This window comes from Paramisgurnus dabryanus, chromosome 16 (assembly GCF_030506205.2).
Source record: "Paramisgurnus dabryanus chromosome 16, PD_genome_1.1, whole genome shotgun sequence".
In the NCBI taxonomy this organism is placed as follows: Eukaryota; Metazoa; Chordata; class Actinopteri; order Cypriniformes; family Cobitidae; genus Paramisgurnus; species Paramisgurnus dabryanus.
Genome location: NC_133352.1, coordinates 13,980,084 through 14,052,172, shown reverse-complemented (window position 1 = coordinate 14,052,172; position 72,089 = coordinate 13,980,084). Strand labels below are relative to the sequence as shown.

The 72,089-nt window shown below is 36.9% G+C and overlaps 1 protein-coding gene across 1 annotated transcript; it reads right to left on the bottom strand.

The window, feature by feature from the left end:
* Positions 1-40,551: 40,551 nt before the first annotated feature.
* Positions 40,552-68,899, bottom strand: LOC135748337 (solute carrier family 4 member 11-like). Its single transcript, XM_065266535.1, has 19 exons — positions 68,732-68,899; positions 58,699-58,749; positions 56,463-56,506; positions 55,811-56,030; positions 55,569-55,650; positions 53,892-54,015; positions 53,487-53,690; positions 51,783-51,867; positions 51,573-51,698; positions 50,025-50,138; positions 49,803-49,935; positions 46,665-46,738; positions 46,084-46,303; positions 45,753-45,859; positions 42,858-43,023; positions 42,452-42,625; positions 42,050-42,245; positions 41,657-41,826; positions 40,552-41,282 (listed from the first exon to the last, which is right to left on the bottom strand). The coding sequence occupies exons 1-19, from the start codon at positions 68,769-68,771 to the stop codon at positions 41,216-41,218; spliced, it is 2,397 nt and encodes a 798-aa protein (XP_065122607.1). The 5' UTR covers positions 68,772-68,899; the 3' UTR covers positions 40,552-41,215.
* Between the last annotated feature and the right edge of the window lie 3,190 nt (positions 68,900-72,089).

Genomic DNA, 72,089 nt, shown 5'->3' with positions numbered 1-72,089 from the left:
AGACCTCTTATGGACGTGAAGCCCTGTCACAGGGGTTGATGGATTTATTAACTCATTTTAAAAATATTTATTGAAAGCTGCTACTTCACATATTATTTGCAGCATTTTCATAATATGCAGTATATTTATATATTGTGAGAAAGCTGTTATATGTGAAATCAGATGATGTGTGCACCCATATACGGCCAAAATTGAATGATCCTCATTTCATAACACATCTGCGACGATTCGACTATGAGATTGGTAAGCGACTTTTTCTCGCGGATCTTCTCCGCTCCCCCTTTCTTCTTTTTGGAGCCTCTGTTGTCCATAATTATAATTCTTAAGTGCAAGGCTAAATGATGTGCTATCATCACTGTGTATTTCCCCATAAACCCAGCGGCTGCTTGGACAAATCCATTTGAGGGGTGGGGCATGGGGCGCGATCGTAACACACACTGAACCTGTCATGAAGAAGCCGAAAATATTTCCCTATCACCCGCCCTCCAAGCCAAATGCAACTGCATTTATACATGACGGCCGAAAGTAAATAACTTGAACATTTTGGCATAAAAAAAAAAATCTCAGAGGCCACCGGCCCACATGTCGACCGGCCCACCGGGCATTTGCCTGGTTGTACAGATTACCAGTCCGAGCCTGGCGCCACAAAGCGCCACTCACATAGTTTAAAATTAAATAACATCATATTTGTCCCAAATCAATAATGATTAACATTGGCTGCTAACTTATATTTAGCATTTTGAAGTAGACGCTATCTGACGAAGCTCGCACCATTTAATGTGCACTTCCGGTTTACGATACCTCAGAGTTGTCTTGAGTGGCTCGACGTGGCGCTTAGCTGCGCGTCCGGTGTGCGACCCCCTTAACTTTTACGCCAGACATAGTGGAACACACACCTTCCAAAAGTTCAACTTACATTTCTTTCATGATCAGAAACGTTAAAGTGTGACAAACATGCAAAACAAACAAACAAAAAAAACAGAAAGGGCCAACACTTTTTCACACCACAGTAATTGTTGGTTGAACAAAGAGCTGTAGACTGTATTTATGTTAAGGGATTAACTGACCTTTTTCTATAGCAATAAACACCATCATCAGCTGTTAAACTGCTTAATACTGTTGTTGTTGTTGTTGTTGTTGTTGTTGATTCAGCCACCTGGATTCCTCTGGGTGTCTAAAGTCTTGATGATTCAGTTTAACAGAATAATTTAGTTAGCGTTGGGATATCTCTCACCTGGGGCTTCACCCCTCCAATAAGCACAAGACTCTGAGTTAAAGCAGAGCTGACCTACACTACTGATCCAGGCAGCCTATACACTGTTTCTGGAGCAGGACAATCTATCTTTTATTGAACCCAAATTGAAGACAAACAGTCAGGGCACAAAGGGGGCTTTCAAAGGGGCAGGAAATTACAGCAATCTCTGTGGGAAAATTGTCCTGATGATAAATCTGTAACAATCAGTGCCGAAAACTGAAAGCATTGCTGATTAATGCCTTCGATCTGCTGTCACATGGATTTAGTTTAGACATTTGAGCTCTTACTTGATGCATGATACATGTAATTCATCATACTGGACTCATTTTATATATATAGATTATATATTTTATACATTTAAAGCGATTTACAACTATGAACTGCATAGTGCCAACAGTTATAATGCAAAATTATTAACATGTCTTATCGAAGCCACGGGAATTATAAACTTATAATTCCGTTTGATCATTAATTTAACAAGTTAAAGCTATGCATTTTTGAGGTGTATTTAGACCTGAAGAGCATTCACTTTATTTTGAAACAAGGATTAAATTTGTTACCATTCGGTTTGCTTTCACATGGCAAAGTTTTCACATGGCAAAGTTTTAAAATGGACAATTATTTTAAAATAAAACTCACGTGAGATTGAAGCGTCCTCTCATTGGTCAGAATCCACTTGCGTATGTTCTGGGATTCTGCTCGTATCTGTCATCTGTCGGACAACAGCTGCGGGTTTATTGTGGCTTTCTTAGGAGCTCTCCGTGTATTATTTAATCATTTTGATCACAGCGCTGTTCCACTGAGCGATTAAAGGCCATCTTTTCAGACGCTCCCTAAACACCTTGTAAAAACCGTTCCAGAGTTTGTGTGCAATCGGGCCAAGACCAGCTCATTCTGATGGTTTTGGACCAATTGTTTTGGTGTGGATCCAGTGTTGCCAGATGTACGATAATTGTCATATTTGTACCATAATTTTGACCTCTGTACAATCAACAATAAAAAAAATCCCATAATGTACGATAATTTCACATTTTGTGACAATTCAAATGCTCATTGCAATCATTGTGCTTCTGTATTCATTGATCTAACTGTGAATCCCACGTCTACCCTCATTATTGTTAAGAGAACACGAATGTGTGTGTCTTTAGCTCTTGGTTTTGGCTAGAAGGGCTACAGCTATGGCCTAGATCTTGTGAGATGTTTGGTATAGAGTTAGATTTGAGGGTAGGATTAGGATAAACATTTTAGGATGAAAACAGCAGCCCTGGCTAGATGGAATACAGCTACGGCCTAAATCCCGTAAAATGTAGGGTTTGCGGTTAGGTTTGGGGGTAAGATTAGGATAAAAAAGCGCGCATTTGGCACGATTTTATGTGATTTTGGTGGTTGCTGTTTCCCAATCTAGCCACAACTCCATCTCTTACGTTACGTCTTCATGGCCAATCCGCGTTGAGAATGACTCTCTCTTTCACAAGTTTACATTCCTGTTATAGTTGTTTTGACCCTCCCACTAAGGTACACATAGTTATATCCACAGGAAAATCTGCAGGCTATCAAAAGTCGTTTCTAGATAAATAGCTATATTCTGCACATTTAATAATTTTCTCCCAAATACCATAATTTAAGTTTCTGGTACGATCCTTGGACATATCTAATCTGGCAACACTGTGGATCTAAGAGCTTTGTTACCATATTCCCAAACGAACCAAACCAAAGGAGAAAACTCAACAGATTCTGAAACAAACACTCGGGTTTGAAAACCCTTAATTGATTTTTATGTGCATTTCACACTAAACCACTGTACTAAACAATGCCGTAACAGATTGTTTTGAAAAAGTAGACATTTTTGTTTTAATAACGTACTATTTTAACAGTTTTAACACTATAACCTGTCTTGCACAAACAGTGCTGTTCTCCATTTCTAATTGGTCTCCAATGACATGATTCATCTGTGTGGTTCATGACACATCAGAAATAATGCACTGCTACTGACAGCTGGGTGCAACATAAAGCTAAGAGATCTTGCTGAAAGGTGTTTCTCTCACAACTACAACAAAACACCAGAGAAAAGACTTTTACCACCTAATTTGTAAGCATAAATGAATATATAATGTGAATTTCTGACATTTGCAAATGTTTATATGTGACAGCCTGAAACATTCAAGCATGAACAAACAGAACAGTCAATTGTGAAATAAATAGCCTAGTTGTGTTGTCTCTGCTTCTATGTAAAAAAAATCACTTCTGGCCTGGAAAACAAGGTTTTGAAAGTAAAAGTCAAAATCGATATTGCCTAGGATCAATGATATCTCAGAGGCTGCTATAATTATTATAAAATTGAATTTTTGAAAAGCCAGACATTTGACTACCAGTATAATGTTTCCTAAATTAGCTGAAGCTTATTCTGCCCAAGAGTTATTTATAAAGGAAGAGACCATCAGACAAACATGTAAAGAAATATAAAAACAATATTTTTTGTTTTAGGGGTTAAACTAGCCTAGTTCACATTGATTTGTTAAGTTTGCAAGATAAGTGTGGCACCCACCGATCTTATTCTTTGTTGATGTTCAATTGCATTTTCAGTTATTGTCTACAGTATAAAGGCACACTACCGCACAGTTTGTGTATGGTGAGTCAAAATCAGGGCTAAAATCGTGCAGCCTGAACTCAGCATTAGGATGTAATTTCATGCATTGGTTTCTACATGTTTTTCGTCCGCTTTTAAAACTATTCTCGCCTGAAGTTGGGGTTAGAGTTGGGGTTTGGGTTAGGAAGTCGCAGAAAGTGATTCTAACCCAAAACCCAAGCGACAATGGTCAAAAACAACGATGAGAAAACTAAATATAAAATGACACTAAAGAAAGTTGTGCCACAGACACGAGCAGCCATTGATATAAATTTGTGCTGGGAAGGACGAAAAAGACATTCAATAGACAATAAGCCTTGACAAAATTCCCCAAACCACCTGAAAGTAATTCATATGTTGTCTAGGAAATATCCAAAACCTGGTTAAAATCACGAGAGTTAATTAACAAAAATAGCTGTCACGGTCCCGCAGAATCAGTGAATGTACATATTCGGACAGTTCTGAACTTTCTTCTGCATCCATGTTTAATAAATCCCTCCTAAAACGTGCTAGCTTATGCTTGTCAACATTGCCTCTACGTCTCTTTTGCTGTCCAGCTAAGCCCCGTTCTCCCGGAGATGTTGCAATGTTTACAAACTTTTAAGGGTATACCTATTTATTTTATTAGCAATGCAATTTTTTATAAACACAATATGTGCCATATTAATCATAATACCATGCTTTCAGGAAGAACAAGATTAACTTTTTTTAGGATTTTCAGAGACTGTAACTCCACATTATTTTACTAGAGATTATTTTATGAATCTGCCAGGCTTTACAAAGAGGCTGCTTTGAAAGATTGGGCATAATAAACTATATTTGACAGCCAAACCTCTGGTACAAAGCACCATTGCATATTTCACATGCAGAGAGTTTGGTCAGGGGCAAAAATTGTGTTTTATTTCCAGAGGGAATATTTAAATATATTAAGAGAATGTGACTTTGTAATACTATAAATGGACCTCATGGGTTAAAATAAATGAAAAATATGACATGCCCCTTTAATGTCTCCTTAAAGGCTGCTTTATAAAACACTTTGTTTATAAATGATTAACCTTTACAGCCCTAATTGTTCATATCTTGCACAAGAACAAAGAGCCAAATACAATGAGTGGCTTTCTATTTAAGGAGCTTTCTATACCAATTTATCAGCAGGCTTGGTGCCGTGTGAGCTAGCGGAGATAGAAATTGCTCTTACAGTCATTGTGGATTTTGATACGTGCCCAGGGAACACCAGGCAGGATGATAAGGAAATGAGAAATCCTTTCTTCCCATGTTCTTTTCCTGGCGCTAAAATGAACTAGGATTTGGAGCAGGTCTCAGTGCCCCAAATGATACAAAGCCCCTCCAAAATGTGCAGCGTCCTCCAAAGGCAGTCCTGTGAAAGCACTTCAAGTAATGTTTTATGAAGGTCTGGGCGAGAAGCCAGCGTGCCTATGTTTAACAGCCACAAGCATGTGTTTGCTTCGTGTCTATGGCCATGCTGCAGGTCTGGAGGAATCATTCACAGCTGTCTCTAATGGTCCAGAAGAGAATCTTGGCAGGTTGAGATTCTGGCAACATTCATGACCGACACATTTTGACACATGGAAAATAATTCCCTTCGATACAGTAAGGACTGATACACTATGGACTGTTCTGACCGATGCTAAATCTCAATAACAGCTGAATAAATATCATTGTGTTACTGAGAGTAGTCATATACTTAATCATAGTGATGAAATGGAAGATCCAACGCCAATACTGACAAAATGTACCCATACAGCCCGTTTAAAACCCACCGTCGTTGTTTGAGCATCGTGCACACTGAATCACTTAAGTCTTGGTTCTGACTCACTGTTTTATCTTCTCACACCTCCATACAGTAACAATAACATAAGGCCATTTCACACAATCCTACACACCACTTTCCCAATGACACACAGCCATGTGCTTTTGGCTTGGATTCAGCTATCACAGATGAAGCTGCATTTTTTAAGCTGCTCTATTGCTGTGAAATGAGGAATGTGTGACATTTGCCAACAGTGATCCTGATGCTTCTCAGTTTTTATCCTGCGTCCAAATCATAATTAAAACAAAATAAACCTTGATATCTTTAATAATTTATTGAGAAAAGGTCATGTCAAAGAAATCAATGTGAAATCAAACTTTGATGCTCTTAATCTCATCATTATATTATGAGATCTTAGTCTGGATTTAACAGACAGGTTTTACAAATAAAACTTACATTTGATTATCTAAATGTATCATGTTAACATCTTGAGGGTCATTGAATGTTTGCAGGTTTTGTAATAGTTGTTTTTAGCTGCTTTTCCATCTCTCTCTCATTGTGTAACTGATCTGTTCGGTGCCGATCCTTATGGTTTCATTTTCCAATGTGGGGCTGATAATCCTTTGGAATGTAATAAAAAATGTGTCAATTGTTAGTAATGTTTGATAACCATTTCAGGATTACCTTTGACCTGATTTACTCAAATAACACACTTAATCAGCTACAGGTTTGTAGCCAGGCATTAAGTCAAAACATGCATTTTATCAGCACCATTCAGCATATAAATAAATAAATATAAATATATATATATAAAGAAATCGTTGATCACCAATGTAAATATTGGACAGACCAAATGCTGGGTTAATGACATGCAATCATGAGTTATAATAACCCATCAGTTAGGTTAAAATAACCCAGCATTTGGTCAGTTTAACCCAGTGGTGTTTTGTCCAATATTTACCCATTATGGTTTAAAAATAACCCAGCCATTTTTAAAATGTGGTATCACCTAAAAAAAGTATTTTTTTTTCTACTTACATTTTATCACTTTAAAGATCCAATATGCATTTCCAATATGCATATTTTTTAATAAAATTTCCTAAAATGACTTGCACAGTGTTATATATTTCAAGCAGTAGTGTACTTACAATATCTCAAAAGTCTCCAAAATTGTTTTGTTTTAGATAAATTCAGATTTTAAATAATTGTCTGTCCTGGAAAAAAACGGCGCCTTTCAGTGACGCAATATCCGCACTATCGCATTTTTCCACCACACCGGAATATCACATGATCAAATGCGGAAGTGCGGGTTATAGCGTTATATCTGTTATCGGCTGATATGGATCACGATTACTCTTTGGCGAGTAACGTTATGGAAGTGCCAACAAAACGTAAGCGTCCATATTCGGATACACGCAGACTTTGTGACAAACGGAGAGATAAAACCTGAGTAAATCTCGGCCAGGCGTTTTCCAGATAGAGAGAGCTTCGCGACAATCTTGGACTTGACAGAGACTCTGCTCTCGCGAGTGTATTAATAGACAGGTAAGCAAATCTATTTTAATATTTAAGTATCCGTAGACGATTTTAATAGCACTTATAAACAGTTATATTGCTCTTTGTAATTCGGTAAGGCTTTTCATCAAGTTTAGTGACTGAGATTATGACAGTACAATTAAAGAGCAGCCAACTCTCACACATTGTCCGCAACATTCATGCATTTAATTGGTTTCACACGCTCAAACGAGCGTGAGAGTTGGCATCTATCCCTACGTGCAAATGTTCGTTCACATTTACTATGAGAACGATTGGTTTGAACACGTTAAACAACACGCCATTAACTATAAACGCATAAAACTGCACAGCATTAACCCAAAAAAATTATTTGACGAATTGCTAAATTGTAATGGGATAATATATAACATGTCATGTTCCTTGCAGTTCATTGATTATGATGACATAAAGTAATGCTATCAGACATAAAGGTAATACAAAAACGAATAAATTACCTCATCCGTGGTCATGATTCAATAATTCGACGTAGAGCATTGATAGATGGTGAAAACTCATTGAAAATGACATCTCCCATCGTGACCTGCGTCATCAAGCTTCGCCTTTGTTATTGTTGGAAACTGCGCCCTCTTGTGTTGAAAAAAATGACATACTGGATCTTTAAGTGAAAAATGTGAGTTGAAAAAGCTTAAAGTAAAGATGTTATGAATTAAGTAATTTTTCAAAGTATTTTTCACTTTAAATTTTTCACTTAACTCATTCCTCGCCAGCAGGGCAGGACTTACTAGCCCAGGGCCCCTGGTCTTGAAAAAAATTTGGGCCCTACACTCTCAGAATAAAAGGGACAAAAGTTGTCAGGACATCAACATAACCTTATTTAGTGCATTTGGATCCTCACCTCCAGATGAAGTAATAAACTGGGCTGATGATTTAAATGTTGACATAGTCATATGTGCATTGTTAACTCTTCAGATTTTTTATGTTTCCTAGCTTTGCTCCACTCGTTCATTTCTCCACAGAGACTGTTTGGTTACAATGTCGTGTGAGCTGCAGACTGCGAGCAGATTGAACTTCATTTGGCTCTACGCAGACAGCTTGGTGATGTCAAAGTACCGCAAGAGCAATTAAAAAGCAGACTTCTCCGTGTGATTTCTCAATCACTCTCATGGTACTTTTATGTCATTTGTCTGTCGGTTCTTGTAGCACCACATGAACTTGAATACACCAGTCTGTCTGCTTTCCAGTCACTTCTGCTTATGACATTAGACTACACCACTGAAAAAAACTGTGTTACAAGAGTTAAACCATAACTTGTAATCTTTTTCATTTCACTGAGTGCTTCATTTTCGCGTTGCTCTTTCTCATTATCTGTAAGCATGTCTCCCATTTTGCGTATTTACTATTATACTGGTGTCTATGGGTTTCAACAGCAGTAGCCTAAACGCAGCGCGTTATATTCAGCACAGAATGATTAACATATTAACGAATTAAATGCACCATTCCTTACCAAGATAAGGTCTAGTTAAACACACTAGACCAACCAACAGGCTGTAAAAGAACCAATTAAAACAACGTTCATATTACTGAACAAATCAAAAAAGCAAGCACGGGGGTCCCCTACTGGGTGGGGCTCCTGGGCTCAAGCCCAATCAAGCCCAATGGTAAGTCCAGCCATGCTCGCCAGGCTTTTTTTTTAAGTTGCCCGCCAGCATTTTTTGTGATTTTCACAAAAATTTCAGGAAAAAAACCTCTAGGAAAATATTCTTCTAAAAATATATAAACATACAAACATTTCAAATGAAAGAACAGACCCTCTACTTTTAAACAAACAAACAAAACAAAACAAAACAAACTATCTATATTTTTTCTCTGCTTATAAACTCTTAAATATGGTTATTATTCTTAAAAAAATAGCAAAAAGCTGAAATAATTTCATTTTATGTGAAGGAATTTAGTTAGAGATCACATTCAGAACAATTATCAAAACATACACAGAGTTTAAAATACGTAGATAATGTTTTGGCTTCAGTTTTTCATAAATTGTGTAAGCGTGCCATCTAATTTATAATCGCGGTATTGCAGATTAACATCAAAATTTATCAGGAACACGTTTTAAATAAACAATTTTCTGACGAGATAATTCGTCAATGGCGGGGAAAGAGTTAAAGTGAGAAGAGGTATGTTGACAACTTGAATTTTTATGTGTTATAAATGTTACCAATTGAAGTAACTTTCACTTTTTACATAGAAGAACAATTTTTTGGTTTCTCAAGGAACCTATATCAGTCAAAGGTTCGTAAAGAAAAAAATATTTTATACGTTTTTTTATCATTTAAAGAAACTTTTCACTACAAATAAAAAAAATGTTGAAACAGAATTGTTTTCGGTTGTTTAATTCGGCCAGAAATGGTTATTCTATGCAATCATGAAGTTCCATTACCTTGAAGATTGTTCTTTATATTAAATGAGCTGCTACCCAGCGCAATAACCTTTGGGCCCAAACAAAGAACTTAACATAATGAACAAATGCCCTTTGTAATATTAATGCATTCAGTAACTTAAAACTAAACAAGAGCCACAACAGGGAGTTTATTCCTCTGTGTGGAGACCCCCAACATAATAGATATGTCACTGAGCTCCACTGATGTCTGTTTGTTCAAACCCCTACGTACCAGGCTGGCCATTAAGTGGCCGCTGAAGCTCAATAGCTACAGTATGATAATTCTGGAGTGCTGTGATTGGATCAAGCCTTCACTCTCACAACTCACTTTCAAAATTGTGAGATTAAGCTCATTTCTCAAACCAACAAAAACAATGAAGTAAATTAAACCAGTTAAGCGAGACTTTTCCCGTTCCACTGTTGTATTGGCCAAAAATATCAGAGGCCTGCTGGCAAATTGAACAATGCTTTGGGGAACAAAAACCTATTTGGACTGTTTGTGGTCCTGTCTTAATACAGTACTGTAATCCTACTGAAATCCTAAATTTCCAGTAGAGGCGTCAGAAGAGTGGTATAGAAGAGGAATTGGCTGAGTCTTTGGTTTTGTTGTGTTTGTTTATAAGTCCTTACAGCACATCTGATCAAACAATTTGAACATTGTATGATCCATTTAATTTCCTGCCTAGATGCTTGATACAAACAAAACATGCTCAACAACTATCAGGAATCCATCAGTCTGAAAGCAAGCGAATGATTGGAAAGTTCAATAGGAACGAGAGAGAATATGAAGCATTCCTTGAAGTTTAGAAAATGATCACACTATTCTTGGCCGCATTGCTTCAGATTCCAATAAAAGGTTTATTTATGACGACAGACTGACTGCTTCAGATATATCTTAAGTCTTGAGTCTTAGGAGGCTTGTCATGGCTGAGTTAACACCGAGCTGACTGTCAATCCAAAACGCATGAGCAGATGGCATTTTCGCATGCCATCCTGTGGTTAGGTGAGATTAAGGTCTTAGTTCTTATATATATTTGCAAAATACTTTTGGGAATTTAAGTATTTGGCATGAATTCCATTTCACCTACTTCCTACATTTTATAAACAGTCTTACCAAAAGTTTGGTTGGTAATATTATTATTATTTGTATAATAATAATAATAATAATAAGTATTAATAATACAAGGTTTGTTAGATCTAAAAAATTTTTTTTTCATACTTTCCTTCCTTGAATCTTCTGTGTTTTCTTCAGTGGCAACATAATGGAGACAGAAAGTGTATTCTCTGTTAGCAGGGCTTCTTTGTATTACGTATACTGTTCAGTCCATTCAGAGATGGATAGATGTAAGCTGTTTGTAACAGCAATTCACTCTTAATGTTATTAAACAATATGCCCGGCAGGGTTTCTTTACACCCCCAACATCTAAGTACAAAAAGTTTCTCTGGTTTAAATTGTCATAGGTTCTTTTAAATGTCAATCCAACTTCACTCTTTCTCACAGTTTGAAATGCTTTCACAAACCTAAATCCTCATACTTTCTACACAACCTCTACACAATGAGAGGCAAAACATGTCATTATTTAGTTGACCTCCTTTCATTTTATATCTGTACGCTGTTATCTTCATTCAGCATACTGACCAGAGGCTGTCAGGCTCCTACAGGACCAAAAACACCATAAAAGAACCTCATCATAATTCATAAAAACATCAAATTTGCTGTGACGCAGATGCACAGTTTTATAGACTAAATGCAAATGCAATGTCAGAATTTATTATATAATATGTAATAAAATGGCAAAATTTAAGCCTCAAACAAAATATTCATATGGCTTGAAATATAGGGCACTGGTGGTAGTTTACTTTTATTGTGCTTTTATGTTGTTGTTTTTATCGTTTATGACAGATGTGGTCACTATGAACTATTGTGGAACTTATGAGCTTCTTTAATGTTTTCTCCTTTAGTTTTTTTTTACAATTTTTATTTTTAAAAAACATCAGGGTTGAAAAGATGATGTGTTCAATCATCTTATTTTAATAAAGGAAAACTTTTCCACACAATTAGTTTAGGTCACAAATAGGCTAGGAGCTATACTCTCATTCTGGCGTAATAATCAGAGACTTTGCTGTCGAATCATGGCTGCAGCAGGCGCAATGATATTACGCAGTGTCCAAAAATAGTCCCTTTAGTTACTTTCAATAGCAGGGGACTATTTTCGGACACTGGGTAATATCATTGCGCCTCCTGCAGCCATGTTACAACAGCATAGTCCTTGATTATTACGCCAGAGTGAGAGTATAGTTCATAGACAAATATGCCTAGAAAATTGCAACTTTTAATTTTCTGTCGGTCTTAGTACACGATGTAACTACAGAAGAGTCAAGTTTAAAATAGAAAAAATATCAAAACTCTTTGGTTATTTTTAGCGCGATGCTAATGGTTTAATCAGATTCAACGCATTATGCTAAGCTATGCTAAAAGTGGTAACGCCATACCCGGAGATCGTCTGAATGTCCATGTCCGTGAAATCACCCCTAAGTCTCTTAAGTGCACCTTTATGGGGTGGTTTCCTGGACAGGGATTATCTTAAACCAGGATTAGGCCTTAGTTTAATTAGGAAATGTAACTAGTTTTAACAAACATTCCTTACTAAAAACATTACTGGTGTGCATTTTGAGGCAAAACAAAGAGTACTGATGTATTTTAAGCTATGTCAGTGCAAGTTGTTTTCAGTTTGGACTGTTCTTACATTTATTTCCGGAAAACAGCACCATTAAGTATATTTTGGCTGGGTAAAACCTATGTTACAATTTAAATGATACTTCCCTCACCTTGTTAGTTATTAAATATTTAAGGGGCAGTGTCCATACTTTTTTCCATTCAATAACATTTCTGGATTGACGTTTGGGTGAAATTCTATTTAAAAGAGACCAGCAGGGGAGAATTGATCTGCCAATAGGTCATAGGAAATTCACGGCCAAGGCTATATGTTCGTAGGATGAAGCAAATAATGCATGGCGATACCAAAATGCTATTTTAATCACAACACAGGCGTACAGAGAGCTGTGGCACAGATCATATTAATTGGCCAGTGAGCATAATTTGGCAGATGTTTGCTCAATGTCAGCCAAATAAACCTAATGGATCTGCTAACTGGCACTGATACGGGAGTCCTGCTATACCGCTTGTAGCCATGCCACAGTCTCATGGCTAAATCTGAACGGCCCACTTTGTTAACTTAATCAGAGTTGGATGAAATGAATATGCCGGAACATACGGAATACCATCAACCTGGGAGTCATTGACTTAAACCATATTAGGTAATTAACTACAGCTATTAATAAGCAAATGTGTGGTGCTGTGTTGGGCAGCAGAGGAGTTGAAATAATTATTACAACACCTAAAAATGTAATTAAGGACATCTTTAAATTAATCTGCTTTAAAGCCAGGCTGTTGTGTCATAAGTTATGCTTTTTGTTTATGAACTTCATATGTCAAAGATGACGTGCCAAACTGGAAATAATGCAAAATTTGCTAATGAGTATTAAGAGCCCTGTTTTCTGTTCAATTGCTACCAAACATAAAAGGCGAGAGCCCATAAGAAATTCTGTATCATTCTCTATTGAGCTTCCTTAAAAACTGACAAACTGTCCCGGTTAAAATAATTGATGACTAAATGGCCCCTTAGCTTGAGGAGGGCGCTAAACATATTCATATATATATATATAAACAACAACAAAAGAAGCTGTTGGATGACAGATAACCACTTGAAAAGGCATGAGTCTGAACACTAAACACTTTTTTTGTCACAAGAATTAACATGAACTCTACATGTGACAGACAGAGATACAGCAGAAATGATGATGGATGCATTTGCATATTTAAATAACACAGTGGTGTAATTAGTGTTAAACAAACTATCTGGCACAAACTGTAGCATACTGGAACAGCCCTCGCATGGGTAATAATTTATTTGCTCAAACCTCAGTGACATGACTGCTTCTGCTGTCTAATGATATGCGGCTAGAGAGACATCTTTCAGTAATATCATACAACACACAAGTGAACAGCTTGAGCCGTCAGTCTTTAGTATTTTATGCATCTATTAGCAACCAGTATTACGGCTAACATGCCAGGTTGAAAAATTCCACAGAGGTCAAAGAGTCATTTCAGCTAAAGAACATAACTTTTATTTATAATTTGTAGGATAGAGAAGAGGAGTTTGTAATAAGCATGTGCAAATATTTATAGTCCAACCTTCACTCATTACATCAGCATTTAGAGCAATGACACTGATGCTAACGCATATGAATTGCTTGGCTTTAAAATAAGTATTAAAACAGTGATTAAAGACATGAATTAATACAACATATAGTTAAGCTCACTTTTAACTGTTCTAAAAAGGAATTTATTTCATTTTGGCACTTTTTAAAGCCATGTTTATTAAATCCTTATCTGAAGTCCAGGCTATTTTAAATCTAATGCTGATCCTATACAATAAATTCAATTCAATTTTATTTATACATCACTTTTCACGATTGTTTAATTGTTTCAAAGCAGCTTTACATCAATAAAAGCAGGGGGAAACACAGAGAAATTGGCAGACAACATTAGAAGCAAAGTACAACGGTTAAGACTAAACCATACCAAAGCCAATGTCAGCTGACTCTCTAGGGGTAAAAAAAAACTACTAGGAGATAAAAAACCCGACTGCAAGTGTCATACAGTATAGGGGTTGAATATCTACTCAGTTCTGGACAGGCTAACTATTGTGGGATAGGCATATTTACTAGACAAAGACTAGACAACATCCATAAACGCTAGTCCTAATGCATCTTTTGGGTTATCAATGTGGATATTAAAGTCACCAACGATAAGACAGCGACTAATAGCCCAGACAGAAAATCGCACTTTCTTTAAGAAAATCTGTGTGATGGCTCGTAGGTCTGTAGATAGTAGCTAGGACAAAAGAGAGCTGTTTGTTGTTACGATCAGTTAGGTCAATATTTAGCAACATTATTTCAAATGTGTTACATTTTAGTTCAGATTTATGTTTTACTTTAAATATTTTATTGTAGATTGTAGCAACACCACCCCCTCTTTCCTTTAAGTGAGGTTTGTGCTTATTATAATAGTCTTGTGGGCTGGATTCTTTAAACTAATGTAATTGTCTGCTTTAAGCCAGCTTTCTGTAAGCAGAGCGCATCTAAGTTTGGTCTGTAATTATTTCATTGATAGTAGGTTCTTTATTTGTAAGCGATGTAATGTAAAGAAGGCAGAATTTAAACATTTGAGTTTTAATTGTTAATGTATTGTTTTTTTTATTTTATATAAGTAAGATTTCTACGACATGAGGTAAACAGTGCTCTGTATTTGTTTGTCCAAGGAACAGACACAGCCAGGATGTGTTGATACTCTGGTAAAATAAACTCTGGGTTATATGTGTTCTTAACATGTCAAGGCAGCTAACAGAACGGACAGTTAAGCCAATCTGTCTGTTTCCTGACCTGGGCCCTGGAAAGTCAGACATTATCTCAAGTAAGACTATTGGTCAAATTTCTAGAGAGTACAACTCTCTCTTCCCGAGAGGGCAGGTCAGGTGTCCTCCGGAAATGCTTCCAATTGTCTATAAAACCTATGTTATGCTGTGGGCACCACTTTGACATTCAGCTGTGAACACTCCGGTACACTCCGGTAGGCGGGGAGGGGACCAGAGCATATTACATACCTACACAGAAGGTATGTGGCTTTATTACAGTTTTTACCAATTGCTTACACACGTTTTCAAAACTAAGTCTCCTTTTTTCAAAACTCTACACACAATTCTCAAAACTGCACACACAAAATGCAAAATAGCACATATCTCCTTCAAAATGCAACACTGCATTCAAAATGCCACAAACACGTGTCAAAATGAAGCATTTGCATCAAATGGCAAACACTTCTTTCAAAATAATACATTTTTGGATATACCATGTAAACACTGCTGTTCAAAATCTAAAGCTCTTTGGTCTTTCATGGGCTTATATCTACATTTCAATACAATGTTCTACAGTGAAAGTAATCTGCCGAGAGGGGTAAAAAGTACACCGGAGACGCCAATGCAATGTAGAAACAGAAAATATTTATTAGTCCAAATATTACTGTTGTATACATTAGCATACAACAAAACTATAAACATGTAAACCAAAAGTATATTCTTTACAGTAGAATACAGTAAATTGTGTGTGGGGTCCTGTTCCAGGAATTGGCAGGGGGGGTGCAGATTGACAAAACAGTGACCTTTGACCTATTTATAGGCATATCTATACTACTGTAAAGTAAAGCAGTGATTGGTTAGTGATCAGTAAAGCATTTAGTGTTTGCACATGTGAGGAGTGTGTCTGTGTGACCTGGTGAATGAGTGTAGCATTTTGATTGGTTGTGTTTGGAAAAGGAAAGCAAGTGACTTCCTCATAGATCTTTGTGTTTTAGGTAGAGAATTGTGTGTAGTGTTTTGAAAAAAGTGTTTTATGCAATTGAAAACTGAGTCAAAGGCTGAGAAATAGCTTATGGTTTTGAAGATTTTGCATGTAGTTTTGCACTTTGAGTGAGAGGTTTTGAAAATCGTGTGACATGAAAAGATTTTGTGTGTAACCAATCGTAAAAAACTGTAAGTGCAAAAATTATGCAGAGACAGTTTAACATGTCCATTTACAACCCTAGGATTTGCCCTTAGAATTAAATGGTATTACCTTACTTGAAAGGGTCATAAATAATAATGTTAAGCTCTGCTCTGATTGGCTGTTTCATAGAGCAGCTCATTCAGTAGCTGTGTGTGTGTGTGTGTGTGTGTGTGTGTGTGTGTGTGTGTGTGTGTGTGTGTGTGTGTGTGTGTGTGTGTGTGTGTGTGTGTGTGTGTGTGTGTGTGTGTGTGTGTGTGACCTTGTATTTGAGCTTATCAGACAAAGATACAGAATTTGAGGAAAAATCAATAATTCAGAGAGTTTTTTCAGGCCTGAAAAACGTAATTGTAACATCAAAAGTAGAGCTTTCACCTAAATGCTAGCATGTAGCATTAACTAGCATATAGCGTTAACTCTTTGGTTACCAGTGCCCTTTGGTCCTATTTTTATGAGAACACAGGGGTGAGTTAGAAAAAATATGACCCTGTTTGTGAAATCTTATAATCTAATTGTAATATCTGGATCACATTGATTTCATATTCATTTCAATTTTTGTCATAATCTGTCATAATATCATAATAAATACGCCAGCCACAAATTCCTGGGCCTGCATCTGACATCGAAGTTGAGCTTGGATACAAACACTGTTACCACAGTGAAGAAGGCTCAGAAACGGCTGTATTTTATCAGGCTTTTGAAGAAGGCTGGGCTTGGGATGTGCCCTCTTATTAATGCCTACAAAGGACTTATAGAGAGTGTCCTGACATATGGTATTACGGTGTGGTTTGGAAATGCAACACAGGCAGAGAAGAAATCTCTCCAAAGAGTTATAAAGACTACAGAGAGACTCATTGGGACAAATCTTGCACCCATGACCAAAATCTACACAGAGCGCTGTAAGAAGAAAGCTCAGTCCATACTTAGTGATACTCATCACCCAGCTCACTCACTATTGAGGCTCAGACACAAACCCTACATCTTGAGACATACGAGAGACAGTATCATCACACATAAAACACACTTTTATAATAGCCTCTATCCAGTACCGGTAAGACAAATGCAGTGGTGGACAGTAACGAAGTAAATGTAATTTGTTACTGTACTTAAGTAGTTTTTTTTTTTGCGTATCTGTACTTTAATCAAGTACTTTTATTTTGGGAGACTTTTACTTTTACTTTACTACATTTTAAAGTCAAATATCTTACTTTTTACTCTACTACATTTTGAAAAATTGGTCGCTCCTTTTTATTTATCAGTGGATAAAAACGTAACTGGGCAAACTAAGATGCATGCTTGATGCGTCAAACCACAAATCAGGGTACAGCACACGCTTCGTTTTGGTTGCCGCGGTGGTTCATGTAAGCGACGCGATTTCAGCAGCCAACCGAAACTGCATTCATAAACAACGGAGGAAATAACTCGCCACAATAACAATGGCATTATTTACGTGAGTTTTTTAAGTCTTTGAATAAAAGAACGAGTCCTTCGCGTCTTCTCCTGCCTTGAAACTGTGCTATCTCTTTTTACAAGAATACTCTTTCAAATCTAAGAAAAACACGTAGCGGTAATCCATTTTTATTTTGTTTATATTTTAAAATGAGCAATCTTAACAGTAGCTTGCAGAAAACTGTTTCATTGTGTTGTTAAAATATACAAGACATTATCATGAATGAACTTTAAAGCAAGTTACCTATGCAGGCTGGAGCTATTTTTAGCCGTATAGTTAGTTAGCTGTTTCACTTAAGTTCATTGTCATTTCACAATAACAGAGCACTGAGCTTCAAATACAATCAATCGCTATCAACACTGTTGTCAAATATAAATTACATTTTGAGTATCCATGCAGTGTATGATGCTTAAACAGGCAGGTGGATTTGAGTGCTCCTTATGAACTTTTGTTATTTTCAAAAGTTTTGCTTCCAAAATATAGTAATACATTTATGTATTCCAATATACATATGACATGCTAAAGCACATGAAATGTTCTTAAATTATATTCTGTAAGTCTTGTTGTATTTGTCAAAGGAAGGGAGACTGGATATGTATTTAATGTTTTGATTCTTTTCTTTTGGCATTCTCCACTACATGGGGCACGGGACAGGGCAGGATATTATCTAGCTTTTCACATGATGAATCTCCAAAGGATAAGTCTGTAAGATGCACAGTTAGTAAGCACTGGTGTATTTTGTTTATCTAAGGGTGATGTATGTGTACAATTCTTTGTGCTCTGCAGATGGCAAATAAACTTTGAACTTAATCTTACACAGTCAACATTAAAGATATCAAGGCTGTTTTCACAGAATGCCTTTTATGTAGGATGATTTTATTTACAGTAAATCACTAAAAATGACTTTAGCTGGGTTTTCACTGACTGGGTTGCATATTGGTAACCTTAAGGCCGCACTCTAAAACATAATCGGCCCGAAGTTTGGCGATGCCCCCCCCCCTTACAACAATCCTAGGTAAGGTCATGATCATCTTTGTATTTGTACTGATCTTATCCAATGTTCCTGGTGCGTAGTGTGTAAAGAGAGACTGAACCTGCTCAGAAGCACATCGGGGGCCTCTCCAATTGTAAATATTAAACATGTTGAATATTTGCAACCAGAAATCCTGTCCAAAGTGAGATTGACATCAGAGATGTAAACAAGTCCATTGTGTTAATGTCATGTTTTTCTGCCCATCATCCACCATGTTTGTTTACTGTGAAGTCACGTTTGACCATGAGATATTGCGCATTGCAAGATTTTTTCAAGATTTTCTGTGTTCTCAGTTGATTGTGAAAGGAATCTGATGGTGTGTGGTGTGCGGACATGACCACTTATTGCAGCACTCCACACACTATAGGAGCAAACTGTTAAATCATTTTTTTTTGTCATCATGTTTGTGGTCTTTCACATTTTAAAAATCTGATAAGATTTATAGAATCTTTTAGTGTGACCTTAACTTAAGGACGTTATAAATCTCCAGTTTGGAGCCCGCATATGGTCATGAAAGTGACTAGTTCCTAAACCGAAAATGATTGATCTAAAAAAGGACTCGGAATTGTTTAGTAAATACTGAATTCACTTAAAGCAAGCTCAACAAATAGTATATCGAATAATACTGCTTTAAAAAGTAAGCTTTGAAACATCTAAAATATGTAACCTTGTAGATAATTTGAGTCTGTTTCCAGCTTTCAGCTCTGAGTACAGTATGTTCTGTTCAAGGATAACATTGCAACATGACAACCAACATTTTCCACAGGCACATACAGTACATAGACACATGTCCAATATCATCATCAACACTAAACAGTTTTACATCTGCATTAATAGATGTATAATATATTTGATTTAAGACATAATTAACCAATAATCATGTGTAATCATTATATCCATTTATTCTCATTTAGGCCATAAATAACACTCAATCACTCCTCATTTGCCTGGCCTGCTCCTGCCATGTTCTCGTGTAGAAAACACTCAAAACCTATTAACTAAAACTGTGCTTTGGACTTGTCAGTCAGGCCTAGTAGCCTTAATCTGCATTCTTCTACTGAGCGATAAATACAAACATTCAAGACGGCAAAAGCATCGAACAGTTTTGTTTGGGCAAACAATGAGGTACATTTATACTACAAGTAATCCTGGATTATAAAGCGACACATTTTTGAAAACTTGTTGGAGAAGTGTTAATAAACTCAGAATCTTGCACAAACAACTGCCGTTGTTGTTTTGGTTATACTTGGGAATGGCTATAGACTAAATTAACACTTCAACCGTTATAAAAGTTTTGCGTCTTCGTAGCTTCCACGACAAGGTGTGGTCCCCAACATTTGTACATTGGAAGTTTGTGTTTTAGGACCCCCCAAAAGCCACTGTCATGTAAACGAACAGTCAAACCGCATAAAAACTTACCCCACTTCAATTGTAAATGTTGTCGTGTAAACTTGTACTTTCACATACTCCTTTCTTTTCTTTTTTATCAGCAGGAGTCAAAAGTCTCTTTGCATGTAAGACAAACAGCTATTTGTAAAGAAACATCGGTGCATTGACTCATGTTATTGCTGGTGAGAGAAGTGATTTCCTTCAATTCAATTGAAAATAAATACAACTGTCTTGGCCATGAAAAAAACGTATTTCAAAGCAGCAGAGAACAGTGTACACTGCTCATGGCTGCCCCACAAATCAGCTGTGGCCTTCATTAAATAAAAAAAGGATCTTGTCTTTCCAAAGTTAATCTTGTTACAGAAAGCCAGCTTGTTGCTCTGTGGCTGGTAACAAGGACATCCACACAGAAATGGGGTGTAGGTGAGGGTTATGAGCCTTATATTAGCCTCTTCGTGCACTTGTCTGACAAGTCTCAGGGCTAAATGTGACACCCAAACTATTAGCAGTAATGAGAATCAATAGTGGTTTGAAGTGCATTGGCAGTTCATCCAAGAAGAGCCGCTCAAGGATTCCAGTTATAGCCTTTAAGCACAGCGTGTCCCTGTAGTTTGCTACTGCCAAATGGGCTGTGCTGACCAGCAGGTCAGACAAAGGTTTGGTGAGCTAATTGAATGTTGCATTTTGTATTTCTATCTCTTCAAACGCCAAGCTGTTGTTTGCATAAAATCTGACTTGGATAAACAAAACAAAAAAAATTCTGTCTTCTTTACAATCACAATTAAGCTGAATTTGTAAATGATTAAGCACGCTTGAGCAATTTAAGGCCACAACAACCAACATATAGCCAGCGCAACCTCACACAAAACGTCATCACGTCAAGAGGTCACGGATGATGTATGCAAAACTATGCCCAGGTGTTTACAACTGTGGAGAAAGAGGAGCGTTCCGACGTTGTTGTATGTGGAATGATACTAATAAATGTCTTTGTGTCAGTTTATTGTTTAAAATGGTCCGCAAATGTGCATTTCATATATGTAACACGTGACCTCCCTACGTCATTACGCAATTATGTGAGGTCGTGCTGGCTCGTCAAACAGCCGGAGGAAGAAGAGAAGTTGTGGTTTAAAAGTGCATATTTTGTATTTTTCGTGTCAAAAATGACAATGGTTTCGCTAGATAAGACCCTTATGCCTTGCTTGAAATCTCCGTTGAAAAAAACTTTTAAGTGTTGAGTTAAGTGTTAAGTGTTGGTGTTTATTAAAGTCCATTAAATTGAGAAAAATCCTGGAATGTTTTCCTCAAAAAACATAATTTCCTCACGACTGAACAAAGAAAGACGTCAACATTTTGGATGACATGGTGGTGACTAAATTATCCGGATTTTTATGGACTAGTCCAGGGGTAGGCAAGTTCGGTCCTACAGAGCCGCAGTCCTGCATATTTTATCCTAAGCACTGATAATCTAACCTGCTGTCTAAATCCTAAAGACATTGATTAGCTTGTTCAAGTGTGTTTAATTAGGGTTGGAACTAAACTCTGTAGGACCGAACTTGCCTACACCCGGACTAGTCCTTTAACAAAAGTTGTGGCCCAGTGTTACAAAAACACATACAGTAGCAAAAAAAGCACATTGAAAAAACATAATGCATTGTTTTTGCTTTATTTAATGAATCTGAACTTTACCGTAAACTCACTACAAACAATTGAATCCCTGGTCAGGGAACATACTGAAAAACGAACCTGTGAAAGATCCTTTGCATTTAATTTCTCCAGAAATGCAGCACCACGCTCTTGAGGTGGATTATGGGATTGACAGTTATCCGTGGAAAGCATACTCAAATGCCCAAAGCTCTGGCTGTAAGGCTGTAAGTCTGGGAAGAGCGCTTCCAATGCAGGGAAACAATTGACATCTAACGTATACATAAAAGATATCTAGCCATTTCTCACAGATATTATAGTGCCCACTGAAACAAAAATAGGCATTAGCATTTTAAATCCTGAAGTGTTGGGACTAATCTGAAATATTTAATAACCGTCATCCAAAATAAGAGAAGAATGGATGAGGGCCCATGGCAAGACATTAAAAACAGAAAGAGAACTGAACTCCATCTGAAAGCCATTTAGAAACTGACACTCTATCACGATGGCTGACAATCCCTCCTAAAGCTGCTTTTCTTTTCCTTTGTCAAATTTTTCCCTTTGAGGCACATTGTGTGCAATGAACGGTCTGTGCAATGTGTTCACTTTAGTATCATAACAGCTACTGTGATCCACTCGTGCATAGACAGAAGTGTCTGTTAAAAATGGCAAAATATAACACAGAACATAAATCCACACAACATGTTTGTCTTCAGAAACTGCTGCAGTAAAGTAAGGTCATTTATGATTTGCATTCTTGTAATATTTATTTATTTATATTTATTTTGATAGTTGGTTTTTGCATCGCAAGAACTTCAGTCCACAAATTATGATGGGGTTAGCAAGTTACATGGCTTTTATGGTTATATTTTTATACATGATTTAATCAACACAGATCTACTTGCCATTGAAACTTAAATCTCCGAAATCTCTTTCTGCTTGCTTAGAACAGTTGAAAACTTGGCTTTCCCTCAAAAGTTATTATTTTTGGTCCTTATGATAAAAGCAGCACTTGGCTATTTTGATTTCAATATCTCTCAGATTTCACCACACACTGTTGTTTGTACTTAAAAAGTCAAGTAATCGTGACTAAACATTACTTAAAATATTGCATTTTGGATTCATACCTTAACAATCTTAGTTCATTAAACATTTGTACTTACAAACTCCCAAATTTGGTGAACTTAACTATTTAAGTTCAGTCCATATGACCACCAAGTTAAGCGAATTTAAAAATACAAGTTTTGGGGGGGACACATTACTCAATTGAATTGATGAACGAGTTTACTCAAATACGTTCTGTCAACTTATTAGGATTTTCAGTTCATTATGTGTTAAAAAATTAGTCATGCTACTTTACAACAACCTAAAATTTGAGAAACAGACCATGCCATGGTACAGTAGGTTCTAGCTTTTCTCAGCTACACCTTCTTGCTAAGAATAAAGGTGGTGTGTGTAAATTTTAGCGGCATCTTTTGGTGAGATTGTGAATTGCAACCAACAGTTCACCCCTCAATTTCAAAACAGGTATGGTAGCCACCACAGGACAAACATGTCATCGTCTGAGACAATGAAGGGACAAAACGCACTCTGTAGAACAGTTTGTCCGGTTAGGGCTACTGTCGAAACATGATGGCGATTTCCATGCGATAGATCCTCTAAAACAGGGGTCCCCAACCTTTTTTAAACCACGGACCGGTTTTGCTGTCCCCACAGTTGCAACTTTGAATGCAGACACTTTATCTCCCAACTGAAAGACAGTAGTCATTCTCCCCTGAAATTGAGTTCATTCAGCAGGTTGAAGATGTCACAGAGGTACGCAAGTTTACCTAACCATTCATCGTCACTAAAGTTTGCTGCCAGTGGTGACTTCTTTTCTGAAAGAAATCGGTCGATTCGTTGACCTCTATTGCATACCACGGTGACTTGTTAATCCTTTCTAACAAATTATCTTTAATGTCCTCCGTGATGTCGTCAATTCTCCGTGTGAATGTGGTAGCTGAAAGAGGAATTTGCCCTATCTTTCTAAAATCAAATCTTCCCTGATAGTGAAAGGTTTTTAGCTTTAGCAATACGATCAGCCACCAGGTATGATGCCTTTAGTGCAGCTACATTTGTAGACATAGTGGCTTTCAGCAGTTGCTGTTACCCTATTTGTTCACGCTTTTTTCGTTCAAAGTATTCAAGGTGTTTGTTTTTCAATGCTGGGTGCTTAGTTTCAAGATGTTGAAGCAATTTTGAGGGCTTCATCGAATCATTAGCCAGTTTATCTACACAAATTATAAACATAGGGCTTGGAGCTTTTGGACTGCCCGTGGCAACCAAACCATATTTTAGATACGAGTCGTCATATTTTCGGTTAAAGGCGACTTTTTTTCTTTTTTTTCTTTTCTTACCTCTTCCACTAACGAAACCATTGAGAGATTTTTTTTTAACACTCATTTAAGTTCGTCTAAAGTTACTCTGAACTGCCTTGAAAAGTGGAAACGATCTATTTGAAATCGCGCCGTCTACGTAATTTTTGATGGTTGCTCTTAAAGGGCACATGCAAAATTAAAAATATAATGGCGCAGCGATACAGTAGACATTTTCCATGAACGTTTTCCATGCCCAGCAGTGAATCTTTCAAAACCTGGTACTGGTTTGCAACCCAGTGGTACGGGACCTCTTCTCTAAAAGAAACACTGAAGGTTGCCAGATTTCAAAGAAATGCGGCTGCTAAATTCCCTAAAGGACAGCACACAATTGATCATGTCACCTCCATCTTGTGATCCTTGCTTCCTGACCACTAACGTTTCAACTTTAAAATGTTTAAAAATGCTTTTTGTTGGTAAATGCCTGAATAGCCAGTACCTTTTTATCTGTCAGCCTCTTTACCCCATTAGCCTATCCTGTACGCTGAGATCTGGTGATCACAATCTTCTTTTGGTTCCTAGATCAAGGTTAAAAAATAGAGGGGGCTGTTGCAGGCCCTAAATTGTGGAACAGCTTGCCAGCTCACATTATAATGGCTGTTTTTAAACTCTTTAAAGTTTTAATGCTTTTTTCTTATTTATCCTTGTGCAGCACTTTGGTCAGCATGTGTGCTGTTTTTAAATGTGCTCTATAAATACATAAACTTGAAACTTGTTTCCATCACCACAGCATTATCTCTGACTATAAATGAATGGTCACCATTGACAATGACATTACAGTCAACATTTACCATAAAAAGCTTTACCAAACATTGATCAAACGGCTCAGCAGAGGGTTTATTTTAAGGCTAATGTGCAAACTGTCAAATGAATGGCTTCATTGCCAGTTAACTCCCTTCACTTTCATCAGTTAGTGTTGACATTCGACAATGATTATTTTATACATTATTCAATCTTGTTGTATTTTGTTCTATTTATTTGCTTTGATTTTTTTACTATTAATGTCTTTTAAAAATTGTTTTGAAAAGGCACCTCCTCATTCTGTGCAGTAACAAGTAATTCATTTTGAAGGATCTGCTACTTCGATAAAGTTTTATGAAACACTTTCTCCCCCTCAGCTTAATACCCACACGCAGCAGTAAGTCCTAAGTACATTGATTTCTCTGAAAGGTTTCAACACTGTGCCGCTGTCCAAACATTGCTGTTTAAATTGCCAAACCAGACCGGCAAAGCCATATTTGCTCAGGCAATGGCTTGAGTTTGCAATGGGACTATGTTGTTTATCTAACAGGAGGAAATTATCAGCAAAAAAAAAATATTTTATATTCATCTTTAGTAAATCATCTGAATAAATAAGCTTTCCATTAATGTACGGTTTGTTAGGACAATATTTGGCCGAGATGTACTACTATTTGAAAATCTGAAAGTGTCAATCTAAGAAATCTGAGAAATCTAAATATTGAGAAAATCACCTTTAAAATTGTCCAAATGAAGTCCAAATCAACTTATATTACTAATAAAATATACATTTTTGTGGAAAGAAATGTAAAAAATATTTACATGTAACAAGATCTTTACTTAATATCCAAATGATTTTTGGCATTATTTTGACCCATTCAATATATTTTTGGATAATGCTACAAATATACCTGTGCTACTAATGACCGTTTTTTTTTGGCCAAGGTCTCAAATATTCCTTTTTACATCAGCCACTGTATATGACTGTATTTTCAGATGAATAGGAAAAAATATTTTTAGCACTGTACTGTAAATGCTAGTCAATGATGACCAAATTTTCTATGAAAATCATAGTGGTGGTTGCACAGGCTCGCAGTGCAAATCATTGCTGTAATTGGGATATCTTCTTTTCAAACTGTTGCAATTAATTAAATGAATATCCTTTGGTTATATGCACACATTAAAAAGATGAAATGCTGACTGAAGTTACAGAAAGTGCATATTCATATTTATCAAACTGACCGTGGCAATATGGATAATTTAATAAGCATATAAATGAGCATGATGCCTCAATGTGCTGTTTATGTTTGTATATTTTCAAAGCTTATATCAAACATTACACTATAAAAAGAACTGCATCATGTTCTTCAATGCATGGGCACTTTGATCGCCTACTACAGTCACTGTTATGTTGAAATTGGTCTGTTTTCCAGCAGTCCTTTGAGTGCAAGAGGTTTACATAAAAATGAGGAAACAAACATGTTTGAGGCTCACGATATCTCATTACCATGTACAGAGCTCTTATTATTCATCTATGCCTAGAAAAATACAGTTTTTTTATTCTCTTTAATACAGGTTTGTAAAAACAAGAGGGTACAAAGATTTGCCTCTAAATCATTGTTTAGCTCATAAACATTTAAGGTCACTAAAAAACTATTTTCAGTAATGTAAATAAAAGAGGACCTTCTAAAATAATTTTCCTGAAAATTAAATGAACACTTTAAACCTCTTCAACAATGATGCACCTTTAATTCCACAGTTAGGCTCAAGCTTTAGATGATGGGGTGTGAACCGCTACTGACTAACATGTGCTCTTACTCAGACACTTCACAGCTTTAAAGTCAAATGATTCGCCTTTCAAGAACAAACCTTTAAGAAAAAATGAGACCACAGATCGCATTGAGCAGCTATCGATTGAAAAACTGGTTTATGTCCCTGACCAGACAAACTGCTCACAGTGGGTAGCGAGCTTTGTAAGTCAAATACCCGCACATAGCAGACTAAATATTCAGGGTGCATCTCTAAAGCAGACTAAGATAGCAAAGTTCCCTTGACGGACAAGCCCACACAACCGAAAAAGTGATTGCTGAGGCTGATATCTATTCCAATCTCCATATTTTCTCATTTCCCCATTGGCTTTGAGGGTCAACGGTATTGTATAATGAAAACAGTGCTCACACAAAGGGACCACGAGAACACACAAAGCAATACCTAAACGGCGGTGGTTGTTTTTTTAGTTTTATAATGATGTCCGCGATTGAAGCCTCTGGATGTTGAAAACAAATTCTGTTGGGGTCAAATCTGGCCAAGCCCTCCAGCACAATGGAATCAATAGACACAGATGAGAGTTTTTACAAGTGAATGGCAGAACGCTGATACTAAGCCTATTGAAAATCCTTGATAAAAAACAGCCCTGAGGAAAAAACTGAGGCTCCAGTAACACTTTTCTTCTGCAGAGACTCAACGTCAAATGAATCCATCTATCTCAAGCTGTTCTGATTCACCCCGAATCTGCGGCTTCCAGAATACAATTTTCTCAATTTGTTCTGGCTAAAATGGTCCGTCTGTAATTTAAACAGAAAAAAATGAAAAAAATTGCTACAGTAAAAAACTATTAATTGGTTAACTGTTAAAAACCTTTACATAAAAAACTTTAAAGAAATATTCCATTTTCTTAAAAGAAAAATCCAGATAATTTACTCACCACCATGTCATCCAAAATGTTGATGTCTTTCTTTGTTCAGTCCAGAAGAAATTATGTTTTTTGAGGAAAAAATTGCAGGATTTTTCTCATTTTAATGGACTTTAATAGAGCCCAACATTTAATACTTAACTCAACACTTAACCGTTTTTTTAACGGAGTTTCAAAGGACTATAAACGATCCCAAACGAGGCATAAGGGTCTTATCTAGCAATACGATTGTCATTTTTGACAAGAAAAATGAAAAATATGTACTTTTAAACCACAACTTTTCGTCTAGGTCCGGTCCAGCGTGACCTAACGTAAATGCGTAGTGACGTAGGGAGGTCACGTGTTACATATATAAAACGGACATTTGCGGACCATTTTAAACAATAAACTGACACAAAGACAATAATTAGTATCAGTTGACATACAACAACGTAGGAACGGTCCTCTTTCAACACACTTGTAAACACTGGGGCGGAGTTTCGCGTTCGTCCTCTGTGACCTCTTGACGTCATGACATATTGCGTGGGGTCAGCTGGCGCATCACGACCGGATCTACATGACGAGAAGTTGTGGTTTAAAAGTGTATATTTGTTATTTTTATTGTCAAAAATGACAATCGTATTGCTAGATAAGACCCTTATGCCTCGTTTGGGATCGTTTATAGTCCTTTGAAACTCCGTTGAAAAAAAACGTTAAGTGTTGAGTTAAGTATTAAATGTTGGGCTCTATTAATAAAGTCCATTAAAATTAGAAAAATCCTGCAATGTTTTCCTCAAAAAACATAATTTATTCTCGACTGAACAAAGAAAGACATCAACATTTTGGATGACATGGTGGTGAGTAAATTATCTGGATTTTTCTTTTAAGAAAATGGACTAATCCTTTAATACAACAGCTAACAAGACATTAAACTTAGTTATATTGTAAAATAGTGTAAAAGCTATGTTTTGAAAGTAAAAGGTACAGATGGTTTCAGCAGCAGCAACATAAACAAATGACTTTTATGGACTAGACGCCCGATGAAACGTCTATAAACTACTATATATTTTATAGTGAAATCTTTATAATGTTTAATGGGAAAATGCATACACTGTCATAAAAAACTACAAAGCTACCTTTTTTGTCACTGGGGAACCTGTTATATAACACATTGAAATGTTGCCCCTTTTTGGGTACAGTATTATACCATAATGACCTATTGTGTAGCTTGAGTACCTATTGTGTACCAGTTAAAGTTAAGGGGCGGTTTCCCGAACAGGGATTAGACTAGTTATAGACTAAAATAAATGTAAGATCGGTCCAAACTGAAAAAAACTTGCAATGACATATCTTAAAATACAATAAAAATAAAAATGTTTTGCCTCAAAATGCACACAATTAATGTTTCAGTAAAGCATGTTTGTTAAAACTAGTTATATTTCCTAATTAAACTAAGGTCTAGTCCTGGCTTAAGCTAATGTCTGTCTGAGAACCTCCCCCCAAGGGTACAAAACATGTAACTTTACATTTAAAGGAACAACTTATAGTACAGTTATGTACCCAGTGCAGCATTGTTATGTTTTGTATATGTATAAAGTTACAAAATGGAAAGTTAGGGCAGAGGTTTTCAAACTGTGGGCCGGGACCCACTAGTGGGTCGCACAGTGGGATCAGGTGGGTCGTGCAAAGTCACTTGGTGGTGTACTGAATAACACAAAAACAGTTTTGTCTTATTAATGACAATTAATGGCAATGGTTTTGATATCAGGTATTTTGAGATTGCAATTAAACTTACATTAATTCTTCATACAATGACAAAGAAAATATCAACTGCTCTCTTCTAAAAGTTAACAAATTTCTTTTTTATTCCTAAATGTATTTTTCTCCATATTTCCATAAAAAATATTTTGGTGGCTCTTGAGATAGATTATACCTGTCTAAGTGGGTCACGGAATAAAAGAGTTTGGGAACCCCAGTTACACAAATGTTACAGTTTGTACCTGTTTCTTTGTTTGTTTGAGAGTGTACTTATACAGTAAAATATTAGTAAAATATGTTGTGTTATGTTGTTTGTAAGTTAAAATGTTACATTTTAAGTTGTTAAATGAACATTTATGCTTTTATTTTCATGTCAAATTCATTACATTATTGGTGTTTGGTATTTGTGTTCATGACACTGTGCGACATCTTTATATTGGATGGCAATGATTTTTTAAAAGGCATCACTTTAAAATAATTACTACAGTCATTACATGTGTGGTCTCGCAATCTGGTCGAATCATTGCATTCTGATTATGTTGTTTAAAATTGTTTGACATTGACCCTATATCTGTGGTCTCCCATGGTTTTAAAATCGTCTAAGATGTAAAAATCGTCCAGTGTGTCCTAGGCCTAAGATTACTGCCAAAGGTCAGAGGGTTGATCAGATGGACAGGTGTGTGTGTGCATGAGTGAAACTTATTGGGCCCTATTAATAGATCTGAAACACAAGTGCAAAGCGCAACGCGCAAGTGAGATCGTGAGCGGATCTTGGGCGCTGTTGCTATTTTCCCGGCGTGAGAAATAACTCTTACGCCGGGCGCAAATCAATAAGGGGTTGGTCTGAAGTAGGTTCATTATTCATAGGTGTGGTTTGGGCTTAACGTCAAATAAACCAATCAGAACGCTATCCAACATTCCCTTTAAACGCAAGGGCGCAAGTTCCATGGCGGGTTGCTATTATTATGACGGATTTACCAGGCGTACGCCAGGAGCGGTTTACAGCCGAGGAGACCCCCGTTCTTGTTAGAGCAGTCAAAGACAGAGAAGTTGTTTTGTATGGGGATAGGAGAAACCCGCCCAAATCAGCGTCGGTTAAACAGGCGTGAGAGGAAATAGCCACAATTGTCTCATCAGCTGGCATCCCCATCGTTGCGTCCAAAAAAGCGCTACAATGGTGTCAGGAGACGGGGGAATCCCAAGCTTGCCAGCATAAATCGGGAACGCCGTGTAACGGGAGGTGGATCTGCCTCTACACAGATCCGCGTCCACCCTCACCGCTGAAAGGGTTTGGGGGCTTTGAAATCAGACCCAAGAAACGCAAGCAAGGTCCAACCCCAAAGTACTCTTACAAATCAAGTTCATATACATTAAGGTTTGTTATGAAAACATTTTAATTATTATTTACATAAAATAAACGTAATACAGCCACACAACAAACTTATGAAAATATTTTAATCGTTATTTGCATGATAATTTTTTAACGCAGCCACACAATAAATAAAAACTATCACCACAATGCTCACCACTATGATTCCCCTTATCTCATATGTTAATATTTTTTATTGTAACAATGAATGATTTGCAAAAATAACTGTTGCATCTGTGTAGATTAGATGCAAAGTGTATGCGCGTTGTGCATGCTATACATTATGGTCAAGCATGCGCCCCTTAAAATAGCATAATGAACAACGCGCCACTGACTTTAAACTTTTTTTTCTGGTCAGTGGCGCAATTGTTTTTTGAAACTGCAAAATAGCATCAGGGATGGTTTGCGCCTGAACACGCCTCTTTTTTTGCGCTGAACCGCCCAGGGAGCGCAAGTTCATTCCCTAGTTTGCCGACGTGCGTCTGTGGAGGGAAAAATTCGCTGTGCGCCGGTGCAAAATGCGAATGATACATGCGTCACTGACAAAGTCAATTGCGCTGGGTGCAAGATAGGGCCCATTGTCTTTTAGCACCACTTATCTTACAGGCATGAAGAAATGAAAGTGAGCAATTGTTTTATCTTTGGTATGAAGGCACAGTTTGTTTGCGATTCACTTGGCATTATTGCATCGCGGGCAGTCTGAATCTAGATTTAACCTGCAGAAATGTACATGTTTCCTGAATTTTTACTAAAGTTTTCTGAAAATTGTTGAAAATACATTCACCCAATACTACGGAAGCCGAGGGAGGACATGCACTATTATTATTTTTGCTTGCTTGTTTTCTTGTCATCACGACTTGATCTCCGATCTCGAGATAACAAAATATTTCAGTAGAAATTACAGTATTACTGGGTAACAAGCTGCCAGTAACTTACTGTAGGTTTTACATTTATGTAATTTACTGGCAAGTTAAATGAACATGAAACATTTTCAGTCTTTATCTTCTACAGTAAGTTACTGGCAACCAGCTGCATAATAACAGCAAATTTTTTACAGTGTATCAAAATATGCTTTTGCTGTTTACAAACAAAACAACACGTTCTATCGAGTACACGTAAGCTTTAATCACATCTCAAGAATACAACTTTTGTTATGTCGAGATCACGAGAAAACAACTTTTGTTATCTCGAGATAACGAGAAATTAAGTCGTGATCACGAGAAAACAAGCAAGCAAAAATAATGAAAGTGCATGGCGTCTCTCGTCTTCCATACAATACATTTCTTTCACCATATAAAGTCAATCTAATCAGGTTTTCAGAAGAAAATAATTCAGTTCATCATGCAAAAAAAATGCTTAATATTTAATGCTCCCATCAACATCAAATTAACAAAGATGTATATGCCATGTTACATGTTTAACATACAAAGCTGCCACCAGTAATGCCAACTATAGGTCTTACAATTTATGCATAAAATGCAGATATACCAACCTACTATTGCTGCTCAAACAAAAGAAGTTTCACTCATCACTTGTCAAAGCACAGTAGGTAAATTGGTAGCATGGAAGAAGTGATAACACCTCTCACCTCTCAGAAATGGCAGCCCACATTACAAATACATCACTGATGATTTGCATTATATTTGAACATGCAGTCACTACACCCACTACTTCCTCATATAAAGCTGCTGCCTTCAGCTGATGATGAAATGACCAATTCTGAAAAAGCAGACACGACTGAGTTATTTTATAATTATACATAAATCAAAACCGAGGAGTGGATTGTTGAAAATCACTCAAGTACTAAAAAGGCTACATAATCACAAACATAATAACTAAATAAAAATATACACAATATATTTTGTAAGGAGGCCAGATGGCAGATATGATTGGAATGGGAACGGTTAATCCGGTGTGGGACAACAGATTTATTAGGACCAGATTTATCAAAATGTTTAGCATATGTTCACATTTCTGAAGTGTGATTTTGAGTCTTGGCGTTTTCAAATGCTTCATCTATTCACTGTTAAAACCCAAATTTCCATACAGAAATATTCACAGTATTGAGCCTGATTTTCTGCACATAGACAGAGCAGATATTCAGGAAATAATTATCATTAAATGTGTTTTTCAGCTTAGACTTGGTAAATATCATTACACGCTTAAATAAATCAGGACACAGCCAAGGAATATCCAACATGACTCTTGCCAAACAACGAAAGTGCCTATTTGTGTCCATGGATTTAAACCGAAACATCTTTTTTTTAAATCTATGTTATGTACCAGTTAATCAAGGCCAGCAATAACAGAAATTAAATTCTGAATGCTGAATTTCTTCCAATTTATTTACAATCCTGGCATCGCATTTTAATTGCACTTTTAATTACTGTGGCCTCATGGCCTCTTCTCTCTGGTCACATAAAAGGAAAATCATACACTGTAAATACACTGCTGGGCCAAATAAATTAAAACATGGCTAATGATTTCACTGAAGAAACTTTGGTTATATAAAATAAAAAAGATTGAGTTGCAGAGGTGATCAGTGTATAATCCGCTAGACTTTAGTTACAAGAGCACCTGGTAACCAAAAAAGACTATACTAATCCTGTAACTGTTTTAGTTAAAGGAATGTTTAAGGTTAAAGACAAACTATGCAGTTATTTTACCTTAATATAATAGCTTCAAAGATATTTCGGTGGTAAACAAAGTCATAGTAGGGCGAATCCTTCTCCTGTTGAAGCTCGGGGAGGACGCCGCTAGCAAAACCAGCATTGCAAGCTTGAGAGAACCACCCCTGACAAATCTCGCGAGAATCACGATTTGCTTTACAGCAACAACGTCACACACGTTAGGCTTGTTCGACTTCGTGTGGCGCTGCAAGAACCGACCGCCGGATGACGTCAAAGTACTGCAAGAATGATCAGAGAAGGCACTTTGACGTCATCCGGCTGTCGTTTGTTGCAGCACTGCATGAAGTCGATCAAGCCTATAACAACAACTGCAGGCGCGAATTTGAGACGTGAGGCTTAACGATTTAAAAGTTAAGGAAAAGAAAAAGAGAATCTGTCCCATTCGGTCAGGTTTTTACTCGTTGGCGTGAGCTAAAAGACCGCACTGGATGGGATGCTGATCTGGCGATCCAGTAAGTAAATCTCTCATTTGTAAACTTGTTTGCGGTCTATGTTGTATGTTGTTGCGCTTGCTTGTAGTATGTCATGCGATTATCATGACAACAGTTGTCAATATCTCACATACTTATCAGGACATAAAGCCTAGAGGTTGTAAATAGTGTAAACATGCACAATTTGCAAACTATTATGATAAATAGCAATAATCATGTATAGTGACATTACAACAAACAATGTTATGAAATAATGCAACGTACACAATTAACTTTGTCATGGCATTTTGTAATGTGTACTTGTGATTTAGCTGCAATGTAAAAACGTTATAAGCTAGCAAACGCGGTACTTTATTATTATATGCACTCTACACTTGGAATAAACTTCTTATTATCATATTACCATCATCTGTAGTTTAGTAGACTATGCAGTAGCCTAATATTTGTATGAAACTGTGAAACATTACCTGGTCATTATCTTCGGAGTACTCGAGTGGGAAATTACGACAGTTGCAAGTATTCTCCAGCAACTCTAGGGGTCGCTGTTTGACAAAAACGCCGAAAATGCATAGAACGCCTTTAAATGCATCTTAAATTCTAACATTAAAGCAATTTTGCAACTTTGCATTTTGACAAAGATCAGAATTTCAACAATTACAATGACAAAATTATTCTAATTTTAGCTTATACTTCAAAATTTTATTCAACAGTATACACTTTTTTGTTTGAACATTTGTATATATTATGTCTAGATTATGAGCTGATGTGTCTCAGCTCGGCACATACCTGCAAACTCACAAGAGGTGAAAAAGGACACAAGTTTACAAATGTAATCAATTTATATGGGTCTCTCCAAAATAATTTTTGTGATTTCAACATGTGAACAAGTTATGATCTATTCTGCCGCTGCGCTGATAAGAAAATAAAGGAAAGCGACAAGATTTGCTTCAAATGAAAATACATTTATTGAGACTACTTTACTTGAACTTCATGGCACAACTAGGTGGTCCAAAATGATTTCTTTGGTCTTTTGGCTTGCACAAGTGTTTCGGTTTAAAGCAAATACTCATGCGCTCCTTCTGACTGGATAACACTAGAGCAGTGGTTCTCAACCTTTTGCAACTAAATCCTACCAAAGCATCTCCTATCATGTTGCATGCCCCCCAATGGGCGGAGACCTGGTATACAAGTAGAACTTAAAGTTGGATCAACTTAAAAAATCACCCAAAACTTTTTTTTCAACTTTTCAACTATGTTTAAGTAAAAAACACTTTAGGTAAAAATATTAAAGACATGAGGTGTTTCTCAATGTCAAGGATACTTCCTTGGCAGGACTGGTCCTAACAAGTCACTTCCTTTAGAGGTTAGGCGAGGCTCCTCTTTAGCATTTAGAGAACACGTAAATGGAACAGGCTAGCAAGTGCACGTCATTGCGTCATTACGTCAGTGAAAAGGTGTGCTTTTAGCGCTATGCGCATAGGATTGTGGGTGATTTCAGAGCGTGAAGGCTACATATGCATCCTTTCCTGTATATGGGATATTTCTTGAACGGATTCAGTTCTTGGTTGAAATTTTGAGGATCCTTGACATTGGAACAGTCCTTTGGACGGATGTCAATGACATAGCATCCTCGAAATTCTGGCTTCCGAGGATCCTTCCTTGACATTGAGAAGTCAAGACGAGCAAGTTTGGTGGTACAAAATAAAACATAGCGCTTTTCTAAGCGGATTTAAAAGAGGAACTATATTTTATGGCGTAATAGCACTTTTGGGAGTACTTCGACTTGGCGCAGTAACATCCTCCCTCTCCCATTATGAGAGTGAGAAGGGGAGCGGACTTTTCAGGTGAGTCGAAGTACTCCTAAAAGTGCTATTACGCCATAAAATATAGTTCCTCTTTTAAATCCGCTTAGAAAAGCGCAATGTTTTATTTTGTACCACCAAACTTGCTCGTATAACTACTCGTCTTAAATAGGAAAAACGTTGATGTGTTTGGTCACTTCTAACTTTATCTCTAAATGGCAGCATTGAATGAATGGGGCTAAGCTAAATGCTATCGTAGCGTCGCAGCGCGGTCCAGCGCTTACGTGCACACACACAGATGATAGAGGGATGATTCAACAGTTCTTAGTTAAGGTAATAACATATTTTAATATTGAAAATGAGTAGACTATTCCTTTAAGATGTCTAAATGTATTTGTATAAATATATGTCATCTGTGAAAGGTGTAGAACCAAAAAATGTTCAACAAATCATTGAACTCGCAAACCTTACAACATAACAGTATATTTGTTCATCCACATCTAATGTGAAACAACTAGCTTCTTTGTTGAGATACCGCACATCTCATATTTACACATAAAATCAGACTGTCTGAAGATCTATTGTGTGCGGTAACTCATAAAAGTGAAAAAAAAAATTGTGATCATGAATGTATTTATCAAAGACTTAGAACATTTAGTTTCAGCACACAAACACACACACCTAGCTTTGAAATAGAACAGACAGCATGCTTCATTGATTGCGTTATCTGTTGAATGTCAAAGGGGAAGATTAAGGCATTCATTTCCATACAGCAAAGGTAAGGTGGGACGGGTGGAAGCTGTGCTGATGACACGTTTTGTTCTCCCTGCAAAGCAGTTATGTAAATGATCTGAATGCAGCTATTGACTATACACCATGAATAGCTCTTAAATTCACTATTCTTGACAACAACACAAAAGCCACAAGAAAATGACCAAAAAAGTGTATTGTTAGATTTCATTTATGTGCATTCTTCAAAGAAGAAAATTGATAGAATAGGCAGTATTGAAGAACGCTATACAACGGAGCTTGTTTTAAATCTGGGTCATGCTCATTTCATTCCATTTTGTGTCACATCTATTCATAAGATATACTTAGAGGATGTTAATGGTTAATACAATGCTACAATACAAATTGAAGGGGGATAATATTGTGACACATAAAGTACAACTATGCCAGAAATGACACCGCGGTCATTTATCATCATAAACCATGTTGTGCACGTGTTGTAAATGACTGAATGAGACCAGTGTGAACATCTTTCAAGATTATTGATTGCACTGAGAAACCATGATGATGAAGAGGATAAAAACTGTGGCTGATTCATGCTTCTTTGTTAATTTGAAGGGAATGAAGAAGAATTTAGCTTTTTTAGGCTAGAAAATTAAATAAAACTGTGTCAAAACTAAATTAAATGCAAATATGAAATAAATGATGACTATATTAGAAACAATTAGGAGGCAAAGAGGGAAACTCTGTATTTGATTTCACAGCTTGTGTACTGCATGTTAAAATGCACAAACCTGATTGCAATATTATGCAAAATCGAACTTGAACTTGCCATGTAGTATATAAGTCATTTGACAATACTAATATTTTTGTTTTGTGTTACCTTTTTATATTTCAAACTTTGACAGCTAGTGGTCGACAGGAGGCTACTATCATTGTATAAAACATAACAGCTCGAACATTCTGCTGAACATGTTATGTGTTTCCTGAACTTGAAATGATAAGAGGAAGAGTAAATAATGAGTTTATTTCAGCCATATTTTTTGTCAAATGTATCCTTATTGACTATTTGAGCTATGCTCTTACTGAAAGATATGGTTCTGTTGTGCACATACTCTCTGTCCAACCACACAACCACACCTGTTCGAAGTGAAAACATCAATCAAATCCCTGGGGTAACAAAACAGATCCAGTTAAATTACTTCAAAACATAAAAAAAAATGTTTTATAAGCATTAGGGGAAGCAAATATTTACAAAGTTGGTAAACCAAGAACAAGGTACTTTAAGAATATATTTCCCAGAAGAGCTGTCAGATAAAAGAAAGATGGTGTTGGGCTGTGAATGAAGGCTTGAAAGATCCAATGAAGTTTCTTGTCGTTTCGAATAGGTATATCTTCCAAATGTGAATTTTGTTTATGCTTATTCTTGATGAGGGCCACGCCTTTCTTGTATGTTCACAATAATATAATAACCCACTGGAGAAGATTTTCTTTTTCGAGGTGAATCATAAAGACTATTGGTCATTCCAGTTGTCAATCATTCTGATGATATGTTGACGTAAGCCGTCGTACGTGTTCGTCCCTAGGTTTGCTTTCTGCACATGCGCACTTTCAGGTGTATATGTGTGGTTGTCTACGGTTTCAGGCATTCATTAAAGTTCGCATTCAAATTTTGTTTTCTTTCAAAATGTCTGAGGGTTGCAAGAGAAAAAGTGTCTAGCAATTGTATGACAAAAGAGAAAGGCCTCTGAAGAAAGAAACAAGACCAGAGTGATTTTGGGAGACGCTGGTACGCTGGTGTGCGCTAAAAGCACAGGTTGGGCTTCCCACGCAAAGTTTTTACTCAACAGGTAATTTGTCATGCTATTCGGAGAAATCCTCTTAAAATCACTGCTAGTAAAAGTTGATGTAAGCTATGATTAGCGATGCTAGCCCTGGCACAAGTCACGAACCAGACACGGTAAACATGCCGACAGCAACTTGTAAACAGAGCGAAGAGAAGAACTAGGCTCGTGCATGCTCTCTCTTTCTCGAGCACACGTTTAATAGGCGTTCCTTATCTGGAGCAGGTATAGTGTTGCGCATGTGCATTTTTTTTTTAAACTGGAGGAAGGGGTTTTTTTAATTGGGGAAAATCTTCAGCTATATCTTTAATTGACATTAAATGACTTTAATGGATGCATGTGCTTCTTGGAACTTCAACATGTTGTCTCCAATGTAAGACATTAACATGATTGCATTTCAATATAGGCTAAAATTGTGTTCAACAATTTACTATACATATGGGATTGCATGAAAATGAGTCAATTATTAGAGAATTTTCATATTTTGGTAAACTATTCCTTTAACAAATCCAGAATATTTTAACCTCATACAAAGTGTGGAGCAGTGCAAACTCTGATTGCCAATAACTGTAAGTTATTGTGAACAAGAAAAGCAGATGTAAGTGTCTTTAAAGCTTGATTTATTCAGGATCTGTGTTTGTGTTTTAAGAGGTCTACCTTTGATTACATATAAACAGCTTCTCATCAGGCAGCCGTGCACAAGCCCTCTCGACTCCTCTGATCTTATACACATCAGCGGCACACTTATTTTATGTGTTACTAGGGACACAACTCTTTTAAATAAATTGTGCCCTGTAGTGGGTTTTTTATGCCATTCTCAAAATGATCCCTCTAAAAACAGTATAAGCAGGGCTGAACTGAGTCCATGGAGTGAATTTTAACAACGTACTGTAGCCTCCAAACGCTATGCAGATAATATGTACCCAAATTAAAGAGATTTTAAAACAAATCACTTGTTTAGCTTATTGATTATACATTAGAGATCATCATATGAGCTGCTGTTTAGGTAAAACATCAGTCAACATTATCATCAACTGCCACCCTAAGAAAAAGCATCGGCACCCCATATGCCACCCCAGCACTTGTATCCCAATCTATAAAATAAAGCAATTAGCCCCAAGAAGCAGTGGGTTACCAGTGCATTTTTTAACAGCTAGGGGCCGTTGTTAGGCATGATGCAAAGTGGACAGTTAACCCCCTTTATTGTTGTAAAATCCACTGAAACACCACTGCTTCACGGGGCTTATTGCTTTTATAAAACAGTTACTTCATATGCATAGCAGGATCTCATAAAATAATAAACAGCAAATAAGTTATAATTATATTAGTACAAATATTACTCTTCCGCCAAACAAAGTAGTTCCTCAGAATCAAGTGTGGCTGCAACAGAACGCAGTTCCCAAAAAACACAGACGGAGCAAAAACACAATGAAAATATGATTAAAGACTGTGGATCAAATAGTGTCGGCTCGTGACCGCTTATCCGAGGGGCGCTAATTCAAAATAAGTGTCCGGAGTGTCGTGTGTTGCTTGGGTTTTCAAAATATGTGTTTGTTGCGTCATGCAAACCATGTGCATCATGTGTTTTGTCAAAATACGTGTCTGCTGCACAAGAGACTCTCACATTCACAAAATACACACAAGACACATATCTTAACAGTAAACTCCGATTACACATAAGTTTATGTGAGTATCTGGGGAACTCGAGCGTCTCTTTTATCATAAACCCTTTAGACGCATCTGCAGCAGGCACTTATTTTGACAAGGCATGTGATGCATACAGGATCTCTCGACGCGCAGAGCACCTATTTTGAAAAAAAGAACCACACACGACGGGCTACATACATGTTGTGACGAACTTTGCATCGAGCGCCCTCAAAAAAGATGTCACTGGCAGCAACTTACATTTTCCAGTCAGCGTTTAAAAAAAAGTTGCCACCCAGTTTTAGTTTTATGTTAATGCCTTCCAGTAAAAGTTGCCTCTTTAAATAAACATAAAATGTATAAAGTAAAAGAAAAGACCCTCCGCTTTCAAAAAAAAAAAAAAAAAACGTTTTCATTTACAACAACAAAGCTTCAATCAATGTAATAAGATAAAAAAAAATGTAGCTGTAAATAATGACTAGAAAACATGTCTTTCTATTACAGCATAGTCAGAACAAACTCTTATGAACTGCTTTCATGTGAAAGTTTCACGTGAGCACATGAAACTAAACTTTAGATTTTTTTACTCCAATGTCACCTTAAGGGGCTCTGTATTATCTATCTGACAAGGTACTGTAAATAATGCTCTGTAAATCTGCATAGAAGATTGTGTGTCTTTACTGCATGACAGTCCAGATTTATCTTTCTTTTTCCAAAATTCTGTATTTATAAGAGGCATTTCTTTATTTTGCAAGAATAGTTAATGGTAAAAAAAATGCATATTGTAAAATACATGACAATACATACTTTTACATACCTTTGTTTTTAATTGATTTTTTAACGACAATTGTAGAAAGGACTTTAGACTCTCCAACAATTCATTTGACTTTTGAGAGTGCTGGTAAAAAAAATATATTTAAGATCTGTTACCTAGATACCATAAATCAGAAGGTAAAACGGCAAACACGTTTATAAAACATGACATGGTAAAACAACTTCTGGAGCATGCATGATTCTGAAGACTGAAAGGCTCTGAATAAGACTGTGCTCTGATCTTCTTTTGATCTGCTATATTGTTAATATCATCTGATCTGAGTGTAATTTCAGAATAAAATCATAAAATAAATCATTTTTTAAAAAGTTGCCTGCCAGCATTTTTGATGATTCTCAGAAAAATTTCACAAAATGCCTTCCAGGAAATTTTCGTTTATAAATATACAAACATACAAATTTATCAAATGAAAACACAGGCCCTCTGCTTTCAAACAAACTTTCAAAAAAAAATCTTCATTTGTTCTCTTTGACGAGATAACTCGTCAATGGCGGGGAAAGAGTTAAAAGCAAGTCTTTACATGTGTTGAGAATCAATGATGTCCAAGTACTTCGCTTCAATGATCTTTGGCAAGAAGTAGCTCCTGTGGAAAAAAACATGTCACACATAACCATCTCACAGAATATGCAAATATATGCAAATATATGCCTTGTTAAAACATACATAATCACCCTCGCACTGCAACGTACTGTTTTCAACCACCACCACTACAAAAACCATGCTGAATGACCAGATAAGATGTGCCAGGTGGTGAACAGCATGCAAGAAGCAGTTCGTGCTGATCTAAACTAGTATTTTCAGCAGAGATGTCATAAGGAGAGAAATATGTACACCATGTACAAAACATCACGCACACATGCAAACAGGAGTAAACAATTGACTTCTGCTGTTTGTTTTAGTAGACATCTCATCTTAAACATAATAAGAATGCCTTGAATCTCTAATACAAGTTCTTACCGTACAGGAATGAGCATGATCATAAGCAAAGGGAAGATCATCTTCATATACGGCAGAGGATACATGCCAAAAACACACAGGATGATGAGCTGAATAATCTGCAGGCCTGTGAAGTAATGCACTTTTCTCTGTGGCACCATGCGGATGTAGTGGGTCGGGGGGTATGACGTCTGGGAAATGGAGATTTGAGGTTAGTGCATGAAATAAAGATCGTGTTGTGTGCTGCCACTATAACATGACCACCAATTCCTACCCAACATGTTTTTTTATTAAATATTCAGTTGGGTTCACATATTTAAGTTTAATGATTGAAATGCCATTCCACATACAGTAGACTCTACATTAGCACAAAATGAAGGCATGTGGGCTGGTTCACTAATCTAAGTCTCTCACTTGTTCTTTAAGTAAAAGGGCCATTCGTTCACACATCTGGTTTCCGTCTATAGATGTAAGAGCGATGTACAGGAAGAGGCCGTAGAGAACAGGCTTCGGTATCCACTGAAGAGGAACCGGTAGCAGAAACACTGATAAACCAATCAGGATGTTCGCAGCAAGCGTCGTGAGTCGTGTCTCCTTCACACTAACTATCCTGCAGTAAATAAGAACATATTTTAGGTTTAACTAGTAAACTTTAGTTTAAATAGTAAATCAGCAAAGTCAACATCAAGGGTTTGATACCCAGGAAACGTGTGCATAATGGTACATGTGTATCTTACATATACACTAACATCTGCCATGCAGTATGCAGGATTGTGTTCTCTAAAAGATGTACTGTATGTAGGTGTTTGCTACCACGTTTCATAGAGGTGCCCTCCCTCCACTCGCTGTTCCACCCGCGCCAGCTGACGCACATGCAGCGTGGAGTGAGGGAAAGCTGCGTGCATCCATGGTAACCCCAGCACTGACATCAGGATGTTGATAAACCCAGAGAGCATCAGGTCCCAGTGGTACGCTGTTCCCTTTAGCAGTCTGAAGCACACACAAAGAGATCACACGCTGACTCTCACTGCTCTCCCACGACTGTCTACACCGAATCAACAGTGCGAACTGACGGCTGACTGATTTTAGAAAAAAGTAAACCAACGCAGTGTTGGCAAATAAAGAAGGTATGACAGAACAGATGGAAAACAAATGTACAATCGTGCAGATGTCTCCACAGACGAGTATGCTATCTTATACGGATTAGATTTGATAGGCTTACCTGTTCTCTGGGGCGTTGGTGAGGGACACAACAATATTTTGGTCGATGAAGATGAGCAAGGCCAGGAGAAAGCCAAGACCGCATGCACTTATTATGTTCATCCCTGTGAGTTGGTCAATTGATGCCACTTTGAATATGGTTCCATTCTGGTAGTTGAATACTGGAACTGATGACCAAAATATTAAAGGGGACAGAGAATGAAAAACCATTTTTACCTTGTCTTTGTTAAATAATGGTAGTCTACCCGCATTCACGAACATACAAAAAGTATTAAACATACTAAACATCTCAGTCTCATAGAAATTCCTCTTTTAGAAATGTTAGCCATAAAACAGCCCAATCTGAAAAACTGATGCTTATGACATCACAGGCATCTAACTGCCCCTTCACTTTAAAATGATTGGCTACATTTTTGAGTGGCAGCAAAGTCAGCCAATCAGTAATGAGATTGCAAGTTAAGCCAGTAGGGGGAGCCAAAATGGTGCAAAACCACTTGTTTAAAATCCCCCACCCTAATCGAGCTATCTGAGAGAGGTTTTTAGGAAGCTTCTAAGGCATTACAGACCCAAACAAAAAAAAATTTGTCTACATGTCACATCACAGAACAAGGATAAATATCCCGTTCAATCATTCTATGTCACCTTTAAAAGAAAAATAAATGGACAATGATGTCATTGTTTATTCTCCACTAGTCTCCCATTTTGTAAGTAGTCTCCTATTTTGTAAGTTGTTATACAGTCTTTATTTGATCTGTTCTTTGTTTTAAAAACATGTATATTTATAACATTGTTCATGCAACAAAAAAATAATCTACAAGATAAACTTTAAAGGGGACATATCATGAAAATCGTAAAATCTTTTTCCATGTTTAAGTGCTATAGTTGGGTCCCCAGTGCTTTTATCAACCTATACAATGTTAAGAAGAACAACACAGTAACTTAGTTTTGGTAAACCATTCTCTGCAAGCATGTGATAAAATAGGTCATTGAAATTTAGCTCCCCTTGTGATGTCAGAAGGGGATAATACCGCCCCTTAATCTGCACTATCTACACAAAATTTTAATTGACATCTTTAAAAAGTCTTGTGATATGTCTCTTTCAGGTATGCATAAAGTGAATTGAAAAATTGAGTCGTTTTAATTACAATTAAAATAAAAGTAAACGTCACATCATTTTAAGTTTATTTGAAAATGTCAACAACAAAATATTTCGATCATTCATGTTTTTTCAAACAATAAGAACTGATGGGGCATTTAAAGGCTGTTATTGTAAATTATAGTTTTCTTTGAAGTTACCGTTCAGATGATCATTGTTTGCCTAAGTAAACATGGACTTTGTCCAACACATTATATTTCCGCAATAAAGATGTCCCACATTGAAAATGGACATGGTATCCTACATGAACACCAAGTTAAATAATTTTAACAATTTGAGTACAATCTACCTGAGCATTATAAGTTAAGTAAACTAAATTTACATATTTTATTTTAGTAAAGAAGGTTACGTTAACCTTAATATTTGTGTAAAAATAATGTTTTTATAGTTCTTTTGACTTAAAATTCAATTTACTTAAAAAGCATGATGCAAAAATGGTGCATATATGAAAAGTTTGTTTCCAAAACGCAATAAATCCATTTTGACTAATTTCGGTAAAATTGTGTTTTCTATACCACGAAAGTGACAAGATGAAAAACACTATTTTCTGTTACAAACCTTCACATAGCATCTTTAGGTTCTGAAAACATAAAAAAAATCAAATACATAATTACATTTTCAAAGATTTATTATAAAACTGATAATTTTTTCCACAAAATGCTATTTTTTTTCAAATTGCTATAAATCTATTGAATCAATATATACATGTGCACTCATCTTTGACATGTTATATTCATTTAGTTGACTAGTGGTATAATAAAATTCATGGCATTATTCAAAACACTTACTTCGTCATATTAAGAACACTGTCATTGCTGCTGTACTTGGGATGTCATCACTGAACTTCTTTGACAGCGATCAGCTGTAAAATGGTTTGGTCCAGCTCGATTTTCGTTGACTTCAAGTAAAATAATGGAAAGTTTTTCATAAGATCCCCTGAGGTCAATGTGTTAGCATGACAGAAGCTTGATGCTGTGGGGAGAACAAGCAACAGCCACCATTTTTGTGGCATTTTGTTTTTGTTTGTTTGTTGATCACGAAGTACAAAGTAGATGAGGAAAACTAGGATTCTGTGTGTATTCAACATGCCGCCATTGTTGTTTACAATGCGTGGAATGGTGCGCTTAGATTTGTTGAGCGGATTTATTGCATTCTGCAGAGAAGGAGGACTGGTGTTTATCGCGTTTTGGGAAAAAAGGGAGAAAAGATGGCCGAATAACATGGCAGATATCGGGATTTTGCATAAAATGAAGAATTTACTTTTTTAATACTGACCTGATACAATACTGATTTTGACGGTAACTAATTTTTTAAATGGCGTTTATCGCGTTTTGGAACCAAACTCTTCTTATATTTTAGGTAAATCCAAAACATAATTTTTTCAGTGTAGGTTTGATGTATTAAACCAATACAAACACTTTCCAATATGAACACTCTCTAAGAAACTGAAAGAAATGCAAAACGTATTGCAACCGTCCCTGCTCTCCCCTATACATTAAATGCGCATTAAATTGCTTTGGAAAAAGTGTGTACCAAGTGCATAAAATGTCAATGACTTTTAGGGTGAACTATCCCTTAAAGCTTTGATTATTTCTGAATTCAATAAAGTTTAAAATTATACCCAACCCGGAGGGTGTTTCTTTAATGACAGCATAAGCAAAACTAAAAAAAAAATTGTTTTTGAAAACATCAAAGGTGATTATTTGGTTTGATTTGAAAGCCTGTAGGGTCTGTGCTTACGCTGTATATCAATATAAAGGCAGGAGCCCACGAAGGAGAATATGACCACAGAGATTGGCAATGCACAGTCTGATACCACTTCCCTGACTTTAGCATGCAGGAATGGGCTGTGAGGAAACAAGAAACAAATATTAAAAAGGCTTAAACAAAAACGCAGATATATTCCATCTGTCTTCATGTCCAAAAAAGATTCCCCATTACCCCTTAGATAATATGACTTTAAAGCCATTCTCTATCATTCAAAACCAATTTAGTTTAACCAAAGTAGGTAAGAACAAGTGACACAGCACTAGCAACTAATGAAGCTTATAATTAACTATCCTATAATTACCTTCTCTTGATGAGAAAGAGACCGTATCCCAACCATAGTGTTCCCAGCATCAGAAGCAGACAAAGAATAGGGCGCTCCCTGGTGCACAGAACGATGGTTGCAGGGATTGAGATGCCTCCGTTCTGTGATCCGGTCATTTTATGATGAAGTATTACATTCAGGTGTTGTTCTTCTGTGCTCCCATTGACCAGTATAGTGCCGTGGTAATACTTATGAAATACTTGTGAAGAGAGATACGAAGGTGACAGCTTGAAACAGAATGGAAAATGACTTACATGACTACATTTTGTGTTCAATTATAAAAGCATACAGGTTTGGCATGAGTGTGAGCATAACATTAATTAATTTTCATTCATTCTACCTTTAAACTTTTCTAATAATGGAAATACTTCATTTTTGCTCTAGTACACCAATATTTTTTGTTCTCTCCCTATCTCTATCTCATTCAGCCTCTCCTCTCAGTTAAATCTTCATTAATGATTCATCTCTGAGGTACAAAAAGCCCTGAAATTGCCCTCTCTGTTTGAAAATCAGTTCCAGCTAAGCCTGTGGCCCTTTACGTGTCAGAGCTGTGAACTTACTGTTTATGGTTCCTTTCAGAGCATCACCCACAAAAGCGATGGAGATGAACAAAGCAATCACTTCCTCTGTGGAGCTGAGAGGACACGTAGGACACAGTGAGCAACTGATCTTTTCTTTATCAAAGCAGCCGAGCGCAAACCGCGACATAACATCCGACTCAAGGCACACCGCGAACAGAGATTACAACACAGAAGACAAGTAAACACAGATTTATGATGGATGTTTATGGTACACAGAGAGGCTATACAGCAGATATGGTGGAGTTATATGAGGATGAGATGTCTGCCTAAAGAAAAGTGCAACAGTGAGGAGAAAAATCTATTTTTGCATTGTTTGCACATGCAAACACAATACTGGAGTAGTAAAAGTAATGCTTGCCTTAAAGGTGCAGTGTGTAAAGTTCAGGAGGATTTGTTGACAGAAATGCAATATACATACGTAACTATATTATCAGTGGTGTATAAAGACTTTATATAATGAACCGTTATGTTTTTATTAGCTTAGAATGAGCAGTTTTATACACATACACCACGAGTCCCTTATTTCGCGCAGCCATGTTTCTACAGTAGCCCTGAATGGACAAACTGCTCTATTGTGTTTTAATTATTCGTTGGTGTTTTTAGAGAAAGCTTGTGTCGTCACTACATAGAATACGCATGAAGAAGACAAAGAACTATGGTTGTCCCTGACAATGCAAACGATGAGAAAAACGTTGCACTGTAAAAAATACTTTGCTGCCTTAACATTTTTTGTTGAATCAACTCGGATTTACAAGTCATTTCAACTTACTATTATTTATCTTGACTAGAGATGAGTTGTTATAACTACAGGTGAGTTATTATAACCTATAAATGAAAGTTGACTTTTCTCAACTATATTTTATAAGTTGTGACAACAAATTTCTGTTGACATGACTTGTAAATCTGAGTTGATTTAACAAAAAATTTTAAGGCAGCAAAGTTTTTTTTACAGTGTGGCTAACGCTATCTTGGTGTCAGATTAAACGTGTTGAACAGTGTAGCCATTTACATTTAGCTAGCTTCTTTGCTACTCTTACCTTGTCCTAACTAGCATGCAACATGCTAACTAAAGTCAGCAAATAAAACACTGACACAATGATAAACAAGTCATGATAATATTTGCAATAACATTGTTTTCCTGAATAATTATCTTTTTAAAGAAACCACATTGCTTGACCGGCTACTCTCTGCTGTCTCAGACGACATCTTTGTCGTGTTTAGGCCACCGTAGCTTCTCTATGTGCTTTGAAAGGAAGGGGTGAGTGGTGAACTGAGCCATACCGTTAGATGCCGCTAACACCAATACAGCAAAAAATATATTTCTTTGGCCAAAAATATGTTTTAAATATATGCTAAATAAATTTTGTAGAAGCTTAATTAAATAGATTTTTGAATTAAAAATATATAATTAGTTTTAACATTCCTATAACAACATATATTTCTAAATGTATTTTAGGGGCAACAAATACATTTCTGCTTTTACAACCCATACCGTAAAAATATATATTTTTCTGGCCAAAATATAAAAGTTTATAAAGAATATTTTTGCAGTTGAAGTTGAAAGTTTTAACCTTTTCAAAGCTGTTATGTTTATAGGTTATAACAAAGTTTTTTTTACAATGCAACATAAATATAAATTATTTAAATATATTTATTTTTAAAATAAATTTTCAAAATATAGAAAAAAAAGGAAAAAATAATATATTGGTGCAAAATACATTTTTGTATTTGAGCAAATATATTTTTGTCTATTTTTCATATATTTTGAAATATATTTAAAATTGTATTTGAAAATATATTATTTGTCGTATGGGAATTTACACACTGCACCTTTAAATGCTTGTTTCATGTAGATCAAACTATGTTCTGGAGGGCTAGGCTGCATCTGAAATCTCTAAAATGCTGCATTTGAGGGCATCAAGGAACGTCCGAATCCAATTTTGGGTTACTTCCTGTCTCCTGAGATACCTTCATCATCTTGTTCCACAATTCTATGCGTGGGCGTGCGTGGGGAATGTGATTGGTCGAGTCTGGTCTAGTTAAAAAAAAGGCTGCTGGAGCACAAATTTAGTGTAAATAAAGTACATTTTCAGACCTCTTCATTGCATTTCTAGTGAGAAATTATTATTGAAGTTTTCACATAATAGATCAGTTATCACAAAGGCGCTCTCTGTTTAACAGAATTCCATTATGCTGCCTATGAAGGCTGTCCGATTTCCCATAGCTGCCTTCATGAGACAGCGAGGCAACAAGTCAGCTGCCTTAGTTTTCAGATGCAGCCCTGCCCTGCGTTCCAGTTCGTTTTTTATGACCTTCCCTCGCTAACTTCCCTCAGTCTCGTTCACTCTGAGCTACGTCATTGCTTACATTGTACGAGTGCCCACTACTGCTAGAACACTTGAAGAAGGTTTGAATGAATCGCCCTAAGCCCTTGATCACATGGAAAGTGAGGACCGCCCCCTCAATCATTTGAACCCCAGGGCTGCGTTCCACTCCGTTTTAGACTCGCACTCGCAAAATTCCCTAAACACTTCCCCTCGGGGAATCCCTGTCGCCATTTTGAAGTGCGTTCCACTTCGTCAAGTGGGTGAGGGAAGTTTGTATGGACAGACCCTCGCTCCCTCAATTTTGACAGAGGGAGCAAGTCTGCTTTATATGTAGACTTCATGCAGCTCCATATCCCACAATGCAACATGATTGTGACGTCACTTCAGCAACTCGCGCTTTGCACAGTTCAAATGATTGAGGGGGCGGTCTCCACTTTCCATGTGATCAAGGGCTTAAGGCGATCCATTTGAACCTACTTCAAGTGTTTCAGCAGTAGTGGGCACTCGTACAACGTAAGCAATGATGTACATCCGAGTGAACGAGACTGAGGGAAGTTAAGGAAGGTCATAAAAAAACTAACTGGAACGCAGGGCTGGTATCCTGCAGAGTTTAGCTCCAACCCTAATCAAACACACCTGAAGCAGCTAATTAAAGCCTTACTAAGCAAACTAGAAACTTCCAAATAGGGGTGCTAGAGCAAGTTGGAACTAAACTTTGCAGGACAGCTGCCCTCCAGGACTGAGTTTGGGCACCTCTGATATAGAAAATATCTCCTTCTACTACACTGACCGTTTAAAGAGCTTCATAAACAGGCTGACATTGAAAATCCCTCCGAGAATGAGGAAGAAACTATTCCACAGTCCAATACAGGCATAAAATGCAGAAAAATCAAGGTCGTAGTCGTCACAAATGCCTCTGATCACTGCAGTAAACAAACAAAAAAACTCCATCAGAACAGTTGAATACTCTGATAGTGAACTTCACTTACAGTATAAGAGCTGAAGTAAATACCACTGATGAAGATGGCTAGAGGTGCTGTGGTGAGAGGAATAACCATAGGAGTTCCAGCAAACATAGAGTAGATCACTCCTCCAATGCTCTGACCAATAATGGTCTTCTGTACATCTGCAAAAAAAGTAAAAAATAAACACTTTAGATATAAAAGATGGGTCTGTATGTGCCAGTCAGCAACACACCTTTACCTTGCACATGTCTCTCAATACTGACAAATCTCAGGTGATCTCTTGGCTTTCTATGGCCTTTTTTCACCTTGTTCTCTTCATGTGTTTAATACTTATTCACTGTCTCATTTCACTTTATTTATTATGACTCAACTTGTATACTTAAATGTTCTGATTTCTCTGTATAAATTCAATATTTGGCTTGATGGCTACATGCTGATGTGTCACATACTTATTTCCCCCCGCTGTATAAATATATTTATGTACACATCCAAATGTATTTTTTGGCCATTTTTTATATTACCTTAAGCCCGGTGCACACTGTGAGATTTCAGCCTGGATTTAGCTGTCTGAGACAAATTTTGAAATCCTAAAAGATTACTGGAATCCTAGACTAAAATCTGCCGTCTTTAATCGCTAGTGTGACATGTTCACAAACAGCCAAATAATGACCGTTCCGATAAAAATTCTGACAGAAATTTTGAGACACAATCCTGCTGTGTAACATCTCCTACAATAACCAATAGAAGCACAGAACCAAATGACACAATTAGTGCGACAACAACAAACCAATGCAGACAAAATGTCGAAAAGAGCCAGGTGGACTGTACAGCAGAATGAGAAGCCTGTGGAGGTGTTATAGAGAGATAAAGAGTGTTTGTACAATGTGTGTACCATGATAGGAAGCATCCTGGAGAGAAATCACGCTGGAAATACAAATGCCAGGTACTCGTCTCCTTCGTTTTTTCTTCTTTTTGTGCTTAAGACAAGTCATGGTTAAAATTAATGCTAGATGTTGTTTCGGTTTGCTAACCTTCGCTTCAGCGTGTGTTCGCCCAGCCATCGCAGATTGATGACGTAAAACTACGGACGCCTTTGTTTGCGTGCATCCGATTTATAAAAGTCTTTAACTCGTACAGATGGAAACTGAGATCATACAGTGTGACATAAACTTAAGAACGATCTTTATTGCACAGTGTGGCAAGCAACAATCCTAAAGGACAATTTAAAATCGCACCGTGTATACCAGGCTTTAGTCATAAGTCTGGTCCACTTTGCAGCTAAATCTGACCAAAAGCCACCCACAAAAACAAGATTGTAGAAGAATCACCAGAGATAATTTAGATATGTATTTCACATGCTGTTTATGAGCAGATCCATAATGGTCTGTAGAAAAAACAATGAGAACGTGCTTAAAACGTTTATGTGCAATACTGATCATTAGCCCGTGGATGTTTCGTCAAATGGTGAAACAAGGACCTGCATGTAAAACCAGCTTCCACCTATTCATTTTGTCAATTATTTTGACACTAAACTGCTATATAGGAACTATAGCAACAACCATAAGTACAGACAGTCACAGACCTACAGCACAGACCTATCTCTCCTCGTGTACTTTCATCATTCAAAGAGCCAAACGCTATAGCTGGCAGAAGAATAGCGATGTACAGGAAGATAGCTGTCGTGGTGTACTTGAGCAGAGACCTGTTAGTGCCCAGAATACCTATAGGGGTAAACCACAGAAAAAAATCTCATATTTTTAGTATAAGTGAAGTCAAGCAGGGCTTTGGGGTAAACAGAAACTCACCATCTGTGAAGTCTGAAAGGTACAATGGGAGCCTACGGCACAGGTCTTCATGAATGCCACAACCGGCTCTTAGGAAATCTGTAACCTGTGTACAAAAGCAAAGATAGCGCTAACGTTGATCTGTTCCTTTAAATGCATTAAAAAGACCACAAAATCATAAACGACTGCACAACGCCTGCGTGATTTACAAGGATCGTGTACAGAATTTTATGGTGATAGTTATCACAGGATGAATATAACTCAAAACCCCTTGAATTTCTTTGTGATATTGTAAAACAGTCTTACCTAAAATATGATGCATTTTATTGCACAGTCGGAAAAGAAATGAAAAATCCATCTTGAGCCTTACACTCTTGAAATAATAAGGTTTATATGAATATTTGAATCATCTTCGAGAAAACTCCAGACAGAATGCAAATAACAAACAGAATCACTTCCTATGAACTGTACTGTAATATTGTTTGTATTACAGAGCAACACATAACCAGTTTTCATTACAAGGCAACAGAAAGATTATGCAGCTCATTTAGTGAATTTGCAAACCCAAACAAATGCATATTAGTGCTTAATTCAAATATGTTGGCATGTCAGTATCTTGCTTATGATTCTTTTTTTTGTTTTTTTCACTATATGAGCTCAAAATATCAAAATATAATTTTCTCACCTGTTAGCTTTGCTTTAGAAAACATATATTGAAAAGTCACAATAAACAAATTTTTTTTGGAATATTGTGGATTTTTTTTTACAAATTAATTATCTGTGAGCTTTATTATTTCTAAAAAAAATAATAATGTGCTTTAATTAAAAATGCTAATTTCCTGTTCTCTCTTTTTCTTCCGGTCACAAGGAATGGTGGGAGGGCGGTTCCCGGGAAAAGATTAGCAGCGATTAACAGCCAGTTCTCGTCCTACCCTACCTTTTTTCTCATTTCAAAAGATATATGTCACGATGTGGGAAATAAGACAATCGCTACTTTCAATTCATTTCGACTTTAACCCACTTGAGGCATTTGGTTCACTTATGTTATTGATCAGTGGTCTTCACTAAAGTCAATAGTAGAGCCGCCTTTACAGCAAAGTATCAAAAGTTACATCCAGTCATAAATAGCATGTCTGCTTATCAATCTGTTGCAATGCAGTACAAGTGCAGATCATTCTTTATCATTTACCTGTCAGATTTGTAACTGAGACAAGATGATTTCCCTTAATGACAAAAACATAAAAAGGATTTTAATGCTAAGCATTCTTATGAAGTCCCCCCTGAACCACTAGGGGGCCATCTTTCTTTTAATTTTATGAGGCGCTGCACTGGGGTGCGTTTTCCAAACAATGACATAACTCGCTGCTGAACCAACAAAGTACGATGCATAGTTGGAGAAACTAACTAGCTTGTCACGACTGTTTCCAGAAAGCATTGTAACTTGTCGCACATTCGCCATTTGAACCATGTTGGTTTAAAAACATAGTTGATGATGTCACGTGGGAGGTGGGATGTGTGGTGTATCTGCTGTGATATATGGACACATAAATGCGCACATCATGGTGAAGATCTTTATTTGAAGGGGTTGGTGAAATGTAATCTGAGGGTGTTTCGTGCGTTTTGAGAGTGTGCTTCATAAATTGAGCATGATGTTAACCGGCATACTGTTCTGATAATTGGTAAGCGATAGCATTAACATGCCCCGAGCTTCTCTCTGGTTCAGACCTTGAGTGGTTTGTTGCTGTGTGGGTCGGTCTCCTCCTCCACCGAGGGCTTTTGGAGGGCAGTGGAGAGTCTCTGCCTTTGAATTACGAGCTGCTGTTTGAAATCCTCCTGGGTCTTAGTTTCCAAAAGTTTCTGTCTAAATGAGATATCTGAGAACAAGGTGCCAAACGTGCGGCCAAGCTCGATGGCTGTCTTTGTACTTTTCTGCAAAGTAAGTATTGGGGAAAAAAATGGTGAGCAAACTTACACCCCATAAGAGATCGCTATTTGCTGGAAGCAACACTAACAGCTTTGAACGGATGACAGATGTAATAATTAACACCGTTTGAAACAATTGCAAATCTTGAATAAATCTGGTATTTTTGTCACTCTGGGTGATGATTGGAGGGTGAAAGAAAGGCTTACTGTTCGAGGTGGTGCAAGGATGAGGATAACATAGCGGACCTCACAGCAGTTAACACCCCAGTTCTGGGGTCGCTCCAGGCGAGCGATACAAACGCACCGTCTATGAAGACTCTTCACATTACATCTGTATACAGAAGAGGAACACTTTCACAATTTTAACACATTCTGTCCATCACCAAGGTGATAAGCTATTGTCATGATTTGTGATTGACACAAAAACTGCTCATGTTTTTGTAATGTAAAAAACATATAACCTTGATATCTTTAATATTGACTATTTTAGTCCTCTTGAAGGGAACTGTACTATAAAAGGCTCCCCAGCCAGAATGTTTGGCTAAATTTGGGCTGCCAGTGAAAGTCTAATAGACGTCTAACCATAGCCCAAAAATAGACAATGCATATACTTTTAGAACATGTAAAAGAAATGAAATCAAACACCTTGAACACCTTTTGACTTTGCTTACATGTTGGAATATCATTCATCTTCAAGTTATTTTGGCAAAAATGGCATATAACCAAATTCAAGGTTATTTAGGGTTGAAGTGGGTTACTTATAGCCGGACTATATTGGGTCTAGTTAGCCATCATTTCAACATCTGAGTTTTTGCTTGCTGGGTCTGCTCTACAGTATTGAGTAAGACAGGGATGCTCACTTTCCACTGGAATTCACCTCATATCGGTCAACCACAAGTTAAAGATAAGGCAGAAGTTTCGAAATCTAATATGGTGGGGTCTAAAAGTCTGAGGTCTCAATAAAATATGGAATTTAAACATGAAAATATACACAATGTTTTAAAAGACAAGAAGTGTTATGATGGGTAACATGATAAAATAAGTAAGACATCTTTACATTTCTTACAATATTTCTATGTGGATATTTATGCCACTGTCAGAAAAAAAAGGTACAAAATTGTACCTTTTCTGTCGCTGGGGTGGTACCCTAAGTTACCAATTTTTTGTACCTTTAAAGGTACAGTTAACTGTTTTGTACCCCTAAAATTTAACTGGTACAAAATTTGTTCTGTAAGGTACACAATTTGTCCTTAGGGTATAATATTGTACCCTATAAGGTACAACATTTCAATGTGTTTTATACCCATAAAGGTACAAAAATGTACCTTTTAGGGCACCACTCCAGCGACAGAAAAAGGAACAACTGTGTACCTTTTTTTTCCTGACAGTAGCTGTGTTTCTATAACCCTTCAAATTGTTCAAAATGAAATAGCGAATTGAAAATGCATGCAATGGAAACAGTAACTTCGCATAAACTTCCACATATTGCAAAAAAGTTTTATGGGCTCGGGTTAAGTAGTTTTTCAGGCACTTCAAATAAGTAATGTATCGCAAAACCAATGCTATCTCATGGCAAATCGTACGTATTTTCGACAATTAGAAAATAACGCTAAAGTTTTGCACAAATCTTTGATGGAAACGCATCTACTGTCAGAAAAAAGACACAAAAACTGAGATCCTAATATGTACCGTTTAGGTACATTTGAGGTACCAATTGAAGTACCAGTATGCACCCTTTAGTTACAAAGGTGTACTTTTCAAAAGTACCACCACAGTCACAGCATTTGTACCTTTTTCTGAACATGTACATATAAGCATCTTAACTAATGGTGTCAGACTTTTGAACCTAACTGTATTAAAAATAAAAATGTATTCCCAACATACAGTACACAGAGCCAGGACTGTTGGTAGTGTACTCCAGTGGCTGTCGCTGTCACACCCTGAATGGTCTCAGTCAGCAAGTGAACTGAAAGAGAGAGAGAGAATGAATGAGAGAGAGTAAACTATAAAATGTTTTCAATGTTTTAAAGACTCCATTAACTAAATTCTCAGAGGGTCTGCCCTGGATTTCTGGTTCCCTGTACTCAACAAACTTTGGCACTCAGGGTTGGCTGCCCACTGCTCACCACTGGCATCCTGTCCTCCAGCATCTGTGAACAGAGCACTCATGACCTCCTCAGCATTGCAGGTGCCCTGCCCATCCTTAGCCACATGGTCCAGCATTCTGCGAAGCACTTCGTCCAGCGAGGCGGCCTTCTCATCCAGCAGGATGCTTGCCTGTGCTAAGAAGCCGTCCAGATCTCGACGAGCCCTTACTTCCTCCTGGAAATTCATCAGCTTCACATACTGAAACAAGAACAGGCAAGAGGGGTTTTAGGTTTGATAGTGATCCCCAATTTACATGCAATTCTTTCAAACATGTTCCCTTTAAATTATATGAGTGCATATAAACTGTGCATTTTACCAGAGATGCAAATTGTGTAATGTATAATATTAGTGGTGTTACTTATAAAAAAACCTCTATAAATAGCATTTTTAAGTCAAGTCAGTGTCATGAATCATCATTGATACTTGATAGTCGGAAGCAGTTTATATGAGACTGCCAGGACAGCATTTTATTGAAAATAATACGTTGTAAGTGCAAGGTAAATGATCAATACTTTCGGTCGGATTTCTCTTTAGATAAAAAGTGTTTTTAAATCACTTCCTGGGATCTTTAAAATATTATTGACATTACAGATTACAACTTGCACAACATCTTTAGGAGGAAATACTTACTCTTCTTGATGTATTTAGGAGGCCAAATCCTGAGGCATCAGTGTCTATTAATAGAAACAGAAGAGAGGTAGACACACACAGAGAGAGAGAGAACAGATAAATTGTTAAAACCCTTGTGCTGCTGCACGGATATATGAGTCTGAAGGACGCACCACTGAACTAAGACTCCCGAAAGATGTGTTTTTTTATATTATCTAAAGCCCTGAGCTTTCTGTTTATGTCTCTCTGGTTATAAATAGTCAAAGGGTCTTAGAGTCCACAGCGCAGACACATCAAAAAGTGTGTTGTGGTCCCTGAACCCTGACATCGTCTGAGTAAGACCTGGCACAGTCTGCTTCCCCAACGTTGTAAACACATCATTCGAAATATGAAAACAATACTGATCGTTTCTAAAGGCCGAATGTGAAGACGGAGAATTTCTGATAGGTGTTTATAGCATCAAGAATGCCGAGCTTCAGCTGTCGGTTGATGTACTACTGGGATCTGTGCACACCTCAGGCTACAATCACAACGATTTTTTGAGATTTTGAAGTAGTCTCAAAGAGAATCTCATCTAAACCACCCACATGCACACCATACATCAGATCTGAACCTCACAAGCACCAGAGCCGCTTGAGTAATTCTACTTTATCACCATGCTTTAGTATTATTTTCGGGAATTTGTACTTTTCTCAAGTACAGTAGTACTGAAACTAAATACCCGTGTTGTTAACTTTCAACTTTGTACCATTTTATCTAGACCTTTGAAGATAAAGGTAGATCTTCCAGATGCGGCACAGTATAAAGGATGCAAGTCACGAGCAAGCAACACACACAAAACATTATCCCAATATCTCTGAATAACTTATGATTCACTACATGTTTGTGTTGTTTACATTATATGCACTTACGTGCTGATTGCCAACATAACACAGACATTTGAAGCAGTTTTACGTACCGCCTGCGACCCATGACCTGGTTGGGACTTTTCAATGAAATCCAGCATTAAACAAACACAAACACAAAATATATCACCATTGTTTTCATAAGGCTGGCTTACTTGGAAAGTTGAACAAGGCTTTCTTCTCTTTACATCCATAAACACACTTCTTTTTTCTTAACATTGTTGATTCTTGATATAAAACAAAGCTGTCATGTGCAGTAATGCCTGTAACTTCTACTTGAAGGAACAAAGCTAACGAATGTCCTTGTTCGCCCTCATGTGGGCGTGCTTTTTCGGGGGGGGGGGGGTGCCCATTAAAGGTATGTAACGGCTATCGATGTTACATGAAACTTGTAGGAATTTTTTTTTTAAAGCGATGCTAATGGTCTAGATTCAATGGATTATGCTAAGCTATGCTAAAAGTTGTACAGCCAGACCCGGAGATCGGCTAAAAGGATTCCAAAAACGAAAAATTAGCATATTTTCAAAAAAAAGTGGGGTGTCCCTTTAAGGATTATTTGTCAGCTCTTTATTCATCTCTGGATCTGACCCGGGATGATAGTCCAAATGGGTGTTTCATAGTGACTCCCATCTGTTGCGATTGTGAGTCTGCCTTGTGTCTTCTCGTCCCCTGTTTCTCCACCTCACAGCTCTAAAGCATCCAAATGTCAGAACAGAGCGGTTTGCGTAGATCTTTCTTAGTTTTAAAATTATTATAATAATCTCTTTTCACTCCCTCACTCAGTCTGATGTGACCTTTTACAGCTGAAAGATTAAATATAGCATAATGGGTTTGTATAGAGGTTTTGAGATGTTTTGCAATGACTTCCTGTTCATTGAACGAGGCGTTTTTTCATCTCAGCTTTAGAGGTACAGTATATTCACATGTATGGTATGTGAATGCAGATCCCCCCTCAAAAATATATGGAGCATCTGTTAAAGGTACATAAAGCACCCATGCCCTTATAAAATCCCAGATCCAGACAAACAGGGCAATATAACTATAGCCTCCCCAATAAATTCCTTCTTTGCATGGCAGAGTATAATGATGATATGAGGTAAACACAATATATTCGGAGGAATAAACTGTTTTTGTTTGTTTGTTGGGCTGCAGCTGTTTGGTTTATAGTTAGGGGGATATGCTATGAGCTTCTATGATTATGCTGTTATTTACTCAAGATGATAGGAATCATTTCAATATAATATTTAACAATGCATATACATTATGTTTAAGATGTTTTCACTTTAATCTGAAACACTGAAAGTTCGTAAATGTGTCAAGGAAAAATACAACAGGAATAGATTTGTTCTCACCCAACCCCTGGAAGATACAGCCGTTTTTTGTCGGCACAGATGATGAAACAGCTGTGGAAAAAACAAGACTCAAATGATGAGTTGAATTTAACATCATTATAAATCAGTCATTTTTATATTTTAAGTTGTGGGTGAGAAATTCAAGATCACATTTCACTAATACATCACTGCCAATTCATTTTAGCCATATGTTGGAACATATGTTATGATACTACAATCCACTGTTGGGATGTTAATGCCATACATGAATATGGCCATGATGAATATTCATGAACACCATCATATTCAGTACCATCATATAGTAAACCACCTTGATATTTTCATCTGGTGCATTCGCACTTTATCATGATCTCATTTTTACTGAGCTGACGCTTAGTGGCTTTTGCATCTGAACTCTTTAAATGTTTTGGGTTTTTTGTAATAAACCATAGTTCGTTTTTATTAAAAAATGCTTCTCACTATAGATGGAAATCAGTCATGTGACCTTTTACGTCATGCCGCCATCTTGAAGACCTACCGAGTATCACCAAACCACTGACAAGCATTGGCTAGCTTGCTACGATTTACGGATTTCTTATCTTTTACTGTCTATGATTCTTACGGATACAGTAAAGGGCTACGAAAGACAACATGTTGCATATCGACTGTCATGAAAAGAAACGCTGCTTTAAAAAATATATCTTGGTTAGGGTGTGATGCCTACTCGATCCCTGATGTGTTCTTCCAGCCGCTGTCCGCTGCTACCGAACTACCACTATTTTACAACATAAGAAGGCACGACACAACATGAAACTTTGCTCGAAGTATCACCTGGATCTCTACACATGAACGCGAGCATTGAGAACATTGTTTGTGTACACGGAGTTTACTAAAAAGAAAGGTTTTGTACAACTGACTTTGGCTGTTATGTTGTCCGCTCGTCATCTCTGCCAGGCGTAAATAATCGATTTCCGAATGCGAATGAATGAATCTCATATGAGGCTCCTTTTTCAACTAGAAGGTCAATATTGTTTTTCACTTGCGACAAAACAACGAATTATTCTTGCATTTTTATGGAACTATGCTTTAGGAGATATCAATCTTTACTCTCCTCCCTCCTTACGTCGCAATTGGAGATCGATACATCTTGACTGGGAAGAGGCAGCGAGCGGACGCCAAATCATCCAAAGTCAGTTGTTCAAAACCTTCTTTTTAGTTAATTCTGTGTTCACAATTAATGTTCTCAATGCTCAAGTTCACATGTAGAGACACAGGCGATACTTCGAGCAAAATATCATGTTGTGTTGAGCCTTCTTAGTGTTGTAAAATAGCGATTTTGATGCTCACAGCATATTGAAGGCATAGCTTCTAGTTCTTTTGCGACCACTTCAGGTCCTCAAAATGGCGGAAGACAAGTGAGTGACGTCACCTGACATTCATGTATTGTTTCTTACTTTCTACATACAGTATGTGTTCAATTAAATACTAATGTAAATTGTAAACAATCAATGTAAATGAGACTTGTTAAGGTGCACCAGATGGGCAATGGAGTGGAGAGCACACATGATCCTATAAATCCAGTCACTTTTTTAACCCTTGTGTGGTGTTCGGGTCTGTGGGACCCGTTTTTAATGTTTACTGAAAGAAAAATTATGCAATTAATTGTTGTTTCAACCTCAGATTCATTGGCCTTGGCTCATTTTCTATGAAGAACATAAAAATAAACAGATTTATATTGACTGTATACTGTACACCCCCCCTACACATTTATATTACATATGTGGTGTTCGGGTCCACTGGACCCGGGGTTAATAAGAGTATAAAAATTGAATGTGGTATGTAAATTCACTCTGTTTTTCTCCTACCTGGGACTCCTGTGAGTGCACGAGTGTGTTTGTATATATGTCTGTACATATATGATGGATGCATGTCAGAGTTTTGTCCTTCTGCACTTGCTGTAACAGCGCAAGGATACAACATGTAATATATCAAGCATGAACACTTGTCTGCCCCCACTGTCCCAAACTCTTTACCTTTTGTCTAACAGGAACCATTCTACATTTTACTATTATCTCCCTTACAAAAAAATCCATAGTTTTATTGTAGTAAAAGTGTAGTAATCATGGTTATTTGGTATATTTTTTACCATTTGTAAAACCATGGGTTCACCACAAAACCTATGGTGTGTGTGTGTGTGTGTGCGTGCGTGCATGCGTGCGTGTGTACCTGGTATTTATCACGTTGTGGGGACCAAATGTCCCATAAAGATGTGTGTGTGTGTGTGCATGAGTGTGTGTGAGAGAGAGTGAATAATAGAGAAAGTAAAAAATTTTCATCATTCTAAGTTGTGGCCAATAGATCCATATTATACTGCAATGTGTGTGGACATAAGATGGACACAATATATGTGTATAGAATGCAAGAAATGCATATGCAACACAACTACATAGTAAAAATTTGCTTCTTATGTGTTGTGTTGGCTGGCATGAACAGGTTATGTGTTCAGTGTGGATGATGTCTTATGATACGACATGTGTTCAGTTGGGGCCTGTGCTGTGTAGACTGACACAAATGTGTACAATTTCAAAAAGTTCAAAGAATTAAACATCAACAGTGATGAAAAACTTTGTTTCATTTATACTTATTTAGGATAAAAATGTTTTCCCCCAATATCTGGATCAGAATAGAATTTTCTTCTTTTATTTCATATTACCACAAAAACGAATGTCACTTTAGTTTATAAATAGTCCTCTACCACTGGTAAAGGACAAATATTAACCATAAATTCTGTCTATATTACTTGAAATAAGGCTAAAGTAAACATCTGTAAACAATATTACATAAATTTGTATGAGTGCATTGGTTTAAGATACTAATAATGCTCTGGGTCCACCAGACCCACAAACATCGTCTAAGTAACAAAGATATGAACACCACACAAGGGTTAAACTCAGTATTTTGACTTTTCGTCCAACCTCACTTGCACATACTTATTCCATGCCATCAAAGCCACTAGGATTTAATGGAAATTTCTCATCTTTGAAATTCATCCAATTTACAGCAGGCCCGATAGAGTCATGCATGAAAAGCTCAAGGCTACGTATTTTCTTCGGCGTGGATGGGATAAAAAGGTAATTTTCTACACAAAAAAAATCTTATCGTGAGCTGTAGGATATTTCTAGCACATTGTGTTGATATCTCCAATGTCCTCAACTTCACCATCATCCCCACCATCTTTAATTTTGCATCCTGCTTAGCATTAACTGAGAGGTCTGAAAAGCCTGCAGCATCAGCCTCCAGGCAAAACCTCGCCGGGCGGGACCAACTGATTCACTTCAAACTGCTTTTGTTGCTACTGAACATTTGCTAAATAATAAATAACTAATTGGTGTCAGCTGCGGAATTGTCTTTTGAGACTGGCATTGTTAATGTGTGTCTGAGAATGGTTTGAAGAAATTACTCACTGGATAATGGATCTGCTTTAAAATCTGAGACTTTAGATTAAAGACAGATTTCTAGCTGATCAGAGGCTGGTTAAACTTTGCATACTTGCATGTAAAAAAGACCAGGTTAACTGACAGATTGGATATAAATTCACAGAGTCTGGTAAACAATGTATTACACCAGTCTCATGTTAACATGTTTATGCTCAGTGCCCATACATTTCAAATCATTTTCAATTCATTTTCATTTAATTATTTGCCTACTGTGGCCAACATGGGTCATTGCACTGCTACGAAAGAAAACACCAGCAAATCAAAAAAACATCTTCATCAGTTTGACAACACATGCACTACAGATACTCTCACAACACAAACAAATACAGAAATGCTTTGTAAATCCTCACAACACAAACAAATACAGAAATGCTTTGTAAATCCTCACAACACAAACAAATACAGAAATGCTTTGTAAATCCTCACAACACAAACAAATACAGAAACGCATTGCAAATCCTCACAACACAAACAAATACAGAAATGCTTTGCAAATCCTCACAACACAAACAAATACAGAAATGCTTTGTAAATCCTCACAACACAAACAAATACAGAAATGCTTTGTAAATCCTCACAACACAAACAAATACAGAAATGCTTTGCAAATCCTCACAACACAAACAAATACAGAAATGCTTTGCAAATCCTCACAACACAAACAAATACAGAAACGCATTGCAAATCCTCACAACACAAACAAATACAGAAATGCTTTGCAAATCCTCACCACACAAACAAATACAGAAATGCTTTGTAAATCCTCACAACACATACAAATACAGAAACACATTGCAAATTCTCACAACAAGCAGAAAAAACAACAATGGAAGTGTTTAAGGGTCAGAAAAAGATGCACCAATCTGGAAAATGTTGAGCGTTTCTCAAACAAAATAGTGCATCCTCCTGAGGTCTCATTTGTAGACTGCATATGTATTAAATAGTGTGCTTGCAGAATGTAACTGAAGTAAATCAGGCTTTATGATGTATGCAGCCTACATATGCGACCGTTTTCGGTTCACTTACCATTGGCACGTGGAATTTGTGTATATCTGAAACTTACATTTTATCTATACATAAACTCTACGGACGAATGATAACCAAAATCATATTTGTTTGTGGTGTGATGATTTGCAACTTGTTTCTGTATTTATTTGTGTTGCAAGTAACTGCAGCGCATGTGTTGTCAAACTGATGAAGATGTTTTCTTGATTTGCTGGTGTTTTTTCTATTTGTATGTGTCTTCTTTCGTTGCAGTGCAGTGACCCCTGTCAGCCACCGTAATTTCCCTATAGACTTTCTATTTAACTTTTTACTGTGAATGTGATTTACCCTAATTTTATAAAAAATTTTCTAAATTACAAATCTAAATTAACGTCTGTGGTAAAAAACTGCACATTACAGGTATTTGTCAATCTTAACATAGACAAGAAAAATGGTCAAAATATCTACCCCAGCTGTCACTTGGGTGGTACCCTTCATAAAATACAGCTTTGCACCTAAAGAGATCATATTAATACCTCAGAGGTGCATATTGGTACCAAATGTATACAAATCTGTGCCTAAAGGCCAAACTATAGTCCAATTTTTATTCATACGCGAGTGTGTGTGAGGTCATTTTTGACATCAGAAGACTGTAATATTAACATCAGCAGATTTTTGAAACCCTGCGTACAATGCAGGAGAAAATATTATGTAGCCCAGGAGATGCAATGCATTTTGTCGCAATGCGCATGCGTTGAACGTCTGTGTGAATGTATGAGTCAAACTATACTTTGCAAGGCTGTGTGTTCGACCACGAGCGTACATTCGCATAACTCCAAAAAACAGACTTTACTCTGGCCTAATGGTTCAACAAGACCTTTTTAAAGTGTACTGTCCCAGTGACAGCTATGGTAAGTTACATTTTTACCTATATTTCACCAATAACATTTATCTGCAATAATGATGAAAACCAACAACAGGTGTTTTCTGGTAAATGAACCAATAGTAACATGCAGGCCTACTTCTAATATTACGTTACATTTACGCATTTCGCAAACGCTTTCATCCAACTTGCATTACAGTGCTTTATAATAATAATAATAATAACCTTCATTTTCTATAGCGCCTTTAAATGTACATCTCAAAGCGCTGTACAGAAACAATTAAATTTGCCTATTCTCAATCGGTAGAAAATTCCAAAGTTTTGGAGCTAATGAAGAAAAGCCCTGTCTCCCATTAATGTTAAACGAGTTAAGGGAACAGTTAAAAGACCAGTTTCCAAAGAAAAAAGATCAGTTTTTGGAGTATATGGAGTTAAAAACTCGGTCAAGTATTGAGGTGCCAAACAATGCCTTGTAAGTAAGCATCAACATTTTGAAGTCCACCCTAACCCTAATTGGAAGCCAGTGCAAAGACTCCAAAACATGAGTAATATGGTATCATATATTAGTTCTAGTAAGGATTCTGTAAGCCGAATTTTGCAAAACCTGCATTCTGATTAAGGTAACTTTTGACACGCCAGCTAACAAGGCATTACAGTAATCGATATGAGAAAACACAAAAGTGTTTATCAATCTGTCAGCAATAGTAAACAACAGCATTGGATGCAATCTGGCAATATTTCTAAGATGGAAGAATCTAATTTTAACAGTATTCAGAACATGAAGCTCAAATGTTAGATTGGCATCAAAATTTAAACCTAGTTTAATTTTATTTGAAACACCACATTTGAACCATCAAGAGGTAGCGTGACTGGCTCTTCTTTGCATATTTGGTGGGGTGAACCAACAAGCATAATCTCAGTCTTTTCACTGTTAAAAAAAGAAAATGATGTGCCACCCATTCATAGAAATGCATTCAGAAAGAAAATTAACAGGCAACATTTCATAAGGTCTAAAATGAACGTAGATCTGGGTATCATCTGCATAGAAGTGAAATTTTAGAGCAAGTGATCTCAAAAGGCCAAGAGGATAAACAAATATTAAAAAGAAGAGGGCCCAAAATTGACCCCTGGTGGATGCCAGACTGCACAACATTAACCTCAGATCTAAATCTGCCCATGGCAACTGCTGTCGATCAAAAAGATAAGACTTAAACCAATTAAGAACAGTTTTTGAAACCCCAAAAACAGTTTCAAGATGAGTGATTAAAATTGAGTGATCAACAGTGTCAAAAGCGGCACCTAGATCAAGTAGGATCAAAACTGAAAGACAGCCAGCCAGCTTAACAAGTTGTATGTTTTATAATTTCCCATTGCACACAAAGCAGGTTTTGCTGACAATGTAATCACTCTTTCCCAGTAGACAACTTGTTGTGATCTTTTCTCTACTGCTTGCTTTACTAGACTTCCTGTTAGCAGACTCGCTGACTTCCTCTTGCTGACTATGCCGTCCTGTGGCCTTGACAGGAATAATATTTCCATGAAAATGTAAGAAACATGGTTAATGAAACGGACCCCCTGTGAATGACTTGTTTAGCACTCTCTATTGACATTAATGTACTGAGTATATATCATGCTGTTATTATAATGAAAGTATAACTATGAGCCGGGTAAAAAAGAAACACATGCAAGCACATTTCTTCCTTAAAAATGTGTTTTATTTCTCAGTCTGTCGTTTCAAGGAGTGATGAAAAGTGATTTGCTATTGTTTTCAAATCATCAAGGGACAATACAGCTTGATCTTAAGAGATGCCATGCTCCTTTAACATCTCTTTCAATGACATTTCTAAAGTATGTTAGACTCATTTCAATATGATGTTTATCTATGGATTTACTGGTTTAATCTTTTATATAAATCTTTATTCCATTACCATTTGAGACAGTCTGATGTGTGATAACACCACATAAAAAATGTGTTAATAACCACCCAGCCAAATTTAAATGATAAAAAAATCTAAATTTTGGAAAAATAGGCAGGATTCTCTGCTTTCAAATGCTGGGGGTGTGTCCTTTTAACTTTTATATAGCCTACCGCTACAACCTGAATGGTGCTTGCGATTGTGTTAGGGGCGGGGCCATGCTCGATGGGTCCAGTGCATCATTGAGCAACCGTTTTAGCCCCGCCGAAATAATCTTGAACACAGAAATGTGGAAAAACTATTTAACTGTGTTAATTCAATACTACATAGTTTAGAGTCATACTTTACACAGACTTAAAAACAAATGTAGATTACTGTTTATTAGATGAATAAACACATTTATATTACCAAATTTACCAAATAAACCTTTATTGTAATAATTTCATAAAACATAAATTATCAATAATATGAGTTTAGACAATGCTCAAGGAATTAATAATAATTTAACCAATTATTAGGGTTTTGCGGTGGGTACCACCGCAGCGAAAGAAAAGGTATAGCTTTGTACCTTTCTGACGGTGTACCTTTGAGGTACAGTATAAGTTCACTAATAAGCACTCTTTGGTACCAATATGTACCCTTGAGCTACTATTATGTATGTATACTGCCCCAGTGACAGCTAAGGACCATTTTTGAACCTTTTAGTCAGACAGAGTAAAGTAAAAGTAAGTTTGTTTTTACTAAAAGTACTAGAAATCTAGAGTTTTACTTAAAGGACAAGTTCGGTATTTTACACTTAAAGCCCTGTTTTCTGATCGTTTATAATGAAATAGAACGGTTTTGACTGAAATGTCGACATATACAGCTGCCCCGAGATTTTTCGGGTGTTTGTTGTTTCACCTCCACAATGGGGGTATAGGTGCACTGGAACAATCCTTCCTAAAATGCATTAAACTTTCGTTTACAAAGACGTGAAACTTACAGAGTGGTCAGAGGTGTTTACTGATATGCTCACACAAAAATCGCTGCAAACGATGCTTTCCAACAGCTGTTTAAGCATTCGTTGTAAACTTGTGGACCTTTTTTCCAAACGCCTCACACCCGTATATTCTTCCGTTGAAAGCTTGAATAATAGACACTCCAGCCCAGTTGGTGGCGCTAATCCGCCTTTGCCAATTGCAAGAATAGAAACAAAGTTCCCGGTGCGGAGTAATAGGCCCTGTCCCAAATGGCACACTCTGGACTTGTGGTCTTCCTCAGAGTCCACACTTTGATGACATCACGTAGTCCAGACATTAGGGACCCTTGAAGCGAGTCCACGTGGGTGCACCGGAGTCGTATTTTGGGACAGACTTGAGCATCACACCGGAAATAGGTAGAGAGGTTGCCGGTCAGTGTGATCTCCTTCCTTTCCGTCATCTGATTGGTCTGATTGCCCTTTCGCAAGGACTTCTGGGTTGGTAAAGTGCGCGAAGCCTGCTGCAGTGCGGGCTTCACTGAAGACCGCATCAAGGGGGCAAAGGAGGCGCTGATGAGCACACTTCAAAGCGTAAAAATGACAGATGGGACACCCTACGGACTTGTAGACTAAGCGAGAACGCGCAATTTAAGGCAACGAGACCGAAAGTCCACATGAAGTGTGCAATTTGGGACAGGGCCATAGTGTACCTCACAGCACATCTAATACCAGTCAATGGAGTTGGCAAAAACTACGATAAAACCCGTTGGAAAGCATCTTTTGCAGCGATTTTGTGTGAGCATATCAGTGAACACCCCTGAACACTCGGTGAGTTTCACGTCTTTGTAAACGAAAGTTTAATGCATTTTAGGAAGGATTGTTCCTGTGCACCTATACCCCCATTGTAGAGGTGGGAGGTGAGACAACAAACACCCGATAATTCTGGGGGCAGCCGCATATGTCGAAATTTCAGTCAAAACTGTTCTATTTCATCATAAACAATCTGAAAACAGGGCTTTAAGTGTCCTTTAAGTATGTACTTAAGTATTAAATGTAAACCTTATTTATAAATTCTAGTGCAGTAAAAGCATGCTATGAATTGAGATATAGTGAAGTAAAAGAGACACACACATATACTTGAAAAATACAGTGAGTACTGCCCACATCTACAAAAAGAAACCATAAATACAAATCAAGTTTCAGTTTCATATGCAAAAAAAGAAATGTTAAATAAATGTGCAAAGTCCTTAAAAATGGCCCTGTTACAAAGAGAATCATTTTTCTTTCCTGGTAATCTTTCAGCCCAAGCAACTTCAACCGAAGCAAACGATCCTGTAAATTGCCCTCATGAGGACACTAATAAACTAATTCATAAGAGACTGAATATCTCTGTCCACTTTAAAGCAGAAATGAAAGAGCGACGCTGCTACAGTGTATATCTTGAGGATGCAATGAAATGTCCTGTTGAGGCAGCTTGCACATAAAAATGTGACAGCCGTATGTGTCTGCCAATGAAATGAACAACTTGGGACCAAGTGTTGACATAAGATCTACAATGATGGGCTGGAACAAACCACATAAGGACAACTTTAAGTGTTGATTTCTGTTCTGAATCCAATGTGAAATCTTATTCATACCGGTAACTGTAAGTTACAAGGCGAACAGTGACAACAAGTTCCCACTCAACACTTAAATTTCTCCAACATGGCTTGCAAATATATGCATAATGATTTTTAAAATTAACCTCATTGTTATCCATCCCACATGAGATATGTTATGAGTGCCCATATGCCTATAAGACTGCATCTGAACTTACCGACTGGCACAAAATGAAGAACTTCTTTGCTGTCCATCATTTTTTAAACTTTAAGATGAATGTCCCATCTGGATCAACCCATCATGGTTTCAAATGAGAGTCTGCTGTCTGTTTCACAACTCTATCACAGTATTTTCTCACCCTGCACACCTCAGCATGTCTACACCAACTTCACTCCACATGAAAGAGGTGGGTTGCTTTGTCTCTGGGTCCCTGTGCCACTCACTGGCCAGACTAAACTGAAAGCAAGTGCAAATGACACGGTGAAATTTACCAGTTATCATTGTTTTGAAGTGTATGAATTGTTTGGGCTGTCTCTGATAGCACACTGTTATCAGAAATAGAGTGGATTTAAAAAAAATCCAATCTAAAATATGTATAAGATTTATGATCTATTGTAATGTTTCTAGGATGCCTGAATAACACACTTTGACTAATGACTTTCTTCCAGCTGAAAATACATTTCAGAGCTAAAGTTAATATTCATATTAGGGGTAAGTGGTGGCGAACGGATAATTAAAATTAGCTGTCAAGATCAAGCAACACGTCCACTGAGAAATTAACTGGCTTCTGATCAGTAATAACTGTAATCTGCTCAATTTGGCTAATTTACACGAAGCACCTCTTGAATAACAGTGAAACATCCCCTTTCAAATATTCACAGTAAAAACAAATGATAGAGAGATTTATAATAATAATAATCTGTATGTAATTATATTATATTATATTATAAGAGACATATTATTAATTTGACTTATTTAATAGGGCTGTTATACTATTAATCACATTTGATTGCATACAAAATAATATATGTGGGTCTACCGTGTGCAATTATATATATATATATATATATATATATATATATATATATATATATATATATATATATATATATATATATATATATATATATATATATATATATATATATATATATATATATATGAAGAGTTTGGTTCCAAAACCAGATAACTCGGTTTAAAAAAATGTTTATTATTTATTATTAATTTATTCGTATTTATTGTTATGTTATCATTTTCTTGTTGTGTTTTATTGTGCTACTTAGCTGTTTTTTGGTTATAAAGGCTAAAATAAAAACAAACCAACTGCAGTTTGATTGTTATTAATTGGAGTGCACACCTAAAATGTATTTATTTATTTATATTTTATATAAGTAAAACAAATTTGTGTGTGCGTGCGTGCGTGTGTGTGTTGCTTTTATTGTCCTCTCCTCCCTCTTGTATCTTGCATGGGTGTTTTCCATTGAATTTCTTCACAATATTGTAATCATTCAAGGCATACCTGTGGATAATTTTTGTAGAGGTTAAATGCCTTGTAAACCTTTATTTTCTCATCTAAACTTACATCAAAGTGGCGTTTTCACGAAACACCTTTGGCAATCTGTTAAATGTTTACTTTTGTGAGTCCTAAGCAGCTTGAATACCGCAAAAATCATGCCAGAAGAACACATCTTGTGGTAATTAAAGATGTTGGTGGCCATATTAATGATGATATACAGACTTGAGGTCTGCAGCGCACGCTCCTCCTGAATCATAGCAAGGTTTTCCCCTCCTGTCGCTAATATTGTGATTATTTTATCATTATTATTAGGGGTGGGCAAAAAAATCGATTCTTAGATGAATCGCGATTCGGACGTGGGCCGATTCTGAATCGATTCACAAATGTCAAGAATCGATTCTTAAATGTTAGTTTACAAAATAACGTCACGTTATCAGAACCAAAAGGCGGAACTCAACTGGGGGAGCGGTGATGCACACGGACAACTTAAGAGAGCGCGCCCTGCAAGAGCACATAGCCGAGCTTACAAGAGCAGAAGAGAAAGAACACTTTAAATGCTTGTAGGCCTATACTGCATATATCTCTACATTGAATTTAGGGCTGTCACCATTACTCTATTCTTTTTGAGGAGTTTTAAAAAAAATCCTGGAGTACATGTCGAGTACTCCTTAAAATAGCGGAGATGCGGTTTAGTGAAACAAACAGTACCAGAAGCATACAAATCAGCGCTACGCTGCCTCTCTCTCCCTCTCGTTTGCTCGCTCACACACACCGTGCGTGTGAATCAGGAACTGCGTGCAGGGTTCCCGCGTGGTCTTAAAAAGCCTTAAAAGCATTGAATTTATGAATTTGGAAATAATACCTTAAAAAGACTTAAAAAAGTCTTAAATTTTGATGTCTGGGTCTTAAAAATTGTGCTGTATGTAACTTCTCCATATTTTTCCTTAAAAGTTTCTTTGTCAACCACATTTTGATTAAATCAGGGATGCAAACACATCGCTTTTCGGCGCCTGCGGCTTTTTATTATTAATGGCATTTTGGTTGCGAGCACATCGTGTCTCTCCCGATGAGTCTGCTGTACGTTCACGTGCTCGCTGTTTCTCAATGAATTGGGTGCGACATGAAGCGAGTTCAGCGTCACATGTTTCTGAACTTGAGCAGAGTTGTATGCATAGAGGTTTTCACGGAGGACCGGGTCCGATTAACATTATGTGTAAAACCCGAGGCGATTGGAAAACGGCCGTGATCAGAGTCAGTCAGCGCTAATGTTCACGTGCAGTTTCAAGCTGCGTGCCTCCGTTTCTATTGCGATAACAACTGGCTTGGTTTGAAAGTCACGACCACGCGCTGCAGTTTCTTTCTCCGTCCCTTTGTTTAATAATATTATTATTAATGAATATCTAAAAAATTTATATATATATAAAAAGTTTGCTCAAAGATCACAGAGATGGTAGCAAAAAAGAATTGTGAATGTCAAGCCCATTGCACGAGCAAAGCTCAAGCTGACTCTAGATATAATAATCTTTTTTTTATTTTTATTAAGGACACTCTGTCTTGGTCCATAAAACAACAAACAACAGATATACACACATAGACACATACAGTTACACTTACTCATGTACATATAAACTAAAACGCCAATGATTCCACATCCTTGAAAAGAACCTGACTGAACTCTGTGCCAGGTTCGTCAATAATAACTCACTCACATAATATAAAAACTCACTGGGACAGCAAGTAGACTTTTGAATCTAAAATAATAAGTGGATAAAGCTCTTTTAATCCGCAAGAGAGGAATTAAAAGAGGCACTTTTACTGCTTCTGCTCTATCTAAAAAGGAAAGAAAACTACATAAACCATAACACACCAATTACATTTATAATCTCTAGACCTGCACTTTCTATCATTAATATACTATACATATTATTGTATTCAAAAGAGTTTGATAAAAGGGGTCATTTACACAAGTATTGCTTCATATGTCAGTGCAAAAACAGTAAAGTGTTTTGTGATGCTTTGACAAACGTTGTCAGCTTTGTTCATTTATGGTTGGATTTAT

What these genes read in the sequence shown, in the direction of transcription:
- LOC135748337 (XM_065266535.1), bottom strand. Translation starts at nt 68,771, where the DNA reads ATGATGGACAGCAAAGAAGTTCTTCATTTTGTGCCAGTCG. An exon ending in CCTTTCAGACTTCACAGATG is followed by an intron (nt 51,699 to 51,782) that starts GTGAGTTTCTGT and finishes TTACCCCTATAG; the next exon opens with GTATTCTGGGCACTAACAGG. An exon ending in CTCTTTCTCATCAAGAGAAG is followed by an intron (nt 45,860 to 46,083) that starts GTAATTATAGGA and finishes GTTTCCTCACAG; the next exon opens with CCCATTCCTGCATGCTAAAG.